Source organism: Psittacula echo, assembly GCF_963264785.1.
Source record: "Psittacula echo genome assembly, chromosome: 1".
In the NCBI taxonomy this organism is placed as follows: Eukaryota; Metazoa; Chordata; class Aves; order Psittaciformes; family Psittacidae; genus Psittacula; species Psittacula echo.
Window position 1 is genome coordinate 90,408,689 of NC_137735.1, and position 72,089 is coordinate 90,480,777.

A 72,089-nucleotide genomic window follows, 5' to 3' on the forward strand; every position below is an offset into this window, starting at 1 on the left:
AATTACCAGAAGGTGAATCCCAGCAAATCTAAAGGAGTAATGGGGCACAAATTCTTAGGAGCACAGATGATTAATGACTGGAAAAAAAATACCAAGGGAAACAGTGGTTTCTCCTTTTCTGTAGTCAGGTTGAATACCTCTCTGTAAGACCTTCTTGCAACGTGAGATGCCAGACTCCATAGGGACACTCCCTAGGAAAACCTATGGCCTGTGTTGCACCAGACCAGTTTTGGACTCTTCTTTCATCTCACATCCACTTTCTCTCAGCATCTCTTCTGCATCTCCCTCAGCCCCACACCAATAATAACATTTTCTCAAATTAATATTCCCACCTTAACTTTTTCTGCTGCTTCTTCCACAGCCAGTGCTGGGAAAAAGGCTTGGATGTCCAGCTTTTTGCTGGTCCTGATCTCCATCCTCTCCATGGCCTGGGTACCTGCCCTTATTTTCCCCACATCACACTGTGACATCTCCCCACTTTGCTCCTTACAGCCTGCTCTGTTTCATTGCATGCACCCCTACAAAAGCTGTTTGTGCTACTGAGCAGCAGAAGGAACCAGGGCAAGGAGCTCCAGGACAAAATCTGTCGCCATCTGCTCCCACTTGCAGGCCACCCATGCTTCCCCCATGAGACACTTCCCGCAGTGGCAGCTATCCTCTGCGGGACATTCACAGTATCACAGTATCACAGTATGTTAGAGATTGGAAGGGACCTCAAAAGATCATCTAGTCCAATCCCCCTGCCAGAGCAGGAACACCTAGATAAGGTTACACAGGAATGTGTCCAGGCGGGTTTTGAATGTCTCCAGAGAAGGAGACTCCACAACCTCCCTGGGCAGCCTGTTCCAGTGTTCCGTCACCCTCACTGAGAAGAAGTTTCTTCTCAAGTTTAAGTGGAACCTCTTGTGTTCCAGTTTGTACCCATCACCCCTTGCCCTATCATTGTTTGCCACTGAGAAGAGCCTGGCTCCATCCTCGTGACACTCCTCCTTTATATATTTATATACACTAATAAGGTCACCCCTCAGTCTCCTCTTCTCCAAACTATAGAGACCCAGCTCCCTCAGCCTTTCCTCATAAGGGAGATGCTCCACTCCCTTAATCATCTTAGCTGCCCTGCGCTGGACTCTCTCCAGCAGGTCCCTGTCCTTCTTGAACTGAGGGGCCCAGAACTGGACACAATATTCCAGATGCGGTCTCACCAGGGCAGAGTAGAGGGGAAGGAGGACCTCTCTCGACCTACTGACCACCCCCCTTCTAATATACCCTAGGTCCAAGAAGGGGCTTCCCTTTGTGCTATCACACACCTTGCAGCATTTGGCCCTGGGGAAATGCCTCTTTTGCCTCTGTTCTGCCTACCCCTTCCCACCCAGGCAAACTACCATAGTTCTTCCCCATTTTATAGCCAAACCATGCACACTGCTTCTTTGGTAATATATGCACTACCACAGCTGGAGCATCTGTAACCTGCAGAGCCTGTGCCAGTCTGGAGACAGAAGGTTTCAGTAGATTGATACAACTTTGTAATAGAAATAACCTGCCCGCCATTCAGGGCCAAACATGTTTTGAGGATGGCTCCACTGGTGAAGCCCATTTGTCAGGAATGGTGCAATGCTCCAGAGTCCCACCAGAATCCTCACTAAGCCTGGGCAACCAACTAACATTAGTTCTAAAAATGCCTTCTTTTTTTTGTCTTCAGCTTGCAAGGCAACTTTATCTCTCCCTCTCAGAAGTGGGACGTGGCTAATGTAATCTATGCATTTTTCAGCATCAGCGTGGATTATTAGAAACAACCGTATCTGGACCTCACTTTAAAGCTGCCACTCAATTCCAGCCTGCACAAAATGCTGCCTTCTGTGTGGCTGAAGCCACAGCAGACATGAAGAGCTTCTGCTGTAGTCCCTTCCCTAGCTTGTAGATAACCTCTGCCATCAATTCAAAGTCTCATTTTTCAAACAAGCTGAGGGATTGAATCCCTGCTCCATGAAGGACCAGCTTTCAATCTGTGGCCCCTGCTGACAGCTGGGCTTCTCCGAGCCAATGCCTCCTCAGAGGAAATGACAACAAAACAGCTCCGATCAAAGGGGAATCTCTGTGGAAATTATTCAAGTGGGGAACAAGTGTATTCCCAAACCTGGAAGCCTCTAAGGAATGTCACTAGGCTTTCCTTTAAGACAACTTTACTGCCATCACTGACACTTACAGTACAAAACCCTCTGTTCTCCCCACCTCATGCTCTCATTCCCTCATCCCCTCCAAAGAAAGCAGTCATCCATGCAGAGTGCTGATTCCAAAAAAGGGAAACTGCCAGAGCCCCCATGAACTCTATGTGGGCCTTAGTGACTTTTTTCTACATGAAAAACTGCTTGGAGGCTGCAGTGACGGATGCGATACAAAACTCTACAGAAAAGCAGGGGAACTTGACCCTGAGTTTCTAGGTCAGCTGTCAAAGAAATAACCTTAATTTCTTGCACTCTGGAAATGAGTGCTGAATAAGGGAATTGCACAGATGAGGAGTGAAGCTTGGAGATGCAGATGAAGTCTAACCCACCCAACTCCAACCTAATTTTAACATCAAATACAATTCCAGAGCTATCTCCAAAAGCACTGTCACTATACCTGCATCATTTCTATTGCCCCAGGAATAGCTCTGTAAGATACTGCAACTGTAAAGTTTAGATGCAAGTCTGAGATTCTCCTGTGGCTTTCCTAATATCAGGATGCCTGAGCTTACACCTTTTTTCCCCTTCTAGTGTTGTAAGGCATAAGGGGAGCCATGAAGTAGCAATAATTCAGTGCATTAAATATACACACACGTATGTATATATTTATAAAGAAAGAGAGCTAAGAAACTGCAAAATCCATGAGGAATTTACAACTGACTTTTTTTCCCTTCCATTTTTCCCCTACCATTTTTTCCATTTATACTGCAAAATAGGCCTTAAGCTCCAGTTCTAAAATACTTGTTGCAGTAATTCCCTCTAGCAGAGAATCGTTATTTACTACTTGCATCCTCGCTTCAAACAGGAAATATCAAACTGCAAACACAGAAGAACTGAGGTTAAAGGAAGGTGCTCCCATTTTGCTCAGAATAGAATTCCTAGAAGCATTTATTGTGAACTGTATTTGAAATGGTCACTGAATTTTCAGTGGAAAAAAAATAATCTATCATTCCTGAAGCCTTTGTAGGTGATAATTTATCTCTTGGCCCCAGTTATACAGCATAGAGTAAGGCCACAAAACCAAATGCTCTATCACAGAATCACTTGGTGTTGGTGGGGAGCAAGGGAAGGCTTCAGTGATGAAAAACTCAGAGATACCAAGAAAAAAACATCTTGGTAACAGGTGTGACCTCATTTTTGATGTCAGCAGCCAAATATTGGTGATAATCTACTGAAAGCTGCTAGAAATCAAGCATCAGAAGGTATAAAATTACATTAGGATCCTGCTTGCAGCTGCATTCAGGATAACACACTGATGTTTTTGCCATGCTAACGCTAGTCAATTAGCAGACCTTCCAGGCCAGAGTACCAACTGAAAAAAGAGATGCTAATCCAGTCTCTGAAGCGCTGCAGTGCACAAAGCGTGGGCTCACTCCATATGTTCTCTCCTTCCTTGCAGAGTAAACGTCAGTGTTGCTTTTGCATGTTTAATGACAGTTTTCTACAACCCACTGAGCCTAGGAAATATTAGAGGAGCTATGGGTGATTAAATTCAACTGGAGTGAGGCCATCTCATCTCACCATTCTTTAAAGTTGGCAGAAAATATACACCAGTAAGAGATGGAGGTAGTAAGTCCCCCAAAACAAAACTGCCAAAGCTTAAAGTTTACCCAAAGAGGCAGTCCAGTATGTGTTCATGCACAAGCCCCTGTCAGTCCAGTAGCTTAATGCTTGTTGGCAGCCCCTGCACTATACACAGTCTCACCCTGATGTCTCTACAGTGGGATTAAGTAACTTCTAAAGCAAATAAATAACAGGAGGCTATGAATCATGAGGCTCTTATTCCTTCAAAGGTTCCTAATCCTGAGCAGAAACCTTCTAATGATGCAATCAACTGCAAGAAAGGAAGCTTGAGTCATCATAGGCCCTGGATAAAATTATATGTGTGTAATACACAGTTGCCTCTTTGTTTAGATAAGCTGGCTTTGTTACCAGTAAACCCTCTGATTGACTGTAATAAGGAGGAATGGTTTGATATTTGCCCTGCTGCAAGCTGAGAGACAACATGTTGTAATGCACCCAATCTCTTCCTTCCACTTAAGTGCTGAGAGATGGATCACGAATGGACATTTGCAAATCATGAAAAATGTACCTTATTTGTGTCCAGCACAGTGCTATCATGCACCTGCTCCATCTCCACACATCCCTGCCCATCTGCCTCCCTCCCTCCCTCCCTTCCTAGGAGCTGGTAAGTCAGTCAGGAGTGGGATAACTCACACAAGGCTCCCCATGCCCAGCTCTGTCTTGTGGCCCTGATGTCCCTAGAGGTCAGAACTGGGAGAAGTCATAGCAGATACAGCACTAGACTTTTGGTGTGGTATCCCCAGACTGGCACCCAAAAGCTGTGCTAAGGGCTCACAAACCCTACGGCTCATGGAAAGAGAGGGTCAGTATGTCAGAGTAGCCTGAATATAGCACCAAGGAATATAATGAGCATATGGCTGAGCAGGGCTTAGCACTGGGGTCTCCTGTCTTTTAGGAGAGGAGTGCTCTCTTCCGCACTACTGGGACATATTCCCAGTCCCTCTTTCCAAAGCTGGAGAGTAGAAGGTTTGACCCTATCCAGTGGTGGGTTTGGGGCACTCTTTTCCTAGTGGAAAACCCAAATTAACTTTCCTGTCTAGTAAAGACAGACTCATACCTGTCTTTCGCAACATTTGAGTCACTTAACAACTTGCTCATCTTTTAGATTTTCCCAATGCTTATTTAACATGGGCTACAAAGCAGATGGGAATGGTCAACCACCACGTCAGGCAGCAAGAAAGTACAGGGGACTGTTGCTCTCTACTCCACTGATCAGAGCATTTGCCTGGGCAGAGAAAATATCTGGATTTGGCATTTTACTCTAAACAGTTGTTCATGCATTAGGTAACAGTTTCCCGAGGCAGAGCTTATTAGCTTGGCCACATTAATATGATTTGAATGCCTTTAAACTGGAGTTCATACTCCCAATGCAATGCTGCTTTGTGGACAGACCCAGATGGCAAACGATTGGCCTCGATGCCTCTGGGCAAGTCCATTGTTGTTGCAGGAAGAGTCATACAATAGCAGAGGACAGAGCATGTATGGAAACCATATATGCTTTTTATTTGCTCAGATTCCCCAAATGAGTGCCAGTGCTCTGGCAGACCCTCTGATACGTGCTTCTAGAGCTTTTCTAAAAAATATGTAGTAACATTATTCATAAGCTTTTCAACCGTGCGCTGTTAAGCAAATCCTTCTTTATTACCTACCTTTCAGAGTCTGATGCTAACGTATTGCCTCTTGTCTCCACCTCGTTTTGCAGATGTCTGCAAGAGTTGCTCAAAGACTAGAAGGCAATGCTCAGTAGAAAGAGTTTCCCAGCCTTTTCCTGCAGTAGGCAGCTTCCCTGTCTAGAGCTAGCTGTAACTTACCTTAATACCCGGTAATACAGTTTTATAAATATACAAATAACATATCTGTTTGCATATACCGCCTTGATTCTAGGCTTTTAAGAGTTCTAGCAAGAAGAAACTAACAACATATGAAGAAATGTGACAGAAAAATCAGGGCTTTTTTTCCATTCACTTTTGAAGCACAAGCAGAATGATACTAGTGTTCCTAGGCATTGGAAGAACTGGTAAGACATTGGCTTACTTGGTTTTACAGAGGGTTCATTTTGCTATAAACTTGCAAGGATTTTAGAGTGATAAATGTAAAGGAGTTTCTCATGCTTTTTCCTATGCTAAACAAGAGACCCCATCATCACAAACCAAATTCTCCAACTTGAGCAAAAGCCTCTGCTGTGTTGCAAGAGCTTCTTTGGAAGATCAACCATAACAGCAAAGCAAAAAGCCAGTGCCTTACACTCCAGAAGGAAAGCTACCTTTTCACCTCTCAGAAAGAAGCCCCTACCACTACAGAAAACAAATATTCTAATATTCATCTGGTTAACTCTGAGATGATGATGATGATTATTATCATTATTAATGCTGCAGTGTTCCAACTGGATTATTTTCTTTAGTCACAAGACTTAACAGTTGCTGAAGTCATTGGAAAACCTCCTCCCAGCTGAGTGGGAAGTGGTCAATCTTACAGAGAACATTGGGATGATAAGATAAATAGTACAAAACGGTAGCAATATGTGGACAGATACATTGTTCACACATGTCACTGCCACTGTTAATCAGTAGGATTTGGCTCACTGTGGTATCCTGAGGTTGTACCCATATGTCTTTATACATGTAGCTGAACATACCTTTTAGCTCTCCGGTCATGACAACTCCTCTATTTCAAGTTAATGTTGTGCCTGATACTTGCTATGAGCCTATACAGCATTTGGCAGGAATTCTTTTTAATTTTTAATGGAAGATACAGTGTGATTCCTTGGGGCAGCAGATATGCTCCATAGGAAGGCTTGCTTGTTCCTTTGGAAAGATAGGATAGCCACTTTCCAGAACCACACACAAACTTTGGCTTCTGACAGGTACAATTCCTCAGCCAGGACCAAAGCAGCTGTAGAAAAACATCAGAAATGGCAAAAAGCTTAACAGTCCTTTCGAATGACTGGTCAGTATGTGGTACCAGAGGATATGATTATAAATCTGCTCCTGCAAAATACAACTTGCCTTCATTTGCTTTGTTTGTCAGAAGACAAATGCTACCTTCTTTGTTGAGACATGTAACTCCACCTAAAGTGCCAAAGACTGTTGATTTTTGATTCCCTGTTCTCTCAGAATAAATGTGTTCTGCAATGCCAAAGAAGGATGTAATTCTTGGCCATTTACACAGCATATGCACTGGCCTGAGTTACAATTTCCTGCAGATATGTGTGAAACGCAGGAGCTAACACAGAAGAGCTGCAGACTGCCTAGTCCGCTGTCCTACCTCCGACAGCCATGGATGCAGTTATACCTAAAAGAGACAGCCCTAATCCCACCCTCACCTCAGAACCATTGCACCTTTCTTCCAACACTGCTTCAAAGCTTTCGCTGGCACCAGAGATCTTACACCCTGCCTGTACAAAAGACACATCCCTCACTTAAGCTGCACAAACTGTGGCCTCCCAGAATCTCTCCTAGGTGACAAAATGGCCGGGAGAATACCCTTTCAGAACAGAAGCTCACAGATACCGTGGTAGCAGCTGTAACAGTAGAGCTGCCATTAGCATTTTCTTCCTCCTCACTAGACTTTGTGCTGCTTTGGAGTGGCTAAGGTGATGCTAGCGGCACCTTTGTTACCATTTGGGAGTATGAGGAGTTTCGGATATGGCAGACTTTGCAAGGATGCAAAGTGACATTCAAGTCACATCTAGCCCTAGGCCAGGGAAGCAGAAAGTAAATTCAGGCAAATATTATTGAGTGATTTTAATACATTTGTTCTTCTTGGTACTTTTTCCTCTTTTTTTTCTTTTTTTTTTTTTTTTTTTTTTTTACTTTCTTGCTGGTGTAATTGATCCTTTGGAAATTAAAAAAGAAAGATTCAGCAAATTCGTTTGGATGATAATGAATAACAGCTTATGGGACGATTGCAAGCTGCCTGAATTAAGACAACACATAAATGTGTAGACGCACACAGAGAAAAAGGAGAAGGAGAAATGGAAATTATAAAGTAACATTCATGATCTATAAAAAATTCTTCATTTTACTGCTAATCATAATGGACTCCTGCTGCTTATAACCTTATTGTAATCAAAAGGGTATATTCATTTTTTGCATAGTTATGTGCACATAACTCCTACTGAAGCTAATAAGTGTTATGTGCTCACTGTGAGGGGCAAAGAGGTGCCACACAATTAAATCACTTGCTATAGCTGCATAGTAAATGATAAAAATAGCCTAAAATGTTATAATAATCAATAACATTGACCATTTTTAAGAGGATGGATAGCATCGGCCCTTTGGCTTTGTGATTGGGGGAAGACAGAAATGGTCACAGGCAGTGAGGCAGTGGGAGGACAGGTTTCCCTGCATGGTCAAGCTCTCTACAGGCCTCCCACAAGTCTTGCTACATGCTGTAAGGAGATTGCTTAATCACTTTTCAATGAAGCTTCTCATGGGTGCCTGCAGGGCTGGGTAAAGTCACATCACCATGCCTAAAGATGTGGAAGAAACGTGTCTTGGTGAGACCAGACACAGTACTGAAAATATCATACATAGCAGCTTTGAAGAAATACCAATGAAGTCTGTACTGACCAGCAGGAAATTAATATCCCTTTTGCAAGGGTATTAAGGAACCTGCAAGCAATTTTCTTGCATACCTTGGTTTGGTATATTTTAGATGTAACCCATTGGTCAGGTCTGACATCAGCGTTCAAAACAGTGGCAAGATGTTCAGCTGGTGCAGTTACTTGATGTGTTCCCTTTTGAGAAAAGCAATCCAGATCCCTTGGACAGTGTAACCACAGCTGCAGGTAAATAAGAAAAGGATCTTATTTATACATGAATAGTGCCATTTTGGCCATATCATTTCAATTTTGCATGTCAGGCTGAAATGAACTTTCAATATTAGAAGCTAAAATGGTGGAGCTTAGCTATCAGACTGACCTAAAAGCTCTTTTGACAATGCTTAACCAAAACATTTCCATTGTGCTGACTAAGATAATTTCACACAAGGTGACGTTGATGAAATGGATAAATCCTGAAAAATAAAATACTTTGATTTTAGTAAATTATTATTTTCTAAAAGACAACTGAAGTACTATTCTCCAGTCCTAAGCAGTATTTTCCAAAATTTGACATTTATGTCAAAAAGAAATTTGTCAAAATGAAATAACATAAAAAGAAAATAATGAAAAGTTACAAACCTGGATAAGGGACTATGCACTTAGATGGTGAAAGAACAATTCATCATAGTACAATTCACTGTGTATAGATGCGTTTGAAAGATGACTATCTTAGGCTGCAGCACTTCACATGGATGTCCTGAGATGAGTGTTCTTAAATACAACAGTCAAGGGCACCTTAGCAAAGCAAGGATAATGCAGAAATCAGAAAGAAAAAAATTTAAAAAAAAAAAAAAAAGGCAGGTTCCAAAGCTGAATTCTTCAGAAATTTTGTGTCTTCTTGAGTTTAGACAGCCTGATTTGGGACAAAAGGCACCTCGTGGATTGATGGAAGTCACAGCAGAACTCCCCTTCCTCTTACTTCATATTAGAAATAGGCACCATTGTCTTCTCATGTGTCACACAACATTTAATGGAGGAGCTGCCACCACTAATTACAGCAGCCAAATCTTCAATACTTACTCAGCACACACAAGCCTATGAATGTTACAATTTGGAAATAAGGACAAATATCCAAATCTCTATGTAGTTAACTAAAAAAGTAGCACTTATTCTCAGATGTACCAGACCACCCAAGGCTCCAGTTAATTGCATTCAGGGGCTGTGGACAAACAAACTCCTTCAGATCCAGCTGTGCTGCTGGAGACCTCATAGCAGCGTTCCAGTATCTGAAGGGGGTCTACAAGGATGCTGGGCACGGACTCTTCATCAGCGACTGTAGTGATAGGACAAGGGGTAACGGGTTCAAACTTAAACAGGGGAAGTTTAGATTGGACAAAAGGAGGAAGCTCTTTACTGTGAAGGTGGTGAGGCACTGGAATGGGTTGCCCAAGGAAATTGTGAATGCTCCATCCCTGGCAGTGTTCAAGGCCAGGTTGGATGGAGTCTCGGGTGGCATGGTTTAGTGAGAGGTGTCCCTGCCCATGGCAGGGGGGCTGGAACTTGATGATCTTAAGGTCCTTTCCAACCCTAACTATTCTATGATTCTATGTTACCACTGTAGCTGCTCATCTGTGTCCTCTGTCATCTTCCCATCCCTTCCCTCTCCTAGTGCTAAGCACCCTTTAGAACCAGCCTGCACAGCAGTTTGTGTCAGCATTCCTTTATTTGTGCCAAGTAAATTCATCCATGTTAGTTTAATCAGTTTAAATGGGTGGCAGTAGTGACTGTAGCCTTGAAAGGCACCAGATTTTGGACAGCAAGGCAAGGAGAAATGGCCAGCCATCAGCAGCCTGGGAGCTCATGAAGAGAACTAAGAAGTTCAGGAGGAGAGCAAAGGTAGAGTACCAGTTCAGAGCTATCTAATCGTTTAGTGGTGCTGGGGGTGGGGGGGAGAGAAGCAGAACTATCTGCACTGGTTGCTCCCTTAGGTGGGACCCGTTTATCTCATGCCATCCTGTATATCTGGTTTTCCAGGCTCTCTCATGATCTGAGGTGTCCCACCTGCCACGAATGAAATACACTTTTCCAGTATAGCTACCATCTATCCACTACATTCTTTATTCCTCTGCTTGTAAATGCTGTACGAGTGATCTTTCAGATCATTCGTTATTCTGTATTTTTCAGGGAATCAGGCAAACATTGCTAGTTGAGAATTGTTGCTTGGCACAATCAGTCCAGAAAGGATTGGCTCCCCCCAAGATACACACTGAGCAGCTAGCTGTGATGCAACCAGGGAGTGTCTAGCTCCCCATGTGTGGTGTGCTTCCCATCCAAGAAATCCCTTTCAGAAATGTGGCAGCATTACCTGGATGGCACACATAGCCCAGAAAGCTTCACTGGTCCCAGAAACACCAGCTGCACTGTATTTGGAGATGCAGCATTTGCACCTGCAACACATGTTCCCTTTCAGTCGGTGACTCTAAACAGCAGATCTTGTATCTCTTCTCATGTAAGGGATGATTCAGCCTGACTTTCTCCTCTCTTCCCTTTGCCCAACCTGAACTGTTTGAAGATGCTGCTATGCAGTGTTTGCTATTGATACTAACGTGCCAAAACAGTGACAGTAGCACCTGTGTGAGAGACAGCCCAGTCTCCTCACCCTTGCATTTGGGGAGCTGTGCCCAGTGATGCATGAAGCACACCAGCAGCTTTCTCATCAGGTGAAGATCAGCTGCAGAGAAGTTGGGAATTCCCATCCAAATCAGCGGGCCAGGCTGGAGAGCTGGGGCATGGGAAGGAGTGGCAATCTGTGGGAAACCAGATCAAGACAGTAATTATAACCACCTTGCTCTCAGTGAGGACAGGTCATAATCCTCCTTGCATCCCAGTGGGAATATAGGAGCTTAAATAATGAATCTCAAAGTCTCCTTTGTGAGATGCAACACCTCTTTCTGCTCCTCAGTTGTCCTCTGCAGCTCTTTGATTCCCAAGGAACTGCAGTGAACTTACAGATTCTTCCCGAAAACCTAGAAGGGGAGGGAACATCCACCAAGGAGCTATTCTTACATTTTCAGTCACCTCCTGTCCTGCCCCAGCCAAATGATGTAGTTGTGATACTGTTAAGTAGTGACTATATTCTGCCTCAGAGGTAGCTGCATTCAGATGGGTGAGCAAAATTTGGCCTTCTCTCAGTTTCAGTGCCCTCTGGATTAAAAATTAAAGGGGACATATTTGTGTTAACTTTCCTCATAACCTGGGGAAGGATTTAAACAATTTGAAACCTCAGACAGCTTCAGAGAGACATTCTGCAGTTGTACTACTAGGCACAGTTACTCCTTGTAACCCTGAGGAAGACAGGGCAATGGCTTACAATAACAAGTATGTATATACTTCTATGTATACAGACACTGATTCTCATTTCCACTCCCCTTACAATGGACCATAAGGCGGAGATAAATATTATTTTTGCAGAATTCTTCCTTGCTGTTACAGCAGAGATAGACTTGTAGGGAGAAGGGGTGATGGAGCTATATCTCTGCTTACAGCATACACTGGATGCCACGTATCCTCTTAGCCACAGGTTGGAAAGCAGCTGCTCCTCTTCCCCAGTTTCTTAGATTGTGGTCATATTCCACTCACATCTACACTACCAAAATTTGTAAAAAGACTTTTCTGTAAATGAGAACATAAAGCAATACACTTTTTTTTTTTTTTTTTTTTTTGATCAGTTCCTCTTTTGTTTTGTTTTGCAACAGGGAGTGAAAAATATTATTCTTACAGTTACAGATGTGTTGCACAGTTCATCTTGGAAACTTTCTAGAGTGAGATTAGAAAGTAGAAATGATCTTGTGGTTGATAAAATGTGCATGTGCATTATGAAATAACGAGTGGTTCCTTTAGAAGCTCCAATAAATTATGTCCTCAAATGAAGATGTTTTGCTGTCTGTGTCCAAGGTTACTAATTTCCTTTGTACTAGAAGAAGAAACATCATGTAGAGGTATGAAGGACACCTACAGTATCCCTCTTTTATGACTCATGTATGCCCATCTTCACAGCCTTTTCTTCTCAACTGACCCTTTGAAGTCTTTTTTGCTCTTCCCTTTCCAGAAAATATTCATACTCTGAATGGCCTGATTTCCTAAGACAAATTAATCTAATTCACTGTAATTAGGAACATGGTAAACTTCTACTTGTGTACAAAAGATGAAAGGTAACAGCTAGCAAGTGATTATTTCTATCAGTAGGTTTCTGTATAGCATTTCAGACAAAACGTTCCTGCTCTTAATAGCTTGAATGTCTCAAAAGAAATCCATGGTAACCTGATCAACAGTGTCTGAATTTTTCACAGGCTGGATGCTTTTCAAGAAATAATGATATTTGAATCATCTTTCTTAATGAAGAAGAGAGCAGCAATACAATGTGCCAGTTCTGTTGCTTAGGCACTCAAAGCTGGCGCTGGCTTCACATTAGGGTTGTTCTCTTGGTGACTGCAGATTGCTAAGGCCCTGATCCAAGATAGTAATGAAGCAAGTGTGTCTAAAAATAAGCCTGGAGGTAATTCTTCAGACTATCTCATGTTCAACGCCATGAGTACCTTGCAGAAACAGGATGGGAAAGCCAGGAGGAAAGGGAGGTGGGTGTTATTTGCAAACACTTTTGACAAACAGATCCCAGTGTGGAAGTGCTTACACAGCACCAGGAGTGGTGGTCTCCTGGGCACATCCAGGGTATGTAAATCATACACATCAGTCTCCTTAATTGTCTGGAAGATCAGGAGGCACAAAGCCATTGCAGTGAACTGCACTGCATTGGATTGCTGCAACTACCACCTCTAAGCATGTTAAACCCATTGGAGCAGGGATCCTGTTACTAGTTCTGCTTTTCTGCCTGTGAGATCTATGACAATCAACATAAAATCACTCAGTTAAAATGATCCCTGCATCCACTGAGAACTACAAACAGATGTGGAGCTTAGTGATTATCTAATCCCAAATTCACCATTTGACCAGCTCTGGCAGGTTGTTCATGCCAGAACAGCATACAGCATGCCCCTACCCATGGTGTAGGTAATTGATCTATGGGCAGAGAAGGGATTCTTCTCTGTCTAGCTTCTCAGGACCATTGACCAAGAGAATCTGATGCCCTGATTTGCCTGATTCTGAATTGCCTGAAGCAATGGGGTCTGGCCACAGAAACCACAGACCTCAAGGTTAAGAGATTGAGGAAAGTCTGTGATAGTTGTTGGGAGATTATGACTCTGCCAGTAAAGCAGAAGCGTGCCTGTACAACATCAGTCTGCACAAGAGGAAGGATGCAGTAAGCAAAGCACACTTCAGTTTATGAAGACAGTGCTGAAGGAAGATGTTGCATTTTATTTGATGTTAATTGTGTGTGTATTTCTCATCAGCATCCCATGGTCAGACTAGAATACTGGCAACCTCTCCTTTTCTATCTTTTTTTCTTCAGCTGCATTCCTATTCTTTGCAGAGGCAAAATCACTCATGAATCTTAAACAGCTTTTGCACAGAATCAGCTCAACTAATGAAAAAGCAGAGAAGATTGCCATAATCTCTTGAATCTAAGGAGTAATATACAGCACTGATTCCATCAGGATGAGGAAGAAAGAACGCCATGAACAAGATGGCCAGGTGCATTATGAATTTTTTGCAATATATTTCTTTAAAAAAAGTTGGGGAGGGAGAGTTGACAGTATTTTAACAATACAATAATTTTCATCATCCTTCTCCTCATTACTTATGGACAGGCTGATGTTGAGATTTAGCACAGGAAACAGTTTCAAGAATCCATATATTCTTGGCTACAGTTCATGCCCTCAGACTGTGCCAGGACTTCAACTGAATGTTAAATATCTAATCTACCTATGCATTTTTAATGCATGCGTTACCATTATATTAAAATAACACAGAGCGCTGCGCTAATGGCAACTCTTCTGTATTTTAGCAAATAAAAGGCAGTACCCAGAAACTATATTGAAACAGGAGGTGTAGCCAAAACTGATTTGCTCTGCAAAAACTATTTTTTTCCCCAGAGATGATGTGCCGTGCATAGTACAGTGAAAAGCATGGAATTAGATGTGACCAAACTTGTGGATAAGGTTTGCTGGATTGGGAGCTCTTCATTTGGAAGATTTAGGCAGGTCTGCAATTCTAGCACTGCCCCTCTGTGTGCCCTCAGCTAAGCCACTAGGTGCATTTGTCACTGAAGGCAAGATGAGTGATGGCTCTGCTGCCAGTGCTCCACAGACTTGCTGTGCAGCAATCCCACACTAACCTGGATCAAAGGAGGGCCTCTGGTACAAGCACAGCACTCCACATGTGAGGTTTTTCTGGGTCCAGGGCTTGCCCTAGGCTATCCTGGGGCAGTTCAAGGCACTAGCTTGGTCAGGGATATCTAACCAAGAACTGTTTCGTGTAAAAGTTCTTTAGAAATTACGAGGATAGTCAGAGAAATTAAACAGGGGAGATGTCTGCTCTTTCTTGCCATGTCTTCTCTTGTCTAGTTAGGCTCTGACAGCTTCAAGGCTAGGACTCTTCCTTAGTGTTTTGCAGATACAGCATAAGGAAGCTTCAATTTCAGAGGCAGCTGCTAAGCACCACTGCAATACATGATAATTAATATGAATTAATTGTGTATACCAAAGAAACCAGCTGACTAGCAGGCCCTATGTACTGACTTCTGAAAAGATGATTAGCCTTTTGTTTTCCTCTCTGCTTATAAATATATACATAAGTGTATACACATATTTCTTTTCCACAGAAAAAAATTAGTGATTGACCATTTAAAAAGGTATGTAAAGTATATAAGGCTTAAGATATGGAGAGAATGAAAGAATGTTCTTAAACCATGACATTTTCAGGATTTTGAAATGGTGTCTTCCATTTCTTTAATTATTTCTGGAACAAACATACTCAGTATTCATTACCGCTCAAGTCTCTGATCCATTAAGCTTTTCTGTTGAAAACAGAAAAAGACTCAGTGAAAAGGGAAGGAGATCAGCTGCTACAGGAGCAATTAAAAGGAAAAGAAAAAAAAGAAGAAAATGAGAGAAATAATCTGTATCCCTGGAACAGATTCACACAAAGCTAGTCCCCTCCTTCCTGCCTTTTAGAACATACAGGTTAAAGTATTCTTGCATTTGCATTACCTTCTGCAATATTCTGCTTTGTTCCTGCCCATTACTAATCTAAAACACTTTGGCTGAAGTGAACTTGCTGACTCTTGCTAACCTAACCTAATTCTGAGGAATGCTACTTCCTCACTGTTAGAAGGCCTTTCTTCCTGGCTAGACAAAGCAATTACAGCTCTGCAGCAGTACACTAATAACCTAAAGTGGGATCCCTTTTCCATAATCCTGCACCAAAAAGAAATATTTATGCTTCTAATGCAAATACTGTTTCTGGGTTTTGCTCACTCGTTCTGTCACTGAGACACTGAAAAGAATGGGTACTATGTTACATCCCAAAGGCAAACACTATCACATCTATTTTCCTCGGGAAAATTAATTTCTCCGTTCATGTCTTTACCCCAAGGTACCAAACACCATCCTCTTCATTTCCTATTTCAGGTGCCAGAGAACAGGGAAGGTGACTTATGCTCTTGATGCTTTAGTAGCTTTTTTTTTAATCTGGGAACATGATATGTATTTTGTCCTTGTTTCCTCTGGCAAACCTGGTACCACTGTAGACACACTGTGACAGGAACACATACCTCAGTTGCCTAAAGAATAAGCACCTCATTCTCACCTAGTTCTCAACACCAGCTAAAGTTAGCTGAAATGAATCCCACTCATAGTCGCTGCTACTTTCTGGGTAGCTCGGAGCTACCCGTTATAAGCTGCTCATGCTGTGCCAGCAGTCTCGCTTCAATCAATGCAACACCCCAAACAGTGAGACATGACCCAGCTAGAGGCAGAACTGATTTCCCTGTTCTTTAAATCAATGAATTTTGCCATTGATTTTCCTTGGGACTAAAATATTTCTTTCTCTTTAGCATAATGATATAAGTGTGGCCTTGCTGGTTAAAAGCAAAGGTCTGTGCAGCCCAACAGATAAACGAAAGTGTTAGAAGCAAGGCTGGAATAGAGTGATTGCTCCCTATTCCCATGTGCCTTTCCAGCAGCTAGAAACAATGTTGTTTCCTGAGCTTGTAGTTGTGTCTACATCACTCAAAAACAACCTTTGTTTGACCTAATGCCAACAGTTTTATTTAATTGTTGGTAGCTTAATTTCAGTACATTTGGGCTTTCAGAATTTCCTGTGGCAATGAGTTCCATAGTGCTGTGGAATACCTGAATACTTGAATGTGCTCTTGAATCCTTGCAGTGCTTCTTTTAAACCTGCTGCCTAATAAATTGTTCCCTCCCTCCAGTGAACCTTGTCATTTTCTTAATGAAATTTCTAGTTCTATATTTCCATACCTACCTCATGCTTTTTTTATTCTACCAGGAGATCAGAACTGCAGGTAGCAGCATTCAAGATGTGAGCACAGCATAGGTTTGCATGATAACAAAACGTATGGTTTTATCGTGTTGCTTATTTCTTTCTTCTAATATTCCATTTGTCTTTTTGACCACTGCTAGCTTTGAGATGATGCTTTTGAAGAATTATGTGTAATGATTCCCAAATCTGTCTTCTGAGTGATAATAGCTCATTTAGAGTCCATCACTGTGAACGTACAGTTAAGGCTGTTTTCTTCTGTGTGCATTACTTTGCATTTATTGACAGTGAATTTCAGCTGCTATTTTATTACCCAATCACTCAGTTTCTTGAGCTCCTTCTCCAAGCCTTCACAAACAGTTTTAGCTTTGACTGCTGTAGATAATGTGATGTCAGCAGCTGGCTATGCCAATTTACTATTCACCTCTAAATACTATGGGACCACATCAGAAACCTCCCTCTTCTGTGAAACTGCCCCTACTTTCTAAGGTCTCCAAACTGACAGGCTCCAAACTGCCCTATATCTTGAGGTACCCAGGCAACACGGCTTTTCCCTGCTGCTTCTAGATACTCAGTCTCATCCACAACATCTCCCCATACTAAAACTCCCTTTGGCCATTCCCAGAGCCAGGCCTCCTAGTCCCAGCCCAGCGAGATTAGGCGAGGAGCACAGTTATAGTTTACTTCTCGCACAGCCCCCCCCCCGCCTAAGAACCGCCTCCCGCCCAGGGCGCGGAAGCAGCCCTCCGCGACCTCCAAGCCGCCGGTGCCCTTCGCCGTCGCGGCTTGGCCGTACCAGCCCATCGGCGGAGCGCCAGCCAGGCCGTGCGTATGGCTCCCTCTGGCGGCTGCGACCGTCATGGCTGCCCGGCGGGACCCTCAGCTGGGTCAGCATGGTGGGCGCCCCCGCGGGGGCTCCGAGTCACTTACAGAGCGAGCAGGAAACGGGCTGCTCTGCGGGGAGGGGTAGGGAAACAGCCAGCCTCCATGATAGATCTCCGAGATTGCATGGGCAGTGCAGGAAGCACTCCGGAGCTTGACGTTTTAAGCTTTTGGAGAAAGGTTTGTTGGTGCTACGGTCCCAGAGCCTTGCTAGCAGTGTCAGTCATTCCCTGCCATAGTTGTTCCCAAGCCATGGCACTGCCACAGCGGTTCAGAATTTATGTGGGTCCCAGCAACAATGGGAGATGAATGTTTTTACAGGAGGGAAAAATTCAAATCCTCTTTACTGTTCTGTTCATATCTTCTGCAAAGGGAAATGGGAAAAGAAAATTAAACTGAAGATGCCGAAGAGGAATAGCTGATGAACAGGAAGCCAAGGACCCTGCCAGGGTAGTTCTCACCTTGGAACTACTTACCTGCCATAACTCAGAGCTCAGTGCTTTCATTAGCATGCTGCTAACAGCTGGCAGACTAGCTGTCTGTGCTGTACAGCGCGGACTGAGAGAAGCTAAGAAGTAAATTTCTAGTTAATTCTTCACTTGCTTACAGAGAGGGCACTGGGAGTGGAGGGTTCATCTCCATCACTCTGGGCAACACTGTGCGTTGATGTAAAAGACAGTGCTGTAAAACATAACTACTTCATCAGGCTCACAACATGGAACGGGACTAAGTAGCCTGTTTATAACTCTGTATTAACTGAGATAGTTCCACTGGTCTTAGAAGCAGCATCTCAGTACACCAAAGTTCAGCACGATCTCCCCTGGAGGAACCAGCAGGTTTGAAACTGGCCCATACATAGAATCTCTGCATTGCATGGTGCTGACATGCCCTGATGCACCTGAAAGGAAGTTCAGATACAAATGCTTAAACTACATCCACAGTTCGGCTCAGTACAGCCCATTCCACCAAGGACAGCTTCAAGATACAAGATTTTTGTAACATTTTTGTTCTCATAAGATCACTGCATTATTTTGGCACCTCTCATCTTACACACCAAGTGTCTCCTTTTACAGCACCTACAGCAAAGAGGTTCTTTGGTGCTAAATGTGAGCTGTAAGCTCAGTCTAGTGCCTTGAGAAGTCCAGGTGGAAGTTGCGTTTCAGATAGTTAAACAAACACAGAATGCAAACTCAGTGAATATGACAACATTCCCCACGTTAATAGAAAACTGCAACAGTTTGGAGCATGTTTCCAAGCCCATAGCTTCCAATCTTTATTTGTGACCACAGGATATTGGTCTGAAGGCTACATGCTTGGATGCTTCTTGGAGAGGATACACTGCAAGGCTGAATGCAGCCACAATGTCCAGGAGCACCTGTGAACACACAGAGCCATTCTGTTTTCCTCTGACCTAGTACATGTTCTGTTTGGCCTGGGTGAAATTTCAGGTGCCAAATGAGGCATTAAATCATCCTCAATCAGAAAGCTTTGTAACAGTTGTGACTAAGCCAAAAACCTGATCAATATTTCAGGCCAGCCAACACATGAATCAGGTACACTGCACAAACTGCAAATGGCTTCACTCCTTTTGTCTATGTTCCTCCAAATGCTCCCACTGCACTATGCTAGTGTGAGCCAAACCCTAGTGCTTTTCTCAGCCATGAACTAAGCCTATATGAGCAATGCAGAAAGTGCATAAACCTGATTTCCTCCATGTATGAAGATCCTAGTGCACTTGGAGTCCAGTATGTGAGCTGTGGTCCAGGGATCCTCAGCCAGCACCCCAAGCAGGAATCTTGACTGCATGGTCATAAAGAGTACACAGATCACTTGCTGGTCATGTTTTGTCAAGCAGAAGGTAGCTAAGCAAATGTGTGTTGTCGTTCTCTATTTCTCTCAGGAAGCAAAGAAAAATACTCTCAAGCTGTACTCATCACAGCTTCCTCATCACAGACACATGCCTGTGGAAATTCTTTCTCTCTTTCCATGTCTTCAAAACACTTTATGTATTTGGTCTTCTAAAAGATCACTGGGAAGATTCATCAACAATTCACTGTGGAGGCAAAAGCTGAAGATGAAGCTGACCATTAGCACTAAAGAGCAACTTCAAACTGGGATGGCACGAGTCACGTTAAGCAACCAGCTTGTACATGAGGTTAAAAATGTTTCCCCATCTTTCTCCCTGCTCCAGCTGCAAATAGAAGAGAGATGCAAGCTGGACTAATCATTGTTATAAAAAAGTGGATTCTGGTGGTGTTCATGGCCTAAGGATATTGCACTCTCTTTGGACAGAAGTATCCTGAATTTGATTAGCTCAGTTACATACGGTGAAAAGTTCTTAATGGAAAGATTTTTGTGGAAAGCAAAGACTGTCTTTTGTGAGGGTGAATCAGGAGATAAAAAGACTTTCCTTGATTCTCTATATGCCCATTATGCAGGTTAGATATTAACTGTGCAGTCACCTGTGGGTGCTCCATTTGAACAGATATGCTATTTCCATATCCACAGAGGACATCGGCATGGTCCAAAGTCAGACATTGTCTCTGCTGGACATTGCCTTGACAATGTCTGCACTGACATGGTCTTTTAACTGCATCCTCTCCTCTATTGCCTCTCTACCGTATTTCAAATGCATTCAGTGCAGCTGTCTTACTGCTTTTTCTGGATTGTGTTATGCCGTCTGTATCACTATTGCCTTGCATTATCAAGATAAAAAAGTCCTTGGCTGCATATGACTCTCTGTTTATGTGTGTGTGTGCAATTTTTTGTGTTCTGTAGCTCTGTGATGTATTAAGGTGGAGCCAAATGAATATTTAGCCATTTAGCTTGTTATGCCTGAGGTGGATTTTTATTGGAATGCGATATTTCTATAATAAACTACAAGCCCCAAAGTCCAAAATGTGCATCTTCAGAGCTCTTGAATTCAAAATATATGCAATCTCAGAAAATTAATATTTCAGATGCATTTGTTAGTTCTAACACGTGGGTATTAATGAAAATGCACTGACATGCTGCAAGCTTGATCCAGCCACCATTTCAATCAAAGGAACTATTTATCTGACTTTTATGGGAGCTAAGCTGGGCCCTGAAAACACAATGTTTCAGATTTTGTTTTAAATGTCTAAGTGAAACTATAGATCTTCAGGTATAAGCAGGAGAATGCCTGAATGCAGCATTCGAATACCTTAGCAGTACAGCTTTGTTTATTTAGTACAGTTTCTAAATAACCAATGCTAGAATATGAAATGGGATCTAGACTTACTGCTTGTGTCACTGTTGTTAGCCAAGTATTACTAACTGAGCACTGGTTTAAAGGTGACGGATTTGGATATGTAAAAATAATGTGAGTTGGCACTCCATATTCTTCATAGTTCTTCAAAGGAGTAAAAAAAAAACCCACCACCCTTATTATTTAAAATAGGAAGTGATATGTAATTATGAACTGATTCTTAACCTCATCTCACCTCTACTATCATTAGTGTACTAGCATGTAAACAAAACTTAGAAAAGTGTTTACAAAAAACTTGTCAAAGCTGACAGTGACTGTCTTGTGTATTCACCTAGTCATGTCAACAGCATAGGGATGGCAATTAGTATGTGGTGTCTGCAGGGAAGTTCCTGTATATAAAGCACGTACAAGGCTGTACCTGCCTTTGCAGAGCCTGAGGAACAAATCTACATGATGCCTGGGACAGATTAATGCACAGGCATGTGCCTGGGGCTCCAGCTCTGCTTTGATGACAACAACATCTCTGTTTGCATTATTGAGAAATGCTTTTATCCCTCCTGGACATGAAGAAAACCTGGAAAAGGCAACCTGCACGTCACGGATAGAGCAACATGCACTTAAATCTGCTGCCAGTGTCCAGCAGAGGGAAGGGCTGTACTTAAAGCTAAAGGGAAATTACAGGGGCTTTTTTTCCCCCCCTAAATAAATAAAGAAGACAGAAGAGATTTTTCATTTTTAAAAATGCTCTTTTTATAAATTTTGCAAAAGAGCACTGACAATCTGAATATGTTTTAATTTTTCAAAACTTACTGCCATAGCAATACAACTAAATAGAACATTTCAGCCAATTAGTTTTATTTTTGGCAACCTAAATTGTGAATAAGCTTCAGTATTCAGTCAGGAAGGAAACTCACTGCCCTGTTACATTACCACTAATGTAGGCAGAGGCAGAGAACCTGCACTAGCTGCCCCTAACAGCTTTCACTCATCCTTGACCAGATTTCTCTTTGGCTATGCAAGGGGGCTTCTTGGTGCTTTGTTTTGACCATGTACAGCCCAGCTACACTCTGTTGACATGTTGTGGGGATAAATTTTCATTTTATCCCCAGAATGAGCCATGGAAACATTTAGTGGATCAGAAAATGCCACTACTTTTGTAGCCCTTTTCAGTGCCTCACCAATGACTGGCAGCTTGTCACGAAAGGAGGCTGAATGAGCCAGGGATAAACCACAGAGAGGGGTTTATCTATCTAGCAGGTCCCGTCTGTTGCCTTCAGGGCTGAAAACTGCCCTTTCATCCCTCTCAGAGGATGTCTGAACCAGACAGTCTTCACCTTCTGCCTCCTCCTCCTCCTCTTTCCTGGTCTGCAGTGAAGTGCTTACAGCCCCCCTGGTTTTAGTACCTACTTGGAGTTGTGGAGGACATGGACAGTAGACCAAAATGAGCAGAGGGAAGGAGCTTGGGGGCCAGGGCTGAGGAAGAAAGAGTTCGTGCAAATGAGTTACTTTTCAGGTAATTCATCAGTCCTACCTGTGAGACAGATCCTCCCACCATCTGCAGGAGTCTGACCGTCTACAAGAGCTTTTAGGATGTCCTGACGCAACTGTCTCTTAATGTATGAGCAGAAGCACTCTCAGGTCGGGCATTGCCTTAGCTTTCCAGTACTTGACTCTGCAGCCTTAGCTAATAATGCTCTTTAGATGGACTTTTTGGAGTGTGATTTTAGGGATAAAAAGCAGAGAGTGCACTTGAAGAGAGGCGAGGTTGGCACACAACTACAGAAAGGTTGTTTTCCTGCTAAAAACTGCAAGGGGAAAAAAAGAAAAAGAGACAACTATATAGCCCAAACAATTTTCACAGCCTGTGACAGCAGCACATCAGAAAATACAGGAGCACGTTTGAAATGTCTGTGGCTATAAAAAACACAGGATGGCTTCTCACAGGAAATTTATTTGAAGCGCATGCTACATTAGGTGCCCCCCAGGGGAATCAAACTAGGGCTTTTCTCACCCAAAGGCATAGGCAGCTTTAGCAGCTGGAGCTAACCTTTGGCTTGAGTGTGTGTGGTTTGTGGGCAAGACTATAGAAGGACTTGCAGTCAGCAGGCAAGAAGTGTGTATTTCCCTGAAGTTGAAGTTCTTGTGCCGCTACATGAGTGGAAATACCACGACTCAGAGAGCAATTTAGAAGGAAAAACACCCAAAACATGCTTTTGCCCTGTAATTGGACTGCTTATTCCAGTATGCAACTCAACCCCACCAGCAGATCCCTACGTGCCCATGTAGCTTTAGAGATGTCATGTGTTTATCTGAAGCCTGAAGTGGACTTGCTGCTCCCCTCCAAAAATCCTGTAATTCCTAGAGCCAGGAGAGCCTCTCTCTACCCCTTCCTGTGCCACTTCAGTGCTTGGCCTTTCTCTGGAGGGATGCAGCAAGGAAGCTTTTAATGGGCCACTGTGGGATATCACAGAGAAGTCCAAGAGTGAGGAAGAACATCAGGCACATAATTCATGACCTGACTCAGGCAGAAGGGGACAAACAACAACAGCAGCAGCAACAACAAAAAAGGTCTTCTCTCTAGAGTGGATTAATAGGAGCTTCCACTGGAGCCCATTAAACAAAACAAAATGCTGAAAGCCTAGGAATATTGTGCACTTTATCATTTTTCCAGTATCCCCAGGGAGAGGGCAGTGAAAGTTGCAATGCTACCAAAGTGAAGGAGCCCAGGAGAGGGCTGGCTTAAGAAGGGAGAACAGTGCCAGATGAGAGAGGCTCATGTCTCCTCAGTAAGTGGATGAACGTCTCCTTTGTGTGCCTGCAGGTGATACTTTTCCTTCTCTAGGCTGTACACAGATATCTTGTGCTCTCCCAAGATTTTGCAGGGCCTCAGTGGACTTCTTGCTTGTTTTGCCATTCTGCCATCTGGCCAGCCTAACACGATTGTCCCTGGTGGAAGTTGAAATCTTGATGTATTCTCTAAATTTGGAAGTGACATTTTCCCCAGGTTTTGTAAGCAGAACTAATGAATCAGTACAGTGCAATCTCTTTCACTCTTCCCTCATGGAATTTGACCTGAATTTAGCACTGATGAATACTATGTGTTGACAGGACAGGTTGAAAGGATATTTCCCAGTCTGCTCTGCTGACGTGTCTCGCTCCCGCTCAGTATCTTCTCCTGCTATCAATACTTTTTTGTTTACTGCTCTCACTCCTCCATCAGCAAAGAGCTTATTCTCCTCTCGGGACCCCCTTTGTATGGCTCTGAGGATACATCTTCATGCCCTCCTGCCATTCCTGTTCTAGACCTAAGAGAAATTTAATAATACGAACCATTCCAGCTCCCAGCCTATCCTGAGATAATAGTTAAAGTCTCATCAGGCAAGAGGCTGTTTAGCCCAGCAAGCCTGGATCAGGATTAATTCACTCCCTATTCTTTCTTGGATAAAAAGAGTTTGGGGTATTTGACAGGAAAATCATGAGTGATTGTCACGTTTCCCATTATTAATTTCTTTAAAACTGCATGTCTATGTGCTGGGAATTCTGAAGTTTAAAAAAGGACAGCTCTCAGCTTCCCTTGTGCTTTCTAGAACAAGTCAACTGGAAAAAATGGCTTTAGTGACCAGCCTTTATCAATTTTTAATTTACTGGCTTTCTTTATAGATATTGTGCTCTTTACAGCTTCCTGAGGACGGGAAGTGAAAACCGAGGCTCTGATTTCTTCCCACTGGTATCTATCCAGAGATAAGGCATGTGGGAATGGTTCACAGATGCACTATGGGAGGTTTAGGCTGGACATTAGGAAGCATTGGTTTACTGAGAGGGTGGTTGAATGCTGCAACAGGCTTCCTGGTTGATGCCCCATGCCTGTCAGTGTTTAAGAGGCATTTGGACAATGCCGTTAATAACATGCTTTACTTGGTAAGCCCTGAGTTTTTCAGACAGTTGTGCTACATGATTGTTGTAGATCCCTTCCAACTGAAACAGTCCTGTTCTGTTCTGTTCTGCTCTGTGCTGTTCTGTTCCAATCATTTCTGTAGTTCTTTCCTACCCTGCAAAGCTGCAGAAGGCTGTTCTCGGCTTGGGGTTTACTATGTCAAGTAACTGCAGGAGAATCTTTGCATGGAAATAAGGTGGATAGGAGTATCACTTTTTTGCGTTCTGGGACATCTTTTCACCATAGAAATGACTCAACTTAAAGTGGAAAACAAAGATGTAGGACAATTTTCACTTCCCTTCCTGGGGTATCGCAGCCCTACTGTGCGGCCCCTGGGACATGCTGCCCTCTCCTGCTTGGCTTTGAGAAGCAGAAATGGTTCAAGCAGTCATCACCTGATACTGGCTCAGGCAGAACATTGAACTAACCACTGGTAACTAAAGCACTGTTTTAAAATACTGTTTGCAAAGCCTATCATGTGAAGGGTGTTGACTGGTTAAAATCCACGCAGACTATCAGAGCCAGTTGGGATCTTTATGACAGTATTGCTTTTTCTTGTGGAAATCAGAACAGTTTTGGAGAAAAGTAAGGTTGACAAACTTGTATACACTGAAATCTGCGACTATTCCAGACAGATAAATGCCCTATTGTTCATGCAATATGGAATTTATTTATTCCCACATAAACTATCTCTGCAACAACTGCTTTGCAGGATGCCTCACAGACTGCACTGCTGGATTTGAGAAAAATATCTATGGAACTAGAGGTAAAGCCTTTTACAAAATGGGGTTGATAATTAACTACACCACATCTTAATCGAGACAGGTAACAGCCTTAGGAAAAGCATAAATAATATGCTTCTGAATGGTTTCTGGCGAACAGCTGATTTTCCCATTACATCTAGGAGAGCTAGGTCAGTGCACTGGGTCAGTGGCAAGCACATTTGTTCTGCAGACTCAGAGCACTGCGCCACCAGGCTGGTGGTGTTTGGATTCACTATTAATTAAATTAAAAAAAAATATTATTAAAATATTTCAAATTGTTTAAACTTGTTCCAATAGTTTTTTAAAAGGTTGCTTTTTCTGTGTTTGAGATTACTTCTTTGTTTAAAAATAAATAAACTACGGTGAAAATAAATAATTGAAAGTTCAACAGCAAAATAAAATGTTTTATTGCAATCAAAATGAAGCATTTTTGTTGAGCTGAGACTCATGAACTGGAAGGTTTTTTGAGTCCTTGGGAGTTTGACTTTTTGGTCTGATTTGGCATAGGTACATCTCTTGAAATCTCAAAACGCTCCGAGCATGCGAAGGCTACTTCTCATGAAACTGTACCTAGGAGGTAAATGACTCTAGACGAGTCTTCTCAAGAATGAGACAATATCTGGCAGCTCCATCCGATTAGAATAGCATAAACATTTCCCATACAGCCAAGACACTGATAGTCAGCTCAATCTTATTGACTTCTGCCTATTGCTAGGCTCACTTTGTTTGTGTGCCCTTTTTCTCATAGAAGCACGTAGAAAAAGCTGTTTACCAAAACAAAACAATGCAGTGCACACATCATTAAGAGCACAGGACAAAGAAGGTCAGTCTTACACTTTCTATCTGTATTGCATGACCTATTTGATGGGGGGTGTTTGTGTGTGTGTGTGTGTGTGTGTTTAACCACACTCTAGACACCTAACTTCTAGATAATGAATCTAAACTACTTCTTGAGACTTTCTCTGTTGAAAATGTAGAGAACAAGTGCCTCCTGAAGGAGGTTAGGAACACTTCTCAGACACTGACCTGAGGATAGGTTGAGTTGCCCGTGATACTATGATTTGGAAGTGCCATTCTCCTCCCCACTGGTGATTGAGACAGCTTGCCATGGCACTGTTTAAAAGATTATCTTCTGCTGGCCATCTCCACAACAGGAAATGCAGTGAAGGCCTAATTCTTTAATTGCAGATACCTTTACAAAACAACAGCAGTCCAGCATTGCACTAGTGATTCATGAAAGGATTCAGTGCATTCTCCATATCTGGTGATGAAGAACCATTCTGGAACACGGGAAGTTCATTTTCATGCATCACTACGGACATTTATTCACTACCAAACTGCAACCGATTTGAAATGATGATCTAGAGGTCATGGACTTTCTGTTTTACTCTGTTACCAATTCCTGGAGCTTTTTTTATTTTTTCCTGGGGAAATGTTGTTATTTCTCTACATGCAGCCTCTGTAGCCTTCTTCAGCAGCTGGAGAGAGAATTGTTGTTCTTCCCATGTTTGCAAGGATGGGCTATGTTAAGCACATTCCTTCTTTATTCTTAACTTTCCATCAGCTAAAGAGCAGACAGATCAAAGCCAGTTTATAGCCATGCCGGACAGTTCTCCATGGTAATTGCTGCTCAGAGGCCTGAATTGCTGTGAAAAGGACAACCTTTGATCTCTCCAGCCCTTCCCACATATAACAGCTCCTGCTCTATTTGAAGCAAAGAGCTCCCCATCATGGATTAACTAAAGATTTTTGCTAGAAATACCTCTACGAAGGGCTCGAGGGGCCTGGCAGGAAAGAATAAGCATTATGAAATACAGGAATGGATTAAACTGAGGGTGAGGTTGCTAAAAAACACCTCCAGACTATGTAATCAGTGACCTGACTCAAACTGGTTTTGTGCTTCCTCTCCTGCAGTCCTGCTGCTGTTATTATTTTTTGCCTGGGAGAAATATCTTTCTGAGTCCATTTCACCTTGATGGATTATGATGCCATTTTAAATGTCAATTGATAATAATTGTGCCATTAAAAAAAAAAAAATGTTATCAGTTTAGACCTACGGTGTCCCTTTTATTAATATTTCTAATATATGAGCTTGTTGAGAAATCTATGGAGACAGCAGGACTAATAAATCTGAGGCTAAAAGGACTCCAGAAGGTAAGCTGCATAGGCTTTCTGCTAGATTATAGGCAGCTGTTGAACTTTGAGAAGAGCAGAGCAGCTTGCCTGTCACCAGAGAAGTTGTCAGAGTCCAGTAAGGCGTAAAGCATGGAAGACAAACATACAAGGACATGAGGCTCCAGAGGTGATGTGAGCAATTTGCAGCTGCCTCATCCCTGGCAACTGCACCAGTGCACCAGTACCTCTGACTGCCTGTGCTTGTAGACTTGCTCTGTACAGCTGATGAGCACAAGCCCATAGAGGAGAAGTGGTGTAAGCTGCAGCGCTCATGCTATGCATCAACATTGGACAGCTCTGACTCTGAGTCACATAAAGAAGTGGGAACTTAAGGGTTTAAGATGTTTCAACAATGTTGCCCCGTTATCATCTTTATCGACTTTATCTAGAGGAAGAGACCAGTGGGGCTGGAACCGTTGTGCTTCCCTACTAACAGCATAAATACAATTCTTCTTCCTCTTTGAAACAGGCAATATAGGACAGAAAACTCACAAGTATTGATCCCCAGTTGATTTCGAGTCTGTACATCCAGGATTCTTCACTTTCTGAAAGCACATCATATTTTAAAACCCATATTTTTAAAGGCTTTTTTTAAAGGCCTCTTGATTTGCCTGGCACAGGCAGGGCGGGTTGAGAAAATCAACACAGCATGATTTTGTTCTAGACAGCTGCCTTCTGGTGTAAGAAGAGCTCAGCAACCCTAAAAGAAGATGTTTCCTGCCTCAAGGAATTTATAGACTAAATTAGACAGGTAGCACAATAATTGTCATGAACGAGAGTCATCTGTATTTCCAGGTCAAGCATAAATGCAAAAATATCCCCAAACTAGCCTTCAAAATCCATCACATTAGAACTTGGAAGAAAAATAATTTCTTTATTCTTTGGTAATTTTAAAGCATATTACTTCTTGGTTTGAACATAAATCATTTGTTACATTTGAGCAACTCTATAATTTGAAAAAGGGGCTCAACTTAACTATTTTAATTGGCAAAATGTTCATTTGCATTTCAAGTTCTATTTTTTGCCACTCAACTTTATTTTAACCTAATACAAAGCAAAGAAATTCAGTTATCCCAATACAGTATTTTCTGTTAGTTTAATGAAATAGTATTAATCACTATTTTTCCATTTTTTTACTTTAAAGTAAATAAATAAATAAATAAAAAGTTCAAGTCTTTTGTATTACTTAAGCATTATGATATCAAATCTACGTTTTTTTTCTGAAGAAACTTTTGTACACAAAACATGGGATTTGTACACCATTACACTGCTGCTTTCTAATCCCTTTTCAAGAGTTGTCACTTATTCATCCTATTTCCTACTCTGGTGCTTGCTGTGTTTTTCTATATAGAACAAAAATATATTTCTAAGTTGGCATTGCTTTCAGTTACAATAAAAAGAACAATACAATAAGACAGAACAAAAATAAAGCCTTCACAAGGATGCTTTCAAGTTGTAAATTTGCATGAGAGCATCTCATTTAAGCACACATAGAAAATCAGCTTGTCCCTGCGAGCAGCAGGGTGTTTAAAGTTGCAGACTAAGACAGAATAGTTATACAAACAGGCACAATTTGATTTGTGACATTGGACTACAGAGTTATCTCAGCAGGTACCTACCCAGAGCGAGTTGGTGGCAGTGAAGACAGGCAGCACATACTCTGAATACAGAGATACTCCAGTTTCACTTGGTACATGTTGTCAGCGTGATCATTGAATAAAGGTATTTCACTGAGATGAAAACTTGGAGTGCGCCTGTCTCACCTCTCTCTTCAGAAATTTTCTAGCACAGAGGCTCATGTATTTCTTTGGAAGCTGGTGTGAGCGTTCATAGAGACATAATTGCCAAAAGGCTACGTTTCTTCCTTTCAAAACGGTGTGTATTTAACTCGGCTAAAACAGAGCTGGAGCAAAGAGGAAAGACAGGAAGTATGGTTTTTCCCCTGAGATGCTTTAGGCTAATTTACCCAGTGAGTGACCTCCAAAGATATGAGGCCTCTCATAAGGAGTGTGGGACCTATCAGACTTTCCTGTGAAATCTTCCTCCCCCTACAGCAAAAAATTAGCTCCTTGAACACAAAGAGACTTTAATAACAAATCAAAGCCAAACATTTCCACAGCAATGCAAAGCGTATCCTTTCTCGGCCTTCACTTGGCAACTGGAACAGACAAATCCATGGGCTTCACTCCTTCACCTACATAGAGCCTTCGGAAAAATGAACAGCAGGGGAGGCTTAAAAAACAAAGGCTCCAAGTCCCTAGAGCTGGTTGCCCTGTGCCTGAAAGCTTCCTTTAAATAAATGGTAGCACAGTAAAATCGGAGAGTTCAGACACTTTCATATGTGCTGAATTAATACCCTGAAGGCTGGACATACAACTCATGACATCTGGGAAGTAAGGTTGGAAGCCACTGCTCTGTAGAAAGCTGGTAAAAGCAAGAAGAGTGGCCCGGTTTTAGTGCTTTAGGCAAGCTGAGTAGGGAAAGTAAGGCATTTGTAAAAGAATGCACCAGGTTTCTCCTTGTGCTTTTTCTATGGGTCTTGAATCAGAAATCATAAGGAAAAAGGGCAACTCTGTCATTAAATAAACAGTTTTCATCCAGGGTGTAGATTCAGAGCATCTTTCTTTCCATTCCCTCTCCATACAGATGACACACTCACCTCTTCTCAGCCCATAAAATTACCCACTCTCTCATTCTGCCTAAGCGGAGAAGGGGAAGACATCCCTCTTTGTGTCCCCAGCCAGAGTTACAGGCACTGGCAGAAAAGCAGCAGAGGATGGCTTGGCTAGAACAGCATCCCCCTATGTGTATCAATTGAAATGGCAAGGTGTCCTCTGCTTACGGAGAGGGCCACAAGCCCTTTTGCACCCACACAACAGCTGCCATCTCATCACAACCAGGGAGGCATGAGATCCTCCTTTACACAGACAGCTCCACTGAACCACCGGGCAGAGGGATGAAAAGGGAAGAAAAGCACTTCCCACTCTCTATCCCATGCATTTCATCAGTGTGAAAGACACTCTCTTGTCTACCCTGTCATCTGGGGAGAAGCTTGACTAATAAAATCAGACAATTAAATATTCTTCGTCACCACTGGCTGCACCATTTCTTGCCTCTTTCATTGTTCTTTTCCCCACCGCCCCCACTGCTTTACCAGTATCTTGAATCTGGAATAAGCCGAGAGCCTTTCATCTTATCAGGTGTGGTTTATTGCCCCCTGGTTACACAGTAATTTTGGTCTCCGCTCCTTGGAGAGGTCATATGATGGGATATCAGCACACGAATTGTCAGTTCATTGGACAAATAAGGCAGAGCCTACCAATACAATTATAAGAGCCCGATAAGGAAGACGCAGAGAAGAACCAGCAGGAGAGGGAGACACAACCATAGCAATTTAAAAGGTATGGGGCAATCCCAGCAGAAGGCAAGAAATGCCAGTGGGGGCAGGGAAAGGGAAGGAACGGGAGTGTATCTAACCACACATTCTCCTCAAAATAAGAATTAACAAGACAGAAAAGGCTCAGGAAAGGAACCATTGGCATTCATTCTCATTATCCAGGAAATTTTCTTCCCTTCGGTGGATGCCAGACTGGGAGACACAAGCAGCTGGTGGGATAATTATCAAGATAGCTTCCCTCATAGCTCAGGAGGGAAAGAAAATAATGTTTTATCTTTAGGATTATAGGTGGGGGGCAGAGGGCACTAATTCCTATTCCTAAGCATGTTGCAAGGGCCATCGCTTTTTCTCTTGTGACTGATAAGATGGGATGATGTTGAAAAGCACCTGTTTGGAAAGTTCAAAGGGTTTCCAAAGTACAAGAAAAGAGAATGTGAACTAAAGCTGATGGGTGGGGGACATAGCTGAAGGATAACCTGAGAATTGCTAGTGAGGGAGGTTTCTCTCTTGTATGCAAGAGAAGTTCACAAGGTTTCTCTCTTACTAGTAAAACACGCAAGCGACAAGTATTCATCCTGCTGGTTATTTTCCTAACTCTGTAATAGTACAAATCCAATGGGCTTGCCAAAGACTTCAGCCTGAAAGCAGAAAAGGAGGATAACTGCTCCACCAACAGGATTTACCAACAAGAAGCAATCCTTCCCAGAGCAATTTCTGCCAGGGTCTGTGGGGAGCATACATCTTCCCAGGAGGTTCGAAGCTCTGTAAATCTGCACTGGCTGGGGGATGCTGGGCAGTGGGTAGGATGGGTAAGACTTTACACCCCCACTTGTAATGCTGTCTTCCCCAGGCACAGGAGCGTATGTCTTGGTCCCAAGCTGGTCAGGAGAGAGGAGCAGGCGCATGTGCTCACTCTGCGTGGTCTTTGTTTTTCCTCCGAGTGCTGCTGCAGGTTGGCTGGGCACGGGTGAAGAGAGACAGGCACATGCGTCCTGGTGCACACCAAGAGCCAGGAGAGCAGGAGAGCACTCTCTGCCCCGTAGCCACTTTGGCAAGAAGATGACAGACCCCCAGGGATGTGCTGGCCAGGAGAAGCCCAGCCTGTCCTTTTCCATAGAGGAGATCCTAAAGAAACCTTCTGCCAGCACTGCCCTAAGCAGGGAAACCAGGAACAGAAGTAGCTACGCAGAGAGACCACCAGCCCTAAAAGCAGTGTCACCACTGGCCTTTGGTAAGTACCAATTATAACACTTAATGAAAATGCTCCTTTCTTTTTAACCCCTAGAGCTATCACATTTGACACAGGGGGGCAGAACTAGATGATCTTAAGGTCCTTTCCAACCCAAACCATTCTGTGATTTTATGATTATGTAGAATTTTTATTCTTTAGCTTTTGTAGGAATCTAGGATTTCTCGAATCAGGTACAAATCGTTAATTGTATATACAGAAATGACCCTTAAAAAATAATTTGCTTTCAGCCTTGCTGTAGACTGGGCTCTGTTCCCAGGCTTTGGTGGGATTTTACACATTATGAAGTCCCAGTGTCATTGGAGAGGTGGGTATGCAACCTGAACAGTTACTACAGGTAGCTCTCTTCAATAACAGTGAGAATTGCTTATAGTAAAAAATACAACATCATCCCAGTGTCTGTCCCTTTAAAAAACAATATTCTTGTTATTAAAAGAAAAAAAAATCCCCTGTCATAAGGAAAGACAGCCATTCAAATTCAGGAAGTTACCTAAAACTGCTGAAACATACTGAAGTTGTTGCAGTTTCACTTAAATCAAGAGCTGACTGTTGTCTAGAATTACAGCCAAATCTCACATTAGTACCATTCTCTGATAAATTCAACTACTCATCCTCAAGCAGGAGAAATGGTCTGCAAAGGTAATGGTAGCTAAGGAGTGTTAGAACTCAATTGCTGGAACAAGAAAAGAGAAAGCATTTGTGTTTAATCATTTCTCATCATCAGGGACGCTAGGTTTTTTTGTGAACTAAAGAAAGCCAGCTAGTAGAAAACTAGCATGACTTCAATCTTAGCAAACCAGCAGTGCATTAGCCTTTTTAACTTCAGTTTCCTCAGTTTAGTTACTTTGGCCTTGAGTGAACTTTTACCCCCAAAGAATTCTCTCTTTTATTTTCCTTAAAAAAAGACCAATGGCCAGAACTTTCAGGATTTAGTATTCCTTCTTCTTTTTTAATTTACATCATCCATGAAATGGGGATGTTTTAAGCATACAAACACATCCACTTAACTGGAAAATGACCTGTAGTTTTGACAGAAAAGTTTCACTCACCTCTCGCTCAACTGCTTTTAAAAAAGCTTAAGGCTCCGCTTCAATTTTTGTAACTCAGAGACATTCTTTCATGGTTCAGGACCCCATTTCCCAGGACACTGGATGAATCACCCAGCAGTAAGGGAGAAACTTTTTCCAAAAACCTGGCAGTCCAAGTAATCATTGTTTATTTGCATAGCTTCAGCTCTTTTTATGTCCATAAGTGGATACTGACCTGGACTAGAAAGAAAACAAGACCTAAATCGGGAAGGAAACTACAATGAATTGAACACCTCACTCACTACCGTAATGTTAGCCACCAGTCCCACTAATGCTGCCTCTCAGCCGTGCTTTGCACAAGATTTGCCCTTTCTTGGTCAGCTCTGACACAGGGTAATTTCATTCACTCTGCACAGAACTTGTTTCCTAACCATGGGGCAGAGCCAGCCCACAAGACAACTCACAGCTGTGGGAGCCCCAGGCATGGGGCTGAGTACACAACCGCTGCCTTTGTGCCAGTACCCACAGCTTTCCACAGAAACCTATGTGTGGGGAAGAAGGATAGCACGCTGCTGAATATTCACAGACCCATAGGATAACTGAGGTTGGATGGGACCCCTTGAGGTCGTGTGGAAGTCCAGCCTGCTGCTCAAAGAAAGGACAGCTTTGAAGACAGACAAGATTGTCTATCTTTGAAGCTGCCATGGTGAGCGTTGCTTGGCTGTTTCACTACTGGTACTGTTGGAGGCCTGCAGCACTTAGAGGCTTCCTAAAGCTGCCCGCGCATATTGGACTGGAACAACAGCAGGCCCAGGTTATGTTTTAGATATGGTCCTGAAACAAGTAAGAGCTTGGTAGTTTGTAGGGGTGGACAACATATAACAGATCCTAGTGCAAGCATAATAGGGCTCGAGTGCCAAAGGAGCCCAGGTGCCACGTTGTGAAGGGGGGGGGGTGGGAAATGCTGGTGTGAGATCCATGGGAGTGAGTTTTTGTGAACTGAAAGTCCTTTCCAGAGGGCAGTTTCTGTGCCACTGAATCCAAAGTGAGACAGATAACACCACTGAAAATGAAGTCAGTGCTGTTCATAGCATGGACCATAGAACTGCATTTTAACAACATGAAACTCTTCTCTGGGAACAGAGAAGCGTGGCAGAGACAGGACCTTTTTACATTAAGTCTGTTTTGTGATCAATATGTTGAAGGCCTGTTTTCGCTGTATGCCTCAGCTAAGTGTGCTGCTCCAAGCACAAGGTCTGACAAATCTGTATGCAGGACATGATGGGTTCCTAGGACTGCATTACTGCACTGCCAGTACTGTCTCATCCCAAATTGCTTCACCTGAGAGTACGGTCAGTTTTTCACCTTGAAAGCAATGCAGACAGAAAAGCCAGGCCTTGCCATTGACTTCGCTTCATCACCTAGCCAAGAGAGAGACTGTAGCTGTAACAAGACAATATAGTACCTCTTTTCTCCCCTGCTAGAAAGCAAGATTGTGTTAATACACTTAAGGCAATGTAAAATGTTAATTTATGGAAATAGTAGATTTATTTAACAGTCACTGGAGCTGGGCAAACAGGAAAGCTGCAGAGATATTCCAAACTGTTGTTGTACGTTGCTTTTGCTATTGACCAAGGGTGTTTAAAAAAAGAAGACTGAAAATGAATCCTTTTTCACTGTTGGTTTCTCACTAACACCAAATTGCTAGTTAGGCTTATTACCCTTTGCTTTCCCAGCAGAACTGCCGATTTTTGCAGATAAGGCTTATTTATTTCAGAAGTGCAATACCCTATGGTGTACATCTTGGGATAATTGCTGTATTTCATCAGTCATTCAACTTCATGCCATATAATACTGCCATTAAACAAGTTGTGTAAATAGTCAGCTATATCTAATTTGCCTCAGTGCTGGCCAAGGTCAGGGCGCTGAAATGCGCAAGGGAACTTGTTGGAAATTCCAGGAGGGGACACACATACAGCTCCTTCCCCAGAACAGTTCAGCACTGTTCAGCGAAGAAGGAAGTATTACAGGTCAGAGCTGAGTTATAACTTACTGTGGATTTTAAGAACATTTCCCACATCTCATATGGTATGTATCTGAACCAAGCCATGTTCCATACTAGAGCGAACTGGCACCACACACATATTCATGGCTACCAAAAGGTAAATACCAGGGCCAGAAATTATCATCCAGCTCATCTGCTAATCTAGGCAGTCTAGGTACTGAGATCACACTTGTCCTGAAGTCTAAATCTAGAATTAAGAGCTGAGGAGATGGGTAGTACCAAAGAACCAGAAAATGCAGAATGTCAGAAATGAGGGACACAAAGTTTGCCCTGGAGTAGTTTCCCAAGAAACCCTGTGAGTGATAGATCAGATGACTTCTAGAGGTTGCTTCTAACCTAAATTATTCTGTGATTCTTTAACAAAAGAATGTTGTGATGTACAGTTGCAGCCTCTCATGGAAAGCTGGGGCAGGACTTGATGATGTATGAGAAGATCTCTGGCCCTGACTTTGAAGTTTGCAGGTTTTTCTGAGTGTAATTCCAGGGGGACTTGGGATAAGGAGTGTGCAGTCTTCCCAGGAGTGTGTGACTTTCCAGTTTTAGGGAGTTTACTGCATAGAAACACAACTTCTAGGTGGCCTGAAACTGCATCTGTTGATCTGACATCTACTGAAAGACTCTTACTAAGTTAAAAAAGGAACAGTGAACAAGAAGACATTTTAGTATTCAGTTTGTGCTTTCCATCTCTTCTTTTTGTCACAATGCCTCAAAAGGGTAACCATGGCCTTTGCAAGTGACACAAATAAGCATCCACCAAGTGCTGATCTCCTCCCTAGTGCCAAATCTTTCATTTTAAACAAAGAAGACTAGGAGGCTTATTTCAGAATAAATCCTTCTTCTGAAATCCCTGGGAAATTGATTTCAATGTGCTTAAAAGTACATCTGAAATAATGGTTCATTACTCCACCAACACTGAAGTTCCACCAGCAGGAGGTTCTTTATCAAGTCCAGGAGAGTTTGGGATGTGTACATTACACCTGGGAAATTAGTAGTAAAAGCAGTAACAGATACAGCAATTTTGTCATTCTGCCTGTGTTATGCCCCATTATGTTAAGGACATGCAAATTAATAGGAATACAACTGCTGCTTCACACACAAATGTCAATATGGTGATTGTTTACTTCACCCTTAGCAACACTCCACCCAGCTTTGTTGCAAAAGAGGAAACAAGCTGAAGGAATAAAACTGAACAGATATCACCTGGCCAATATCACCAGTTCACCCCACCTATTACAAGGCAAAACAATCCACCTTAAAAAAAGGTATAGAAGCAAGAGAAAAACAGCACAACAAAAAGATGCTTGCATATCTCAGTGACAGACTTATCTGTTCACAGCCGTAGTAAGATCCTAAAGTCATAAGCCCTATGCCTACAACAGGTCTTTCTCTCCAGTGATTACACAGAAAGGCTTAAATGGAGCTTAGGCCACCTGAAATAACCTCCCAATTCCAAAAGGAAATCTTACTATCTTGTGAGAAATTTCCCATCCTTTCTTATGTATTGAAAGTTAAACTAAAAAGACCATTTTGAGCCACAAGTCAAAGTAATTTCTGTGCATGACCGTAAAAAGTGTCTCATGTTGTGCCAGGCTGAAATGTCATAGCCATCCCTGAAAAAAAGAAAAAAAAATGGAAAGGAGGAGAGGGAACGGGGAAAGGAAAGGAAAGGAAAGGAAAGGAAAGGAAAGGAAAGGAAAGGAAAGGAAAGGAAAGGAAAGGAAAGGAAAGGAAAGGAAAGGAAAGGAAAGGAAAGGAAAGGAAAGGAAAGGAAAGGAAAGGAAAGGAAAGGAAAGGAAAGGAAAGGAAAGGAAAGGAAAGGAAAGGAAAGGAAAGGAAAGGAAAGGAAAGGAAAAGAAAGGAAAGGGAGAAAAGGAAAGGAAAGGGAGAAAAGAAAAGGAAAGAAAGTGAGAAAAGGAAAGGAAAGGAAAGGAAAGGGAGAAAAGGAAAGGAAAGGGAGAAAAGGAAAGGAAAGGGAGAAAAGGAAAGGAGAGAGAAGGGAGAAAAGAGGAGAGGAGAGAAAAGGAGAAGAGAAGAGAAGAGAAGAGAAGAGAAGAGAAGAGAAGAGAAGAGAAGAGAAGAGAAGAGAAAGAAATAAAAGAAGAAAAGAAAAGAAAAGAAAAGAAAAGAAAAGAAAAGAAAAGAAAAGAAAAGAAAAGAAAAGAAAAGAAAAGGAAAGAAAAAAGAAAAAAAGAAAAAAGGAAAAGAAAAGGAAAGAAAAAAGAAAAAAAGAAAAGAAAAGAAGAAAAGAAACGAAACAAAAAGAAAAGAAAAGGAAAGAAAAGAAAAGAAAAGAAAAGAAAAGAAAAGAAAAGAAAAGAAAAGAAAAGAAAAGAAAAGAAAAGGAAAATAAAAAACTGCATTAATTGGAGGAAATTTTACCCCATGCCAACCTGTAGGTATTTTTCATAGCTCTTTGCTGGAGTCACATGAATATGCACTAAAAAATACTGGCTGGCCTAAAGAGTTATCATTTCAGACAGTTTCCTTGCTTGTTCAGGACAACAAGCACCAGAGAAGGTTGCAATGCAAACAGGACTAGACTTTAGGGCTCCTAAGTCTCAGATATGTGCTTTAAACTCAATATCATCTACCTTCAATCTTATCCTCCAGAAAACTTCTTGATCTTTTCTGACTCTCTTTAGGGTTCATAGCATTCTAATTTACTGCTTCTATCTCAAGCAACCGATCCTCCCACTCCTTTTCACCGGTTCACAGCGACATTGGTATTTTCCCATCTGCCGAGGACAGTCTTCCATTCCCTCCCTGTTTTCTCCTCTTCAGTCTATAATTATTCCATCCATGCACACACAAAAGTTGTGCTCATCACTGGGGTATGTAAGCATCTCAGAAAAAAAAATCAGAGGGAGGGAAGTTGTGTATGAAGGATGAGGATATGTGAGAAGTCTTCTATAATTTAGAAAATGCCAGTGTCATTCTCAGAAAGCTTTAATCACTGCTCATAAGAGCACCTTGCTCAGGTACTGTTACGTTCTTCATTACTGTAGGATATAAGCACCACTGATTCTGTAGCATACCCATTTTCTCAGCATTACATCTAATAAAGGAGTGCATCTAGTCCTTAATTTAGGGATGGGGGATTGAGATATAAAAACCTATGCCAACACTAATGTTCTCTGAGTTCTTGAATAAATTATTTAACACCAGCCACAAGCCAGTGACCACTGCCAGGTCTATCCCTCTCCTTCATTCCGCAAATATTGTTCAAAACCTCACCTGTTTTCTTACCAGAAAACTCAAATCTAGTTAATCCAAAAGGAATTAAATTAACCTCATTTTGCACAATACGCCTCAAACCCAGAGGAAGACCTCATACCAGGTTTTTAAGGTTTGCAGGCAATTGTGTTTAGAAGTTTACCCAAAGATTGGTGATAATTTGAAAAGATAACATTTGAACAGTCATCCTTTATTGACATGAGGCTTTGGCTAATTTCCAGTGCTTTTGTAAGTGCATTTTCTTCATGTCACTGTCAGCCCTCTGTAAAATTCCTCTTGTGTGGGCTTTCACTGAGGGCAAAAAGGGGCACTTTGTCTCCGGATGTTATAATTATCATTGCTCCAAGGCTGGTTACAAATAGAACTGTTATTTGTTCAGAAAATAAAGCTCTTGACAAGTCTAAAAAGCTCTATTCTTTGCCAATACACCAGAAGTAAAATATGTATTAAAATAATGGGGTTTCTTCCAGTATAACCTGTTGGGATTCATGCATGCTGCTATTTAGATATGAGAGGGGAACAGCCACAGATGCTGCAAACCCCAGAACCTAGGTATGGGTAACTGCTCAATAAAAAGATGCTTGCAGTCCATTACTGCATTAAAATTTTAAAGTTCTTTGGTGGTAACAGCAGCCAAACCTGTGCTGTCACATTCACTTCAGTGTTATGTTAGCCATGGAACCTAATGGGTCCATTATGTTTATGTGTTGCCTCTTCCTCTGCCTTTCCCAGCAAAGAAATCCAGGTATGGAGGAAGACTAGGTCAAATTCTAGGTTTGCCATTAAAAGAGCACACACCCAGTTATCTTGTCTCTGAAGAGTCAAGCCTTGATTGCATCTATCAAGGGCAGCACATAAAGCACTAGGAACTAGGGATTATGGTAAGGCTTTAGTGTAGAAGAAAGGGGGTGAAAGAGTGGGAGTATTTGGTCTAGCATCCTCTCTTGGGATACTAGCAGCCACCGACAGACCCCAGCCTCAACAATGAGGCTTCCCAGCATGTTATACTTCAGTGTATGTCTTTTCAAGCTCAGCTTACTCTTAAAGAAGTGTCTCAGTACATCCACATGTGCAGAAAACTAATTTGAAAGATATTTGCACTACCCCTGTACACACAGATATGATAGTGTTTGTAATGAGGCAGAAGAAAGATTATGGCTTCTGCGACCAATTTCATCACCAATCAGTGACAGGAGTCCTAGTACATGTCACCACTGGCTGCTACTGAGGTTACCTTAAGCTCCCATAGCGACTGTTTGTAGTGCCCATGCTCAAATCTAAGATAACCATATGGCTGCACTTCCTGAAAATGGGCCAATATGTACTTCTCTTATGTTTGTCCTGTCAACAAGAGCATGCAGGGGATTTCATGAAGATAAGTTGGCTGTCAGTACCTTTCTAGGTATCACCAGTGTCACCTGTCATAAAGGCAGATGGGTAATGTTGACATCATGGGCAAAGGATGCTTTTAGAATTATCCAGTGCCTAAATCTGAGAGGCAGGCAGCCCAGATGTAGAAGAAAGGACAAATGGACCTAAATCAGGGAAGACAATGACCTTCAGCTTATTCTGGCTCATTTTCCTGTAGGGTAGATGTACCTACAGGGACACTTAAGAAAGGAACAATTTTTAAAAGCATTTGACATACAGCAAATTCCATAGTGATCTTGCTGACAGATTTTCAGAGCACGCCACATCTACTGCACTTCCCAGTTGTTAGAAAAGGCAGTCACTGATTTGGGTACCGACAGGGAAGCTGAGCTTTCTTGACACTGGGTGTGCCTCCTTACTTCTACAGTCCCTTCTTGAAAATATTCCACAAGGACCATTGAAAGTTTTAAGGTGGAAGGAAGCAGAGAACAGGCTGGATTTTGGGGTCAAATTCGTCAGGATCATGCCTCTGCAACATGGGTTCATCTTGGCATTGATGAGCAGCATAGATGGATTAAGGCCATTTTAAATATTATCAGGTTTGAATGCTAAAGTATTTAGCCCACATCCATGCTTCTATTTTTTCACACAAAGTGGAAGATGCACTGAACAATGGCTGGTTTATTCAAAGCTATTTTGTGCTATGTCCTTCACAGATTCCAGCAGCAGGAGTCAGTTAGACTGTGACTTATATTCAGCCAAAATGCTTCTCCCTGCCATGTGTGCGACACCCATAGCCAGGGCAAAGAATATGCAAGCAGCTCACTGCAGAAGACCTACTGACAGCCCAGCTTCCCTCCTGGCTGAGGACGCACAACATCAACACCTGGAAGGCAAAAGAAAACACGAGGAAGAGGAAGATCAGATATGTGATTTTCCAGTGGACCATCCACTTCATGGTGAGTGCTTCTACATCCAAACTTTCTCCCAGAGTACCCAAAACCACAGCTGTTATCTTACAGTGATGTACGTGGCAATACCTAGTAATAGACATCACAAATATGGCTGAGTCACAGGGATGATCCTTCAGCGTTGCCATTGAAAACGTAAGACTCACCCTTTGAGCTAAAGATCTAGATCTGGCCTGCCAACTCTACCAATTTTAGTTATAGGGACTGCTTGGGGTGTTTATTGCCCTCCTATTGGGGTGGCAATCTACAGAGTTACCATGTTCAGCAGCGTCTCTTCCCGGGTTGTGCAAGGTTCGTTTCCTGGCAAATGGGCATTGCACAATGCAGGGAACAAGGCTACTGAACATGACAAATCAGCTCTGTGTGTTCCATACACCTTGGACCCACTGTGCAGGTGATGAGGTCATCCACATGCACACAGGCAAACTGTCCATGCGCAACAGGTCTGGCATGCAGGATGGGCCAGGCACAATTTTCAAGCCCGGCCATGTTGGCAGGTCTGGTAATTTCATTAGTTGTGAGAACTGGTGAACAGCAGTATATCTCTTAACCAAAGAAAAGGGCAATACAAATATATTTTGCCAGTGTGTTGCACAGAGTCTTTAAACTAAGCAGGGTGCATGATACCTGAACAAGACAAGTCCCTAACAGATAGACTGCAGTTTATTAGGAGCTTGTGGCCAAAAGTGCTTTAAGTTCTTTGGAGTTTAGGAAAGGTTAATACAGATTATCATGCTACACTCCAGAAAACAATTCAACAGCATCGATAAGGTGTTTCCTGCATAGTTTGTTATTATTCACTCCTTTCTGAAAGAAAAGAAAAAGGCAATTCCAGTTAAGGCCATGGAAGACTCCTAATAGAGCTCATGTGACCACAGATGCAGTTGTTCAGCTGGCTCCACTGAGATTCACACATCTTCCTCAGCCCATACTCTGCAAGTTCTCAAAGGAAACATTTCTCTCTGTGAAATACATTTGAAAGAAAAGCCTTGTTCCTGCTGCTGCTGCTATGGTATACACAAGTCTTGTGATGAGCTGCTGTCACCTCATTCTCCTGCATGAGACAGTGTCTGTCTTGACACAGACAGAAGCCTTGTAAGATAACTGGATATTTTAGCCTATCTCTGTCCTGTAAGCTGCATGCAGCTGATGGCAGCAGGGCAAAATCAAGCTCCTCACAGAAGAGTTAGGGCTGTAGGTATCTGGCATTTGGAGTTGCCCATGAGTGCTAAAAAGGAGTATATTTCATGCAGGAGGGAGTCCCCAGCCACAGGGATTACACTGGAGCTGGCTGGTGGCTTTCCCAGGATGATAGAGGAGGAAAGCAGCTATCCCAACTCAGCACTTAGCCTCTTTGACCAGCACAGTGGTTGGTACCAGCCTCATCAGCAAAGCAGGCTGGGGAGGATGTAATTATCTACACAAAACCAAGCCAATCTGAGCAGGCCCTTTCAATGGAAACATATTTTAAAGGCATTTTAAACAAAATCCCTCTGTTCCCTGGTGGCAGTGGGGTTTTGAAACCAAGCAGAGGTTTAATGATCTGCCATTTTCTAGGCTAATGGTTCCTGCAGTTCCTGAGCCTTTGATAGAAACTGGCTCAAGGAGGGGGGAAGATCCTGAAGCACTGAATTGGCATTTTCCCTGCAGTGCACAGTGATGTTTCATATCCTGTTCATGCCCTGTGTCATTCTTAGCAGAGAGCTGGAGGCCTGGGCTTAAAATCCTTTCCAGCATCATAAGCTTCAGCCTCCTTTCTCTATTTTACATTAGGGGAGAAGAGCTGGCGGCTCTTTTTCTCCTGCCTCTGGCTATGGCATGAGTCATCTTTGTCAGACAAGGTCAGTAGAAGTTCCTGAAGGAGAGGTAGACTGCACCACCCTTGAAAACAGTCTCTAATCCTTACATTTTGTGCTGATTAACTTCTGTTTCCATGCCTATCAACTCTGTGGTGTTTCAGAAATACTCTTGGCATGGTAACTAAAGTCTGGTTATTGGTCATCTAACAAGGCACAAGGGCACTGCCAAATGCCCATAGCATGTACCATGGAGGCATCCCCAGGACCTCTCTTACATCTACACTGAGGATGCCAACAGGTGCCCAGGGCAATGGCACCAACCCTCTGCACCAGGAGAACTTTCTGATGTGAAAGACACCAGAAGTCCTTGGCTGGGCATTCCCTTTCCTCTTTCTCACAGCCCACCTCTATTTCTGTAAAACAGCTGCATAATTTGTGAGGAAGGGCACTAGGCTCTGGCTAAGACTACACATCTGTACTGTTATCAGAGAGCAGAAGAAATTAAGAGTGCTATGCAATCACCTTGGTGGCAGGAGAGCTGGGGTTTGCCTGGTGCTTTTCTGGATAGGAAGAGAAAGATGGGGAGGAGGCTGTGACAATATGCCTTTCATGGGCAGGTAGTCTGAGATAGCAAGAGCACCTCAATTGTGTTGTGTGAATTTGGAGGGTATTTCCAGCAAACTCTGTAACTCTGTAGTGTTCCTAAAAATTTGTTTCTCCCAAAAAATGCCTTCTGTGGCAAAGTGGTTTAGAAATGTAGTGTCTTCTAAACTTAACAGATTTATGCCCTTATCACAAACCATTTACAGGAAGCAATGCCTCTTGCACTTTGAACTTAGAGGCTGCATCGTAAGCAGAAGAAAGGTAAAAGCCCTCACATGCAGGAGACATGCTGACAGTGACATTTAGTTTTGCTAAGCTCCCATTTAAATTTGGAAGCCTTTGTTCTGAATGTTGGGTGCTCTCACCTGTAGCGTTCTGCATGAAAATCTCAGCAGAACCTGTTCAGAAAACCTCGTTCCTGGGAAGCAGTGCTTATAAAATCTGGTTTAGGAGACCACTCTGAGAGAGGCCTTACTTTGGAGTTGGGTACAGACTGTGCTTGGGGCAGCTGTCTGGGAAATGATTAATTGCTGCTGCTTTGCTATGTACAACCATCATTGCTAGGGTCTTCAAAACTGAAGAACAAGGAGGGCAAACTCTTGTGGCTGTCAGTCAGCGTCACAGCAACACATCCCAGGTTGCGAGCTCCCACTTTCCGTTTAATTCCTTCTCTCTGTCCTACATGACAACCCTGAGACTTGACCAGCTCACGACAGCCAAATGCTGGCGCCTGAGAGGATTACCTGCCCCCATGCCTGAGTGACCTGCTGGAGACTGCCATGTACAAAATCCCAGCCTAGTTCACCTCCTTACGGGCAACTCTTTTGCAATGTGTTCTACACATGCTGGGTCTGGTTGCATACATCCATGTGTGTGTGCTGTAACTATTTACATCCAAATGAGTGTGCCCAGCACTGCACATAGGCAATAGTTGCAGTCCTTTACTCCAGCGAGGGAGCAGTCCTTACCTTGGAGAAGCCAGACAGATAGCAGCATCACCTTAAGGCACTGGCAGATGCCCAGTCTTGTTAGATTTCTTCTCTGAGAAATAATTCAAGTACAAGGTAGAACAGGCTTCAATAAATGGAGCTGACTCCTAATTCCAGCAGAAATGGAGGGTTTTAGGCCATTGGAAAACCCAGAATGTGTTATTTCCTGCAGCTCATGTCTTCTTTATTCACTGTAGAGGAGGATGCCGTAATGAGTCAATTATCACCCAAATATTTCCATAGCAGAAATTCTCTGCCCATTGCTGCCTGGGAGCCCAGGGATCTTTTTATTAATCAAATTATTTTATTATTATAATAGTATCTTTGATCCCAAAGCATACTGACAAATTCTGACGGCAATTATAAAGACAATGGGAAATTTAGAGATGATCTCAGTTCCAGAGAACTTCCAGTGTAAGTCAGTCATGTCCCCTCTGTACTGATGTCAGTTGCATGCATCTTTAGCTTAGTGTTAATGTTCTCTCTAACTCCATAAATTAATTTGTACTGTTCACTTGTGGACAATATGGTTAAATCCATGTAGCCCTGTGAAACAGCATGGTTTATCTCTTGCAGAACATTCTTTTCCCCAATATGCTGACTTATCTTAATGCATTTATAAAGCAGCCAAGAGACTATGAAGCACTGTGTAATCACAATCCCAAATAAATATCGGCTGCCCAGAATATGCCAAAGGGACTGCAAGAAAGGGCATAAGCATCCCATTATCCTGCAGAACAAAAGGAAGCAATTCTAAATGAAAAGGAAAAGCAGAAGGAAAAAATAAATGCCTATATATATAATTTGGCTGCCATTAGCTGTCTTACCAGTCTTCTGTTTATCAGCATGAATAGACCCTGCAGCCATGTGTCTCTGAAGTGCAGTATTCCTGTATACATTTAGAAGTGCAGCAGACCATTGACCTTGTTTTGGTGCGTTTACCTGAGGCATTGTTGGAGGCTGGTTCTTTGCTTTTCTCCCTCTTTGAAGATTGACTGTTTATAGTCACACCCTGGATGTTAAAAGAAAGGCATGAAACCTGAATCCTTTACTCCCACCCTTCAGATTCTGTTCACATAGAAGTCTCACTGATACGAGTGAGCACCGAAGAAAGCAAAGCTGTCAGCAGTTGGAGGACTATAATAAATACTGCTTGTATTGTTTCTTTGTGGGTTTGTGGTTTTGGATTGTTTTGTATTTGGTTTTATTTTTTTTTACTTAGAGCAAATGTTAGCGTTCAATGCTTTCCTCTGTCAGCCTCTGCTTTCCTGGGAACTCTGGATCCAAAGGGTATATTACACAGGAGCCAGAGATTAATTTGTTCCTGCTAGTCAAATCTGTGTAATGTGACCATTTGTAAAGCTGATTGAACACCTTGATAAGCTTATTTCAAAGGCCTTATGAGTACTTATTTAGCTTCTCCTAGATGAGTATCACAGAATCATAGAATGGTTTGCATTGGAAGGAACCTTAAAGCTCATCCAGTTCCAACCCCCCTGCCACCCCTTCTAGTGGAAGGTATGGACACCTTCCACTAGACCAGCTTGCTCCGAGCCCTGTCCAACCTGGCCTTGAACACTGCCAGGGATGGGGCAGCCACAGCTTCTCTGGGCAACCTGTGCCAGTGTCTCACCACCCTCATAGTGAAGAATTTCTTCCTCATAGCCAACCTAAATCTACCCTCTTTCAGCTTGAAGCCATTCCACCTTGTTCTGTCACTACATTTCCTCTCCAGCTTCCTTGTAGGACCCTTTAGGTATTGAAAGGCTGCAATAAGGACTCCCTGGAGCCTTCTCTTTTCCAGGCTGAACAAGCTCAATTATGTTAGCCTGTCTCCACAGGAGAGGTGCTCCAGCCCTCTGATCATCTTCATGGACCTCCTCTGGACTCGCTCCAACTTCGTTCTTATTTTGGGGGTCCCAGAGCAAGATGCATTACTGCAGTTACCAGGTCTCACCAGAGTGGAGCAGAGGGGCAAAATCTGCCTCAACTTGCTGGTCACGTTCCTATTTATGGAGCCCAGGATATGGCTGGTCTCTGGGCTCAAGCATACACTGAAGTGTCTTATGTTGAGATTCTCATCAGTCAACACCCCCAAGTCCTTCTCCTCAGGGCTGCTCTCAATCCATTCTCTGCCCAGCCTCTATTTGTGCTTGGGATTGCCCTGACCCACATACACCAATGCTGTAACCCCATCATGGAAGGCCACCAAATTTGTCAGACATGATTGTGAAGCCGTGCTAGCTGTCACCAATCACCTCCTCATTTTCCATATACCTCAGCATAATTTCCGGGAGGATTTGCTCCCTGAACTTGACAGGCGTTGAGGCGACACTGACTGGCCTGTAGTTCCCTGGGTCTTCCTTTTTTTCCCTTTTTTGAAAACAGGGGCTATGTTTCCTCTGTTCCAGTCAGTGAGAACTTCACTGGATTGCCATGGAATCTCAAATATGATGGATAGTGGCTTATCCACTTCATCCACCAGTTCCCTCAGGACCTGCAGATGCATCTCAGGAGGTCGCAGGGACTTGTCCACTTCAGGTTCCTTAGATGGTCCTGATCTCCTCTGACAGCAGGTGATTCTTCATTCTCCCAGCCCCTGCCTTTGCCTTCTGCAACTTAGGCAGTGTGGCTGGAGCACCTGCCAGTGAAGACTGAGACAAAAATGTTGCTGAATATCTCAGCCTTCTCCATATCCCAGGTAACCAGGTCTCCTGTTTCCTTCCAGAGAGGGCCCACATTTTTCCAGTCTTCCTTTTACCATCGACATACCTATAGAAGCTTTCCTTGTTGCCCTTGATGTCCCTGACCAGACTTAATTTTATCAGGACTTTAGGTTTCCTAACCTGATCCCTGGCTGTTTGGACAATTTCTCTGTAATCCTCTCCCTGCTTCTATCCTCTGGGAAAAACCTCTAGGTTTTCTTTTTGTGTTGGAATTTCTCCAGGAGTTTGTGGTTCATCCATGCAGGCCTCCTGGCATCTTTGCCTGACTTCCTCTTTGCTGGGATGCACCACTCCTGAGATTCGTCTGAGAATTTTTCATTACATCCCCAGGATTTGGTACTTTTAATTACTGTTCTTTGAAATTGAGGGCAAGCTTTTACCTACTGTATTAGCAAGTGTTTTATGCTGAAATGGGAAACTAGGGAGTGCAGACTCTGAGGCAGGGATGTAAACAAGCATGCCTGATTGATGTCTAGAGGTTTGCAGGTACAAATAACCACAAAGAACAGTCAAAAACAGGCTGCCTGCAACCTGCAATAAGCTCAGCTTTCTCCATGGGCAGATGGCTGTTTTCTAACAAAGGCAGTTGATCAAACAGTGTGAAGAGAGTGGTGGGGAACCTGTTTTCCCCAGTGAGAACCATTATTGGATTAGGCTGGCCACTGCTTTTAAGGTGAAGTTTGACAACTGCTGAACCTTCACAGAAAGTACATTACAAGCTGGAGATTTAGCTGAATGGAGAAACTACACATATACCTACCCCAAATCCATTTGGATCTGAAGGAGTTCATGAAGGTGCAGGTCATTTAGCCTACGTACAGATTTGAACACACACTCCTGTCAGTTAGGGTCCCTCATACCATGGCCTGCATGCTTCTTCCTCCAGATACATCACTGACTGCTGGCTGTGCCAGAGTTACACACAACACCATTTCAGGGCAGCAGCATTTGTAGACACTGTCACCATTTTGTAGGCAGATGGGAAGGGTTAAACTCACCAGGGGCTCAAGTTGATGGTGAGCACCATCCTCCACCACCAACTTCTGAGTGAATGGTTTCATACATAGCATCTGCTCTGACAAGCAGACTGAGAAGCTCACGTGATCACCGCTAGCCTGGTATTTTTAGAATCCCTGCTCATTCCACCTAAAGTCTGTACCTCCCCGCATTCCAGCCATGCTGTCAGGTGATTAGGCACTGAACTCAGTGCCAGGGTGGAAGCAACTCTCCATCAGAGAGTTGTGGATTGAAGAGAAGAAGTCAGGACTTTGCAGGTTCAAGTCATGCTGTCTTATCTTTGGCAGTGCCTGAACGGCCAGCAGCTGGATCCTAAATGCTGCATTTTGCTAGCAGAAGGCTCCATCCAGAGCACATTCTACCTATCCAATTAGGGTCAGTATCACTGGCTATGCCAGTTCTTCTTAACAAAGGCAGAAAAGCCACTTTAATAAAGATTACCACGCTGCCTTACTCCCACTTAAATATTGCAGCGCAAGCTCTTTTGAAAGCCACAAGCCACCTTCTTAACTAGGAGAGGGACTACAATGGGCACATCTCTGTACACAGGCAAGCATATTTTGTCCTGATGCCATCAGCACCCTGTAATAACTCTAATAGAATTGCAATTGGGTTTTTTTTTGCTACAGGCTTGGTGACAGGGTGTCACCACAAGAAGCAACATTCAGAAAAGCCACACAGAGGAATTGGCTGGGAAATCCACATATGTGTAATGGGATGAATTAAAAAGAAGAGACAGAGGAACACCTTTTAAAGGGTCTAAAAAGGAAAAATAGAATTTAACCAGATATAATGAAGCCCTTTTTCAGTGCTCTTGAGTTTCTTTTTGAGAAACAAATGATACAGCTTTGTGACATAAAGAAAAATGTGTTTCTGAGAATATGTAGCTAAAGCCACTTGCTTTCTTATGTGACTGCATTCTCTCTTCTTGTCAAAGAAGCAGCAAAATCTTTGGATCTGGTTATTGCATACCATGAGAGGGTATCTGTCCAGAAATGCCAAAGAGTATTGCAGCAAGATAAACTGATCCCTCCAGCTTTTATCCACCTACATTACGTACTCCAAAGCAAATATGTGCCATCACTGACTTCCAGCCTTCCTCTTGGGTTTTTAATTCTTTATTCCTACAGGCGATAAGTATGCACCCTTTTAACGAGACCAAGTAGTCTTGATACGGTAGTCTTCGACTGCTAATTGGCTAAGTGCAAATGGGAGATGCAATTGCAAAGATCTCCCTGAAGTAGCATTTATCTGGCTGGTTCAGGAACACAGAGCTGCTGAGAAACATCAGTACAAGGTGTCCCATAGGCTATATGCCAACTATAGACTATAGTCCAGAATGAATTTGCCCAAGCATAACATTAGTGCAGCTGCACATCTTTTACTTAGCAAACTCAGGTACAAGTAGTAGTCTTCACTATTGGTTTGTTCATACCTCTAATATCTTGTGACTGTGTTATACTAGACAGTGGAAATAAGTTGTAATACACTAAGCTAAAACTGTGTTAACAAGCAATTGCAAATCAGACTCCTTGAGCTATGCATAGTATCAGAGCCTTAAATTGCCTCACTCATTAGGAAAGGAATGATGAGGGGTGAGGCTTCATTCCATGTGGAAATTTGGAGGTCAGAGATCAGATAATGAAGTAAGTTGGGAAGGACCTCTGGAGACTGTCTTGCCCAACCCCAGCTAGAAGCACAGCCAGCTTAAATCAGGTTGCTTAGGCCTTTGTCCAGTCAAGTTTAGAATATCTCCAAGGACTGAGACTTCTCAGCCTCTCCAGGCCCATGTCAGACCACCTTCATGGTGGAAACCATCCTGTTGTGCAAACAGAATTTTATTTGCTGCAATTTTTACCCATTGATCTCACCGTTTCACCACACACCTTCAAGAAGAATCTGTATTTCTATGAAGATCAGATGTTTCAACTTGCTCCACGTCTGACCTAGTAATAAAGCCAGATCTGCAGAGAAAAATGGAGCCTGTTACTGAATTTAGAGGATCTATACTGCTTTATCAGTGTAGAGAATCTTGGTCCTTCCAATGCCAATTTTCCAATTGCCAAGACAATGTATAGACAGCTGTATCTCTGCAAATGCTGACATATTTAGCTGCCTGATATTTTCAGGCTTGGTTTCAGCTAACCTGCAAGTGACTTTCAAGAGAGCAAAAAAACACACTTGAATATCCACAGCTTTTACATAGAAAATAGCTCAGGAAACTCAGACAGAATCTTATTTCCCCAGAGACTCTAGATCCACGTTTGTAAAGCCAATGTTACACTTCCAACACTTTCTAGCCTTGTATCTTCCACCCACATTCTTTATTAGACTGTAATTCTGAATGCAGTTGTTTGCTATGGGATCTCTAAGCTAAGGTCCCAAGGCAAAGAGAAGTATCAACACTACAGTCAGAAAAAATTTTATCTTGCAAGAAAAACTGTTAACGTATAGTCCCAGATTTTTTGTATTTTTATAGGGGTTGTTTTATAATAAATAAAAATAGAATGACAGAAAAAATGCACTTTTCTGGATTTCCTACTGTCAAAAGCCTTGATTAGTTCACAGGAGTCTATTTTGTTAGCAATTTAATTTCCAGTTGAAATCAAATCCTGTCTTTCAGTCTCTACTGGCCCGTAGCTGATGTCATGTTATTGTATTTTGTTTAATCTGATGAGTTTCAGTTTGGAAAATCTGGTTTCAGAAGGATTGACACTTCTGAGCATTGTGTAGACCTTTCCCTTACATAAGAGTCTCGTCTGTAAAAAAGTTCACCTTTCAAGAAGGAAAGATGTGGAGGATATAAGACTGAACTGACAGGGAGTTTCTTTAGCCCATCACCAAGTTATCTGGGTCATTTTCATACCAAAAAAGGTGTTATGAGACACTAGAAACTCACAAACCAGTTCTCTCTGAAGCTATGCTCTCTAGTCCTGGACACTTCTTAGGTACCAGTGGGACAGAATACTGTAAGAGATTATCTGATAGATCAATTTCCCATCCCATCTCCAGCACGGTTTAAAATACTATGTGGTTCAAGGCAATGGTTTTGCCCCCTAAGTACCGTAAGATGTTCCAGCTCAACTAAAAGTTTCTTCTCAAACCTACACTAGCTATGCACAACCTATGTCATCTCATTCTTTGATATTCTTTGTAGGGTAGACTTTGTAGCTCCTTCTAGACTCATGATCTTCAGTGCTGAGTTTGTTCCACACCTTGGCCCTGTGGAGATGGTATTGAATTGCTTGTAGCAGCTGATTTCTTGAGATCATCTAGGTTGATTAATCCAATGAGCTCTGTATCAAGTGCCCTGCCAGCACCCACAAGTTCTTAAGGTGGTAACCGAAGACAGATAGCGACATCATTGTCTCTGATGTGTATGAACATAATGTCTATGGAGGTCCCCCAGCTAGCATGGGCTAATAGTGTAAACCATTCCTTTCTAGCTCAGGTAGCAGTTTCTGGTTTGGGCACTAAAAGTCTTGCATTAGCCTTGATTCCCCATTAGGAAGAGGAGATGATAGATGTCATCATATGTGCTTACAGGCAAGAACTAATGGATGCTGTTTGTGTGGTGTCTGCTACAATGAGGGCTGATACAGTTGGCTGATGCATTCTGATGGAATACTAAAATCTGTCTTTTTTACTTATTATTTTATGTGATATCTTAGGTTTTAAAATGTAGACGGTTCTTAATTTGCTTAGTCATGAAATTGTATTTCAGTTCATTAATACTTTTTTTAAAAGGAACATTGGGATTTTTTGCTAGCTCAGAAATCTTGCAGGAGCTGGGCAGGTTTGTTCTCTTTCTCCTGAAGGCTTTCTGATTGCTTGAATAGACTGCCAGGGTATGCAAAACCTGGCAAGACAAGAACCCTGCCAGCATCCCAGATGTTTATGTACAGTGGAGACCACAGGAACAAGGAGGTCGTCACAGTTTGAGCTTGGATCTCTTGCTCCACTCTTGAAGTGATGGAGGTAGACTGCAGCTTCACCCAGGTTTGCGGAGCCAGTCTTCTACCTTGCATAGAAGCAGGAGCTCAGCTTAGTGTTCAGGGGGACATATAGGACACCTCAGGGAGGCCTCAAATTTCTGAGACTGTGACAAGGTTGGGGCAAATTTCACTTGCTGTCAAGATCTGCTATATGAAATGCCTTGTGCTAGAGAATCTAAATACCATATGTTGTCATGATACACATACAGCTGAGAGATTTATTACCATATGAGCTTGGTGCTCAAACTTGCCTCTCTGCAGTATCTCCCAGAATGATATGGATGCCAGCCTCATACCAGAGATGTATGAGGTGAAATCTTCCAGACAAGAGACACCATTATGAACTGTTAGCTCTTTCATATCTACAGGGGACATATAGTGTCCTGAGATTTATATTATCAACACTGATATTTCCCTTTTAATCTATATAGCAATAAATCCCCCTTGCAGCCTTTTTTTGGGAAGGTTCAAGTAGATGCAGCTTTGTAATCAGGGCTTCTTAGGAGAGGGTGCCCATTGCTATATTCAGCATAAACGCACAAAATTATTTCTCATTTCAGATCTCTGCCCTAGTAGTGCGAGCAAGATTAAATGTAAATAACACTTTTCTCTTGGGGCTGAAGCCAGCACTGCAGTCTAATGAGTAGTACTTTCACAGCCCAGTGAAAAGTCTAATGATACAGATTTAACTGTGGTGGACATCATCTTCATTAGGCTGCTTCTGAGATGCATGAGTATTGACAGTTATTTATGATAAATGATGCTTCTCAGTTATTTTTACACATCTGGTTTCCTTTCAAAGTACCCAAGAGGTTTTAATGAAGATGAAATACAATGGAATGTATTCTCTTACTGATCCCCAGGTATTGTGTCCTAGGCACCTTCTTACTAAGTCAGTGGACAGATTTTTTTAATCCCTTATTTTCTTTCTCAACAGAGTTACAATGAGGTTTCAATTACAGAACGAAAAATGTCATTTTCTGATTGGCACAGAGCCCAGGTTGTATTGGCCAAGGTATTTAGTTATCTTTTTTCACTGTTTTAGCATCCAAAAGGAAAAGTTTATGCCAATGGTTGAGCAAAAATGGCACATAAAGCAAAAAGTCTCTTTAAGGGACTAAAGTAGTCTTCTCTGGTTAACTGTTCCCTTTAGGAAGTGTATTGCATCTAGTTACATAGTATGAATTGATAGTTGTCATGAGACCACGTAAGACCAAAGCAGTTATTCAAAAAGGTAATTTTCTCGAGCAATGTGGTGTCATTGCCAATTACTTCAGGTCATTGAGTAGCAAGCTTATCACAGTTACAAGTGATATTAGAATTTTTATGCTCCTATCAGGCTGCAGTTTTCCAAGCTCAGCAGAAAAAAATCCTGTGACTCACAACACTTAGGGGGTAGTTTTCTACACTGGTCATTCAATATCAGCTGGAAGATATTTCCAGCGCCATTTGTGCACCAGAGAGGATTCCAGCTTTGGGACAAGGCGGAACTCCATGTTCTGCAGATCATCTGCCCTAGAGCTCACTTCTGTTGCTCCTTTCTCCTCATCCTTGCAAGGTATCAGCCCTTCAAGCATCATTTCAGAGCAACCTAGACTATATTCAAATTTACACCATGTGGCATACTGAGTTCATGATTTGAATAACATACTCTGGTGTACGAGCACATCTGCAGGAGTGCTGAGGAAAGTGTTTAGTGTGGTCCCACCACCACAGGTGAAGGAATAGAGCAGTCTAGGAGTCCCCTTAGGAATTCACAGCAGCCAAAGTTCCCCATAGGCTGCTCCATGGTTTTTAAGGCCTTGCAGTTCTTAAGGTTAAGCTTATTTAGAAAGTCCCCGCACCAGAATAGTGCAATGAGGAGAATACCATGAATTTTCTTCGTAAGGTAACATTTTTAATGACACCATCACACTGAAGTGAAAATGCTGGCTATGCCTAAATACTGCCAGAGGAATGGTATGGGAAGAAAATATCAATCGGTTTGGAATGGTTGACTACTCTACAGCGTTCACGCATTTTGAGTACTCTGATATTGCAGGATGAGAAAATCAGTAGAGTGACAATGGAATAAAATACCTCACAGCTTGAGGAAAGCTAGTAAGACCAGTATGACAGAAAAAGATAGGGATGGAAGATTAATGAGCTGAAAGATGGTGATTTGTTACAGGCATGAGAACAGCGCCAAGACAAAATACAGTATCTACTCTTCCATTCTGTTTATATTAAGGGTTTCTTCAGAAATAGTTAATACATGATTGCATATTAGCAACAGATGTGTGCATGTGACAGGAGCAAAAAGGGGTCAAAGGCTGATCCAACACTAATGGAATTTCATGACAAATCCAAGGCTAATGTGGTTAAAATACATAGGGGTTTCTAGCCTTTTACGTGCAGTGGATCCATGGAATTAGCACTGCAAATGGGCTCCTTTGACTCCTTGAATGGCAAAGGAATTCATTCACATTCACTGCTGGGTCAGGAGACAGTTACCTATTGTAAGCATATCTCTAGAAGGTGCTAGAGGTTCCATCCCACCTGCATAGCAATTTACAGAGATTGCTGGATTTCTGAATCTTCTTGTGGCCCTGTGGCATTTTCCTATAAAATGCAATGCACCTTTTCTTGTTTACACAGTTGAGAGGAAAGGGAAGCGGAGAATCCGGACAACATTCACAGCCGAGCAGCTCCAGGAACTGGAGAAGATTTTCCAAGTGACTCACTACCCAGATGTCCATATTCGCAATCAACTGGCAGCAAAGATAAACCTCCCAGAAGCCAGAGTTCAGGTACATTTGTCTCCAAAAGGCTGCGCTCACTGCAGCAATTCTTTATTCAGAGTGCATTCTTAATAGTTTATGCCTGGCTGACAACACTAATGAAATACGTGACCTCTCTGTTACCTTACAGAAGAGGCCAGTATCACTGCTCTCCTTTTACAAATAGGGAAAAAAGTATTTGTCACTCAGCTGGTACTAACCAAATGGGATTAATCAAAGGGTTAACAGGAGCTCTAAGCATACTAAATGCATAGCAAATAGGAGTTACAGATGGTTATGAGCAACCTATTGGACTCTGTACTGACAGAAGGGCCATTTATGAAAATAATTATTAATCATTTTTCAACCTTTTATAGACTAATGTACATTCAGTACAAACTGTCATCCACATCCATCTTCTACAGGGTTTCAAGAAAATAAAAATAACTGCCCAAATGAAAATGCTTTCTTAATGTTCTGTATTTTGATATCACAGCCTGGCTGTAATTTCAGTGCATGCAAACTAATCCAGTTTCCCCCAGCTGTAATGTAGTCTTGCTGACTGTGCTTAGAATTGACCCCAAATGTTTACTGCATATGAAATCTGCTACATTAAAATATACATTCCACTGTGTATTGGAATTTGGTGTTGTTTACCAGGCACTGTTGTGATGATTTTTGCATGAGTCACTTTCTATACTTGCCATAAGGCTAGAGTCATCAGTGTAATTCCATGCACATATTCCACTGTAACAATTAAAGTTCAACACCAAGCAGTTTATTGATTATGACATGTCTGCGACTATTGACAAACCATGATGATATTTCTTCATGGTTAGGTGACAGGGAGAATTGGAACAGCATAGCCATAATATGCCCATTAACGGTATCATTGTACCCACAATGCATTTCCAATGGTGTAAAGCACAAGCCGGGCTACTAGTCAGTGTTCCCAACAGAACAGCAAATCACATGAAAGAACAGGGCAATCTTCTGTTTAGAAAATATTTATAATCTGTAGGCTGAAAACTAAAGAAGAGTTATCATGGGAAACATCAACCTGAGACGTAGACAAAAGAAGAAAAAGCCCCTCATGTATGAACTGCAGATGGCAAATTCCCAATTTACACAGTGTTATACATGACACACGAAATTCTGTGTTTGGCCTCATCTTCGGAATCAAGGTAAACCCAGCGATCAAGGGAAAACCAGACACAGTACTAAAAATAAGCAGTATCTTAGGCACAAGTTACAAGTTGGTATAATTTTGATTGATTGTATTTGTCACATATAAACAAAACAGCATGCAGAGAGTTTGTATATGCTCTTGGTACTTTGAAATAATAGTTTTGACTCAGCTAAAAGCAGAATAAGCCAAATCATCTCAGAAAGGTAATTTAACTGGAAACAAAAAAACAAGTGAGCAACTATTGGTAACCAAGTGAAACATTTCGTAACTGTGAAAAACCTTGTGTCCTCCAATCAAGAAACAAAGGTATGATTGCTGTGAAACAGTTTAAGTGGATAGATGGAATTATATCCCTGCATGTGTGCATGCCTACCTACTACAAAATGAAGAATGCTGTATGAGTAAATATTAGAAAAAAGAAATTATAAAAAATTCATAAGCAAAGCAGAAGGATACAGGCCAAAGCTTTGGTCGGGAAAATTAAGGATCGTTAGAAACTCAATAAAGGTCCATTAAAAACAAAAAACCAAACAATCAAAGTCGATTATATAGATCTGTTACTTCCTAGAAACTGTGGGACTGCCAGGGATAATGCAGAAATGGCAAAGATATTCAGTCATAATTTCTGCTCTTTCCTTGGGAATGTCAGGTAAGGTGATAGCATCACACAATGATGAAACACCTATCCATAAGGACAATGTTGAACAGCAGCTGCTACAGACAGATATTTTTAAATCCAGACATCTAGGTGACTTACCTCCAGTAGTTCTTAAAAAGTTGCCTGAGAAGCACTTCGGGTCATCAATGTTGATATTTAATAGTCCTGGAACACAAGAAAACAAAAGATCATTTTAGGGGTAAGAGTATTGGAGAGCTGGATGGGCAAAAAAAGAGCCGGTTGATCTGTGAATACTGTTTCACCTTTAAGAAATAAAAAACAATAATAATAAAAAAATCCTGAAGTGAGGACTTTATCCCATGTGCAGACTTCGGAAGGAGCACTTTAGAGGTTGAGTTTTGGCTTCAGTCCCCTGTCTGCCCTCAATCACTTTGTCGCTGGTAAAGAGGAGTCATTTTTATGGTGCTGTTTCACCATATAACTCCTGCATGGTAGAAAGGGATTGTAGCAGTTTATACAGACTAAGCAGTTCTCAAACACATGCAAACCCAGATAAACAAAACTGTCCTTTCAGTAACCTCAGATACTGCTAACTATCAGCAATATAGCAGAGGGCTCCTAACATTCCCATTACTTCCTGGGCAACAGATGTAGAAATTATTGAGCTGCTCATTATTTGGTTTAAAATACATATATATTTACATCCAGTAGCATCTGGTTCTGACCACTAACACCTTGTGTTTCTGTGAAACACTTGCTTACGTCCAAACAGCAAGTTCTTAAGCCAGCTAGAAACTACAGTGGAAGGGGGATTCAACTTTTCACAGCAATGCAGCAAGATGCGCTACAGTGGCTGCACAGTTAACTACTTGAGTACCCCAGCCAGAAACCAGACTGGTCAGATGAAAGAAATTCCCCTCAGAAACTTAGCTGTCTGCTTTCCAGTGAAAAAGAGATGTCAGATAACATACTCAGACTGCTGAGTGATCCCCTTGGGTCTGCTCTTAGTTCTCTTATGTGAACTTCAAAATGTTACCAGTTAAATATTGAAAGAACCCTTCTACTACATCTCCACTGGCAACGCATTTTTATTGCAGCCCAGCAAAACATCTAAGTGGGTCTTTTCCCAGTCTATGCGTTTGGGAATTGGGAACAGGGTGAAAAAGCCATGTCATGAAACAAATTGCACCTCCTAGGGAAAACAGAATGCCATTTGCCTTGACTGCTGCAAAGCTTTGACCGCAAAAGGATCTGCTTCCCCAGGAGAGCCCTTGAAGATGTAATCCTCCCTGCCACACTGTCTTTCCAGTAGATCCTAGCTCCTTCACAGGAAGATCTAGCTCTTCTGTGAGCTGCGAGAGAAAAGAGGATGTCATCCCAAATCCCATATCCCATGTGCCATGCGAAATGTGAAAGCTGCTGTGTCAAGCTCAATGTTTTCCTTTAGATTCAGTCGCTGGTTCTGCTGAGCTGGAGGTCAACGTTTTCTGATGTTCACTTCGAGAATAGGGAAATTAGTTGGATGTGAGCAGTTTCTCCTTCATCTCCTGTTCATTTCTGTACCTTTTCTTTCTCGCCTGTATCCAGATCTGGTTCCAGAACCAGAGAGCCAAGTGGAGGAAACATGAAAAATTTGGCAACTTTGGTGGCCTTCAGCATCTGACAGAAGTTGATTTCATCCCTGCTCCCAAGTCATATATCACAGTGAGTATCAGAGACTGCATAAAAAAGCCACTGAGTGAGAGATAGCTGTCATTCACCAGGTCATCCCTTCACATGGGACTATACCAGTGAAGAAGGACTGGAAAAGACAAACATCTCAATATGATTAAGAGAAATCCCGCCAAATATGGTTAAATAACACATTTCTTCATGAAATTAGTTCTGTTTTGTAACTATGATGTGAGGTGCTTCTTGCAGGATGGTCCTTCCCCATTTTACTTCTGAATCACTTCCCTGTAAATTATATTTTGATTGAAAATATCTTTACCATCAGAAATTTCCTAAACAGGAAGAAATATGACATTTTCAGGGACAAAGCCATGTTTCATTATAGACAGTATCTCTTTACAACATCCAGCCTTGTTAGGTTGACCAGCAATTTTTGCCTCCGATCTACATCCTTGCCAAGTCCAGGACAGTTAATATTACCTGAGCTGGCACATGCGCTTTCCCTCTCAGGAGTTTTTCTACGGCTAGAAAAAGGGCATTTTGCCTTGATACATGAGTGACAGCACACTACTGGGTTTAGGGAGTCTATTCTTCTTAAACTCTTCTTCTTAATTACTGAGCACCAGGGAAATAGATAAGGTTGATTGTAAATTGTATTTAACTAAAAGTCTGCATTGATTCACCTGAGACTTCATTTTTACTCTTAAAAGGCTCCAAGCTTGATGCCAAGAAAGCTCACTGCTACCATCCCTGCCGTGGGGTACTACTCACCGCTGCAAGGGCAGCTGACCACTGCCTGGCTACCCAGCACGCTCTCCTTCGTCCCCCACCACTTGGAGCTGCTGCCCTTCACAAAACCATACTTGCTCTTCAATGTTCTCCCCACTTATGGTATGCCGCTATCCCACAAGTTGGAAAAGAGCAGTATCTGCTCCAGTTCCACATAGAGAAAAATACAGGGGAGCAGGGGAAGTCTGGGGCATGTTTTTCTCACCCATGACTAATTCGGGAGTGTGCAGTTCCTCTCCTCAAACAAGACTGCCGGGACAATGGGTGGCCTGTGGTGCAAAGTCAGCTTGCTGCAGGAGTGCTGCCGTGAGTAACCGCAGGCTAGCAAGCATGGGCAAGAGCCACCATGGACCAGGAAGGAATTCACCATTTGCTAGAGGAGCAGCATGCTCTGTAGAAACCCCGCCACTCAACTGATAGCCTCTTCCTGGGGGAATGGTGCATGGAGAGGCCCTGCAAAAGAACTGGGGTTTTACTCAGCCCTGAGACAATGCTGGATGACCCTATTGCATTGGTGGATTGAAGCAGGCAAGATGCCTGCCAAGGTGTGCGTAGCCCCATGGTCCAGCCGAAGGGGCTTTTCTTCTCAGGTTTATGTTGCTTTCCTCATATATTCTGATCCTCATGAACTGGGGAGAGCAAAGAACATGCTTAGGTCAAAAATCAAACTTTGAAGATACTTTTTTTTCCCAAAGTAGTCAATGCGGGAGGGGGTGGGTTTGATTGCTGTGTTTGTGACTTGAATAAAGGGGCACAAACACAATTTGAGCTGAAATACAACAGTCTGAGAGGTGTAGCAGTGCTGAGCTCTGGATTTGGTACTTTGAGTCTCTAGGGGCAATAGAATTCTTCAGCTGGTTAATTAAAATGCTTATTAGGAAGCCTCTCATTTTTGACCCAAATTAAGAAAGCTCCAAAACTCTCTCAGAAACAATAACGAAAAGAGACAGCCTTAATCTGCTAGACATAATAGGATGGTTTGACCCCACAGTTTGGTTTAATTGTAGATCAATAATGAGATCAGCCTGCCCACTTACAAGATGACTCTATGGGTTATTATTTACATAATATTAATCTCCTTCCAACATATGGTGCTTTTTTTTTCCCTGCTTATTCAGAGTCCAATCCTACTTCCACTAATGTCTGCACTGACTTTCATGAGAAGCACTGTTGGAAAGCACGGTTTAAAGGGTTGAACAATCTTTTGTCTTGCAGTCACAGCACATATTGCACACTGACAGGGCAAGCTACCGAGCAAAGCCATTAATTTGTCGTCTCCCTCCCAGACATACCACTTGTAAGGGTGGCCATTGGTGACGGAGTCCAAAAGCAATGCAAATTGTGACCCAAAGGCTTGCCGGGAAGGCTGTCCTGTGCACATGGGAGTGCTGGCAGGTTAATGACTCTGAATAGGTTGCTTACTTAAGAAATCCCTCCAGCCAGACTGCAGCTAGAAGAAGGTCTTCAGCCTTCTTCTAGCTGCTAATTGTTAGTTACATAGTGGATCACAGTGAGTCAATAGCTTTCTTATTGTCTGGCTGGTACCAGCTTTCCATGTACTTCAGGTTTGGGAGTCTTGTATGCTAGGCAGTAAGTGATTGTTGCAGGGAAAAGAAAGAAAAGATAAATCCTACCCTATACAGGTTCATTTCTCCAGGCCACAACTATTCAGCAGAAGTCAGACACACTGTGTCACTTCTCTTACAGGTTTTAAACAAGACTTTTCCCACCCCTGCTTGGATCTTTATATCCTCTTCATCCCTATCATTTTATGTCATCTGAAGGACAGTCCAGTTAGATACAGGACTAAACTTCAGCTCCATCAAAGGGATTTAAGCACCTAACTGATTAAAGTCAACAGGGATTATCAATGGTGCTCATCTCATACAACTTTAGGTGACTGCACTGCAGCCACACACACCTGGATCAAGAATCCTGGGCTCACTTTAAAGAAGTAAAAGTGTTCATGCTAAGGTTTCTGAGTTAGATGAAGTCCGTGCATTAGTGCAATTTCCAGGGAGTTAATTGTCCCTGTGCAATGATTAGCTTGAATATAAACACTGGCATTGTAATCATCTAATGCTAAGGGGCCGTGTTTCTTAGCCCAAGTAGACAAGGGCTGCAAGCCAGCACCCGCACTGGGACATCTTATCATCCTGTGGGAATATTTGTGTAGCATAGAGTAGGATTCTGGGATTATCATAATGTGACAGCTTTTCTTTGTCAGTATATGGAGTGGTTTATTTTCACCAGTCTTTTAATGGAAACTAAACAGCTTTCTAGGGTTATTAATTACTTTCTGTCCTCTTGATGTGTCTGTGTGATAACTGCATGGCCATGATCCCTGCACAGAGCCTGAAAACTGCTTCATGTCATAAGCAAATTCCATCAACTTTGTTTTGAAAAATCAAAGCCTTAGAATTCCTTTTTTGCTAGCAAGTTCAGTACTTAGGGGGTTTGTTTTGACATAGAACAATTTTGGTTGGGTTTTCTTGTGTATTTATGAAGTTTCAGAATTTCCTGCTGAAGAGCCAATCTAGGTTTCAGGATACGTGTAGCATCTCCACTCACATGCAGCTGTTCAAATGCCAGGGAGACCTAATACTATTACCTCTTTTTCACCAATTTCATTATTTTATTTTGGGATGCAGCCAGAACAAATAGACACAGAGTGGGGCAGTTTCTGGCACTGGCATCTTGTTAAAACCCAACACCTCCTAGTCTTCCAATTTTCATCCCGTCTCATCTAATAGTGGCAGATTTCCCTGTTCTGGGTTCAGCAGTAGCAGTCATTTTTCTCCTTCTTGGTAGCTGGTGCAGTGCTGTGGTTTTGACTTTCAGCCTGGGAACAGCACTGATAACACTGATGTTTTTAGTTACTGCTCAAATGTTTAGTCTGACCAAGGGCTTTGTGAGTCTCATGCTCTGCCAGGGAGGAGGGGAAGCCAGGAGGAAGCAGAGACAGGACACCTGACCCAAACTAACCAAAGAGGTATTCCATACCACAGCACATCATGCCCACTATATAAACTGGGGGCAGTTACCCGGAAGGGCTAGATCACTGCTCGGTCGTGCTGGGTATCAGTCGGCAGGTGGTGAGCAGTTGTATTTTCTTCTCTTGGTATTTCCCTTATCATTATTATTATTGGTGGTAGCAGTAGTGATTTGTGTTATACCTTAGTTACTGGACTGCTCTTATCTCAACCTATAGGAGTTACATTCTTTCGATTCTCCTTCCCATCCCTCCGGGAGCGGGGGAGAGGAAGGTGGGGAGTGAGAGACTCCATGGTTCTGAGTTATGGCTGGGCTTAAACCTCTACACCCTCCCTCTGCACCCTCTATCTATCTTCCATGCAAGAAAGTCCACTTGTTTCATGGCTTTGAGGGTTTTCAGGATTCTATTTTTGCACTGATGCTTTTTGCACTTCATTTTGCTCTGATGTTTCCAGAAAATGCCAGGTTGGGCACACCAGTCTTTGTGACACCCTAAACTCCACTGTCCTTCAGACATATAAGACTGCTTTGGGCATAAATGTATCTTAAACCTGCGAAAGGGTTGCTAAAGCAAGTCATCCAAGGAAGCTGGTCACACAATAGCAAGACCTGCATATAGTAATGCAGTCATAGTTTCATCCTAACTTCAGAGTAATAGTTTGTGGTATTCCCTGAGCATGTGAGTGGAAAAAAAAGCAATCAGATTTCTCACCATCAGTGTATAGCTCCAGCTGTACTGTCTCAGAGTGAGCCAGTCCATCTGATCTCCCAGAGCATGTCCCAGCCTTGTCCCAGCTAGAAACACTTTGACCATCTCGCAACAGACTCATCCTACTTCTCAAACAAAAATGTGTGGCTGTCATCTCTATCCAAAGAGCTTGGGCTCAAATCCAGTCATGATAACATTTTGTTCCCTCAGCAGATCACAATCAGTTCTCCAAGGCATTGGCAATGAGAGGCAACAGTGTGGAGCCATGTGCTCTTCATTGATGGCCATCCTAGAAGGCTGTTGCCACAGTCACATCAACCTAATGGCATCTCAGAAACAAGTGACAGGAGAGCCCCATCTTATCCTAGTCCTTGACAAAAAATGAAGGGCCATTATTTCTAGTAGATGCTTAGAGGTTTTGCCTCACCTGATTTCAAGTGACTCAAGTGACAGGGCTTACAGCCCCCTCTGGGGAGACCCCGCTGCAGTGTCACAGCTCTCCATGACATTTTGCTTACATTATTCATGTGACAGTTTCATCCTTCGATCCCCCACAAAATCCCTTGTAACCTGAACAATTCTTCCTCCCGGCTTATAGCCTTGATTTCCATTTTCACACTGACTTTCCTCAGTAAGCCAGGCCACCGATTTCAGGGTAATTAGTCGTCTTCAGCACAAGGAAGACATGATCCTGCTGATGCTGTTTGCACACCATAGACACCTCTGAGCCCTCAGACTTCCCTAGCTTGTCCTTTAGGTCACCTACCTATCTGGCATCCTTAATCTTTCCTTGTAAATCCCTCTGGGACATAGATATTGAGGGCAGAATTCTCAATTGGATTGAAAACAATTAGATGGACGACCAAGGTCCGAGAACCAATGTTAATTAGCACCAATCAAGAGGGTGGAGACTGGGACAAAGTCTGAAGGGGATGGTAAATATGCATTGGAGAGAAGGGGAGGGGGAGCACAAGTCGGCAGGGTTGGGACCAGTTTTGCCATGTATCAGCTACCTGGGAGAAGGGGCCCTGTGCTACTGAAGGGGAAGAGGTCATGACTGTACAGAAGGAAAACTGGGCTTAAAAAGGACCACACATGAAAAATGGATTATGAGTCTACCTGATTCTTACTTAGACAATTTAATATGGAAAACTTGCTGCATATCAGACTGAAAGGTACATCAGTGGGCAAGCAAGAAAACACATGTGCAATGGTTGCTTTTCTGATCAAAAACTCATTTTGGGTTTTTTTTACTCTTAACTGGAGTTTTCAGATGGGCCGGCTTTTAACTGTATGACAGTAAGAGAGCCCAGGGGCCTCTAGAAAACTTTTGTGTTATTGTTGCTGCTGTTGGTTTATGGGGGTAGCCAGAAAAGAGAGCTGGGGCTTGGTGAGGGTTGCTTACTTTTAAAGGTTTCTTCTTTTTTACTTTGTTTGTTAGTTTGTTTGTTTGCCCCTGTGATTACCACGTGCTCTGATCACAGTCAGAAACCAAGCATGCAGAGAGGGTGCTGCCTGCTCTGCAACTCCAAACAGGTACACACTACACCTTTGGTCAAAAAAGGCTATGATTTAAAGCAGCCAAATATCTGGTTCTTCATGCTTGTTGACCAAGCTCTCTGTCCTTTTCCTGCTCTGATCTAACTCTGCTAAGTGACTGCAAGTGTCTTTCCTCTGTTACCTCATGTCTCCCCTTAGCCTTAGGTCTCACTAAAGTGTTTACTTCTGTTTTCTTGTTCTGCTCCCTTTTTGCCCCTTGGTAGCTTTGTGCATTTTTGTGTTACAAGAAAATGCTATCACTTCTAGCCCACGTCTGGGTATCTCAGGGAGATCAACCAAAAAGACTGGGTGTAAATAAGAGCTTAATTCAAAATATACTGGTTAGTGCAGTAATTCAGTGGGGCTTTTATCCAACCAGGAGAGCATGATTATTTCAAGAATGCCTCTTGTGGCACTTCTTCCTTGCTTGTGTCTTTATGCAAACCTGCTCTGTTTCTGAGCCAGTTTTTACCCCATTTCCATGACATGTTCTTGCTTTTGCTGAAATCCATCATTTACAGTGTCTATCCAAAGATACCTGCACAGACTAACTTTATTCTCAAATGGTTAGCAATAAAAACTCACCCCCTGACCTCCTGAAGCCCAGCAGAATGGGAAGGACGGGAAGGGAAAACGCCTTTCATTCCAGCTCTTCAGAGCTTCTAAAAGGACTGTGGAGTTTGATCAAAAGTGAACCTGTTGTCAAAGCCACAAGGGGGGTTTAGATTAAATGCTTTAAAAGGAAACCCAAACAGATTTTTTTTTTCCAATAATCTCAAAGAAAACAAAAAATCTGTGTCTCAAAGTAGCAAATGATTCATTACTCTGACAGCCGTTTTCAGAGGCATTTCAAGGAGAGGATGTCCCCTTATGGGGTAGCTTGCATTGGCGCTGTGACAGTTTCTGGGACCAGCATATTAAGCAATATGTGTTGGCCACTTGAACGATCTGCAGCCTGTTAAAGAATTAAAGACTACCAGCCAGCAATTGTGTGCCAGGAATTCATAGAAGCTGCCCCTTCTTCTGCATTTCAAAACTCTTATAGTCGCATAATTTGCCATTGCGTTCCTCGTCTTTGTCACACGGATGATATAGAGCTTACAGGACAGAAATTCACTGAATCCTTCATCATCTTCAATTAAAGATAGATGCTGCTATTTACAGCCTTACCAACCCCAGGCCTTGTCAAGCTTTTAATGGTTTAGAAAGCTTCCAATAGCAGAAAAGAGCCACTTTGTCTGCTACTCAACAATAGGAAAAGCCAATTTAACACTTTTCTTTCTTTATCTGCAGGAAACATGTTCCTGAATCTAGGATGGCACCCTTTGCTTTGTTTGTGACTGCTGAAGCTAGGAATATGTTTAGAGCTCTCAGCAATATCAACCCTGCCTGTCAATAATTTTCCACTCTCTGAAGCCTTGCTATTCCCCAGCTCTTTTCTTTTGTCTCCCCCACATATTAACAGAACAAATGCTATTGCTACTTTTGCTTTATTCCCTTGGCTAATCTCTTTTTGCTGCTCTGAACTTAGGGCTGTCCCGGACAATGCTACCAGGATTTTCCAGCAGCAATAGGTGCACACACTTTCAGAGGCACCAGTTAGTATAAAACACTTCCTCACTGCCATGAAATGGTTGCTGGTATAGGGAGCTACTCAGGAGAGGCTTTCTCCTCTTCTTGCCTGGAGGAGAAATAGATAAGGATCCAGTATTCAGGGTCTACCATATGATTCCCACGGTTATCCTTATAGTTAAGGAAAAGCACGTCCCCACCCAGGGATCTTAAATCTCAGCCTGCATCACAGGTGTTTGCGCAATCTTTTATTGATGGCTTTTCACAGCGCTCCTCAGTGCAATTCCTCTATTTTCTGACACTTTGAATTTTACTAAATTTTAACTTTCAAAATTTAACATTTTTCTGAGTTATCTGTCTGCCTCAAGCTGATATCTTAAATCTAAGCAATACCATCCTTGAGGCTGGGGAAAGTGCATTCTTTTGCTCACGATGACAAAATTCTGGTCCCATTTTTAGAACAGCACTTAGAGCAGAAGCTTGAAATCTGGCATTAAGGTGGCCTTTTCTGTTAATTGTGCTCATCTGCCAGCTACTGACATCTGGCCAAAGTATCAGTCTTTGAAAAATATAATTTTGCACAGGTTTATTTTGTGTACTTTGGGTTATAGCAATTACATTCCTTGTGGAGTTAATGCTCCCTAGCAATGCTTATTCTGGTGCCTCAGCACAACTTCCCACAAGCTCCATTCTTAGTTTACTGTGAAGCTACACATGGCCCCGGACTATCATGATAGCCACCAGAGCCCTTTTCCCCTGGTTTCTAAATGCCCCATCACCTCAATTGCAGGACCACAATGATGGAGCAACCTGCTCAAGCATAACAGCAGGAGCACAATACCAAAGAAGGTGGGGTGGCAAGGAGAGGCTGTGGCTGGAAAGGAAATACAGGACAAGGACTGGCATAGGCAGAGGAGTCTCTGCTGGGGACGTGCTACCAGAGGTGATGCCTGTGGGTTCATGAAGCCAGGATGGGCAGGTAGCAGTGGACTGCACAAGGACAAAGAGTTTGGCCCTACCTGTTCCTATGTGATGCTCAGGTAGTGGCTTGAACTGCAGGTTTCACATATGCAAGGCTCCTTTTCCATATGCCTGGCTCAGCTGGATCACACTACAACCCTATTTGGCACTGCCTGCCTGCAAATATAAGATCCCCAAACTCTGACAGTGGCATGCCAAGCTCAGAAGTGCTCCCAGCCTTTGCCAGCCTGTGCCCCAGTTCCTGTCTGCAATACAGGGGTTTCATATTCTTGAAGGACATGAGTTTGTGGGGCTTACACCCCCAAAGTGGAGCACTGCAGAGAACCCATTGAGCTGGGAATACTTCTAACATCAGAGCAGCAGCTAAGGCATGAAAGCTCACTATTAATAATAAGGAAAAATAAAACAAGTCCTACCTAAGGCCTGTTTTTCAGTAAATCCTTCCATCTTGTGCATTCAAGGAAGTCTGGTCCCTAAGGAAAAGAAAACATTGTGTAATCATTTAATTAAGGAATTAAGGACTCTGACACAATTCAAACACAAAAAGGGGCAGAGATGAAGATTCACTTCACCCTCTTGGGGTTTCCTACCCCTTTCAGTGCCTGATTTATCTACCTTGACAGCTTTTTCTTTACTCAACTTTTGCCTGTGGTGCTGTGCAGAGCATCACTGGAGAGACTGAATGGTGAGGAGAGTAAGATTCCTTTGTGCCATACAGAGCAGAAAGCTCCTGTTGACTGATGGAAAAAAAATGATCAAACTAGGAGGTATTTTAGTGTCGATTATGTCATTCATTACTAAAAAGCAGTGATAGAATAATATATAGAATAATAAACACTCTGATGAATGTATGTGTGTTTTAAACACGGGTCTGTATGTATGTGTGCATTTCTTGAATGACACTGTTTAGAGCCTACTGGTAAATCCCACTGATAAAACTGCTTATTTTATAGAAACTGGGAGTGAAAGAACATAAAATGAGCCACATTACATCAAACCCCAAAAGAACTCCCAGCCCAGTACCAGACAGCGCCCAGGTGATCAGCACTGGATATTCTCAACGTGTGCTATTCCATGTTGTGTTGTGTGCATCAGGTTATTCCTGTGCATTCACCCAGCTCAAGCAAACAACCCAACATGCTTCCACTTCTCAATGGCAGCCCCTCCATCCTTGACACCATCTCGTTATGAGGGTTGTGTCAAGTGAGACAGTTGTGGTGTCTCTCCAGCCATCAGAAAACCCCCATGACCAATACTATCCTTTTCCTTCTCTGTGAAAAACATTCAGTCACAGCCTACTGCCTATATCTATTTCAGAACAAAAAAAACACCTGTAATATCTCCCCATCCTGCACAAGCACCTGCCTTCCTGGGTAGTCACAGCACACCCACTTTTCATTCAGACTTGTTGAGGACTGACCAAAGTCTGAAGAAGATGCAAGGTGTCTTAAGCAAAAAGCAGAACCATTTTCAACCCCCAAATACCCAAAATGGTCCCCAGGTCTCAAAAGCCTCTGCTGACTCTTGAAACCCTTAAATTACATAGAAAACAATTTTTTATGACCAGCCACAAAGCAAGCAGGGGCTTATGTGGCAAACACTGCCTTCTGATCTATACCTGGCAAAAAATCCACTGTTCAGCTCTTTTTAACTTGGTGCTAGAGATGGCTCCAGGAAGGATGGTGAGTTTGCCTGTGGGAGTCTGGTTCAGTCCGTGTTGTTGCCAGTAGGAAAACAGGAAAATGTCCATCATCTTTGGCAGAACCAGAGATTGGTGTATACTGGAAAAAAAATCCTCTAACACCTACTCACTGAACAAAACTACAGCCAGAGGCCTATTGATGTTGCACTAGGAGTTACTCATGTGCAAACCAGCATAGCACAGCATTCCAGGACTAAATAACATTCCAGGCAATTTATTGCTCTCCAATATTAAAGCTGCTGTTCTTATGAAAACAACAGTGTGTGATGGTGTCTCATATTTTCTGTGTTTAACTGAGCTACCTTAGAAATCCTGCTTTAATAAAGTTGAATTTGTACTCATGTTACAATGAACAATAGTGCTGAAGGAACTGTGAGAGTTAGTTCTGCCTCTTCTTGGAAGCCAAGCTTTCTCAGCTCTTGTAGGATCTGTTGCAGCACACGGCACTAGCCCAGAAAATGTTTTATCACACTGTTATGTAGTAACTGGCTCTTAGTATAAGAATTTACTAGAAATCAAATTAATCTTGTGCTTTTGTTTTCCATGAGGAGGATGGGATCAGGGCGACAAACCCCAGTTCCGCTTCTCCCAGCAGACTACCATGACTACTGGGTCTTGTTTGAGCACTTTGATGTTTGCTCTCCTTCTGGCCTCACAGCATTTGTATTCCTGCCTGTCATTCCTGATGACACAGCCTGTAAAGGGATTACTCTTTTGCCCCATACCAGAACTGTGCATACCATCTTCCTCAAGGCAGAGAAAACATAGGGGGCACATCCCGGTGAATAAAACCTGCAATCAATAGGTCTGAGGTCTTGCCATGGCTTTTTACCTGGGAGATACAGCAGTGACAAAATCACACCTTCAGCACTGGTGGTGGCCCATACCCTCAGTGGTGTTGGTTTCTCCCACCTCCAAGATGAATTGGGTACCATGGTAAGTCTTTTGGATTTCAAGCATGCCTAAATCTCTCCACAGAGTCTATAGCGAGACTATGTAATTCAGGCAGCCCAGATACAGCCACTAAACTATGGCTCCACAATGCCTATATCGGGCACGGGCTGGATACTGTTCTCAATGTAACGTGTGTATCTTAGCAATAGTTGTCTTCTTAGAAGGTTGTCTTCAACATCTACCATGGTAAATAAGGGATGCAGCACTATATCTTTTCATTCAGGCTCACGGAATACCCACTCCTGCAGAGAATCACACGTAAAGAAAGAGGACAAAAAAAAGTCTTTTTAAAAAATGAAAAATCAGTTGAGGATAGCTTAATTGAAAGGTAGACACAAACGAAATCAAAACAATCAATGGTAGTTGAGTTTCATTGTCAGAAGATCTGCTGCCGCTCTTTTTCCTTTCCTCCCAAAATTAGAAGCTCTGGAAAGGAAATTTACCTCATCAAATTTCACATTCGGTTGAATTAGTCTGGGAATCTTTTTAACAAAAAATAAAAATAATAATAAAAAACCTAAAACCACCCAACAAACAAACAGAAAAAAAAGCCCCTACAAACCAGCTTGAAAGAAAACTCTATTTCCATCCAAGGCACTTAAACCAACCACCCTGCGCCAGGTCATTCTGCGAGGGAACTGGAGGGTGTCAGCACTAACCATCTGCCCCTGTTTTCTGAGGGTAAATTCGGCATGTGTCTCAAAGCTGGAGAGAAGAGGCTCTGGAGTTCTCCAAGGAATTGGATTGTAATTCTGATGTGATGGCATCAGCTAATTAGCAGCCTTAGCAAACCTCACCTCCAGCTCCTTGCTGGATTTTTCTCCAATTATGGCTAACAGTAAAGCCTGCAAGAAGCAGAGGTGAGACCATAGTTATTGAAGGTTACACAGCTGCAAAGAATAAAAATGACTGCAGGATTTAACAACGCTCCTGTTCAATTCTGACAATCAAGAGCATTAACATCCTGCAAATAGGGACAAATTAATGTGGAGGATCCTAAGCAGAGAGAAGCCCCAAAGCCCCTTCTCCGTCCCTTTGCACAGGACTAAATTTTACCATTATTGACGTAAGGGACTTGGCAGCCTTTGAATATGATTACTCCTTTACATATGTGTGTGACTATAAATATAAAATTTCCTTGAGGTTCTGCTTTATTAAAATTCGTAACTACAGAGGTTTTCTTCCAGCACTCTTTTCCAATACATATGGTGCAAAGCAGCAAATACTGTTTACCACAAAAAGAATAATCACTTACACACCAAAGGCAGAAAACACTTTAATTGCTGCTGTCCTCAAAAGAGTTTTCTGCTATGCTCAGAAAGTTTGGGTGTGTTTTTTGTCTCTCAGTGGCACTGGAAAACTCTCCCACTGAAACCAGTGTAGTCCATTTTTCATTGAAATCACAGCAATTCCCTGCCATAAAATCACACAGAATTTTACAAACGCCATAAATGTGGCCATGCGAAGAGTGAAAAATGTTCAAAGTGTGGTTGCATCTTTCCCAAATGACTGTGACACCCTTTTCACAGTACAAAGCTTTGCAACGGTTATATCGCCACGCATAGCAACATAAAGTGCGGATGATGACACCAACAAATGCTCAGTGCTGACACTTAAAAGAGCAGCTGTAAAAAAACAGCAGTCCATGATAAAAAGCACAGCATCAGCCATTGACTTTATGCAAAATATTATTTACTGTACAAACATACTGGACTGCAAAATATAGCTAATAAAGTAGGTGATTTGCCTGCCTGCTGCTTCCAGAATCACTCACGGTCTCCAGCAGGCACAGTTCCCTAGGGGTGATGGAAAGCATTTTCTAGCAGTAGACAAGAAACTCTTGATGAATACTTTTTTTCCCCTCTTTCACTGGCAGTGAAAAGCCACCCTTGAAAATCTGATTTTAACTCACTAAACTCATGTCAGGAAAATGAAAAGCAGGAGCACAGGTGCTAAATAAATCAAATAGATTACATCTCCTAGGGATAGGACCCGCTCCTCCAGCTCCAAAATATCCAAATGGCATGCTGACATTGTTAGGTATCATGGAGCATAGGCACCAGTCATGCTAAACGTCACCTCACAGTAAGCTGGAGTCACAGTCAAGGTGTGCTTAGTTTTGGCCAACACAGAGCAATATAGATTGGATATAAGGAGGAAATTCTTTACTGAGAGGGTGGTGAGGCACTGGAATGGGTTGCCCAGGGAAGTTGTGAATGCTGCATCCCTGGCGGTGTTCAAGGCCAGGTTGGATGAGGCCTTGGGTGACATGGTTTAGTGTGAGGTGTCCCTGCCCATGGCAGGGGGGTTGGAACTAGATGATCTTAAGGTCCTTTCCAGCCCTAACTATTCTGTGATTCTATGATTCTATAATAAC

General features: G+C 42.6%; 1 protein-coding gene across 1 annotated transcript; it reads left to right on the forward strand.

Moving 5' to 3' along the window:
* Positions 1-32,246: 32,246 nt before the first annotated feature.
* Positions 32,247-59,419, forward strand: ISX (intestine specific homeobox; the record flags this gene model as incomplete). The annotated part of the gene is made up of 5 exons (XM_080631700.1): positions 32,247-32,418; positions 40,851-41,093; positions 54,872-55,023; positions 58,389-58,505; positions 59,183-59,419. 5 exons carry the CDS (start codon positions 32,247-32,249, stop codon positions 59,417-59,419), a joined length of 921 nt encoding a protein of 306 aa, XP_080487826.1.
* Positions 59,420-72,089: the final 12,670 nt, after the last annotated feature.